This window comes from Ascidiella aspersa, chromosome 2, assembly GCF_963924565.1.
Source record: "Ascidiella aspersa chromosome 2, kaAscAspe10.2, whole genome shotgun sequence".
Taxonomy (NCBI): Eukaryota; Metazoa; Chordata; class Ascidiacea; order Phlebobranchia; family Ascidiidae; genus Ascidiella; species Ascidiella aspersa.
In genome coordinates, this window is record NC_139448.1 from 37,082,518 (window position 1) to 37,154,606 (window position 72,089).

A 72,089-nucleotide genomic window follows, 5' to 3' on the forward strand; every position below is an offset into this window, starting at 1 on the left:
TTCGTTTAAAAATATAATTATATATTTCTAACACGTGGAGCTACAAACGCACCATCGGATAACGAATTCGCATTTGTTGTGTTGTATTTTTTTTATCAAAAAAGCATATTTTTTGTAGATTTTGAGGAGGAAGAAACTACAGTAGAAGAAGTCTCTCAGTGCGATGACGATTTGGATTTAGAACTGGTATTTTTCAGCGAATGTAAGTTAATTGAACTTTATGAGTTCATGGAAAAAATAATTTCAAATTAGGGAGGGGTAGATAGCTAGAAATAACTTATTTGATGACGCCACACAACTATTGCTTCTTTGCCCTCCGGTCAAAGGCTTCTAATCGGATAAAATTCTAAACCCGTAGAAGAAAAATTGCTAATGATTGGTCGTTTTTAATATTGTAAACTCGAGAAATTTTTGCGCGACATGCAGCAAATTTTGTTCAGCAAACCAGGCCGGACGACAGACGTATGTGCAGGGGTGGATCCTGAATTTTAGTTTGGAGGGGGGCATCATTTGCAGGTATGACTTCATGCAGTTACGTCATAGCGTAATTCATAAACCTAGTAATTCTAAAAACACCCGCTGTTCTTGAGCGAACTCGTGCGCAAAGATGGAACTGAAATTTAGGTAGAAAGCGCGTGAAAAATGAGTTTTATAATTTTATATATGATATTAGTAAAACAATACGTCATAAATTACACTTTGTAGTTTATTATTTCACCCTTCACAACATGGCAGAGTATGTACGGCGCATTTGGGTTGAATAGATTTCCTTAAAACAGAAAAAAAAACATAAAGTTGCGCTTTGTGCATTTACTTAGTAAAAGTGGGCAAAAAGTATACTTTGGCGTACGGCCTTGTGCTCCCTAAATCCCCTGCGTATGTGTGAGGCCAAAATGTGTTTTAATTCGACTTGTTTAAAATCCCGCCTACATGATTAGCATCAGGGTGAATCAACAGCTATAAATAGGAGAACAAAAAGGATCATTTTCTGAAATATTTATGTTTGTTTACGACAACAAAATAAATCTTAATTAAAACCATATTTATGATTTCAAAAATATTCTTATACTGTAGCTGACAGCGAGGACTACTTCACAGAAGGCAAGTACGATGAAGCATATGGAGTTCTGGATAGAAGGAATCGGCTCGGTCTGGAGTTAAGAAACGTCAGGTACCTTCTAAACTACGCCGTAACCTTACTTGCTACAAACGAAGAGAGGAAATACAGCGAAGTCAAGGAAAAACTTTACGGTTTTCTCGTCAAAAAGCACGTCAAATATGACCAAATGGTTAAATTGGCCGAAATATTTCAAAAAAGAGAAAATTTTCTTGCAGTTCTTGTTTTACTTGAACTTTCAGTCCAATTATTTGATCATAGTGCTGACGCCTGCACGACTGTAGAATTTACGGTAAGCTGTGTGCAGGATATGAAGATCGCTATAGTTGCGGCCACTGAAAAACAAAAAGTAATGCAAGATTTCCTAACCCGACGTAGCTTGCCTAAAATGCGCGTTCTTTGTGAAAGCGTAGAAAACATGGGCGGATTGAAGGATGACTACAAATGCATTAAAATGGCTTGGCTCACACATTCCGTTGAGGTGTGCGACACAAACGACGAGACGAGGATGATATTACTACGAATCACAGTACAGAAAATGAAGGAAGTTCTTGGAAACAGGGTCAACAAGCATCAGATCTACGGAACTCTATGTAACAACCTTGGTGAACTTTATTTCAAGTTGGGTCAAAACGACGAAGCCATTGTTAGTTATAACGAAGCTCTGGAGTGCTTTAAAGTTGCTAAAGATTTCGAAAACGAAGAAAAAAAGAATGAGTATATTAAAGGCACGTCAGAAGCTTTACGCAGGGCAAAAGGGGAACCCATTCAAAAAGAACAAGAACAACCGACGCAAGAAAATGCCAGCGTACAGGGATCAAGTCAATCAGCTATCACATTACCAGTTTTACGACAGGGAGCATCACAACAAGATATACTGAAGGCATCATTAAAAATGACGCAGTCGATCATGGAAAAAGAAATGAACAACCTTAGTTGTGCGCAATCATAAAGCGGGCAAATCATTTTTTGTGCTTGTGCTCCAATATTTTGTTCTTTGCTTGATACAGCACTTTAAGTCTGTTTAAGTTGTACCTATTTTGCTTCACTGTTATTATTTCTGTAAATAGGTGTTTAATCTTATAGCGTTTTCTGTAGGTCAAGTATTCTTGTTTGCTGTTTGCTGTTAGTTTTCTTTACATGTAATAATAATAAAAACAATAAGTTCTTAGCACATCTAATTGATTAAAGCTGGTTTCAGGCAACTACAAGCAGACAGACGCGATTTGTTTAGAGGCAATTTAGGAAGAAATGCACTTAGGATTCAAAATAGTTAATCATTCAAAATAAATGATTATACAAAACCGTTGCCCCAGTCAATTGCAGGTTGGGTGGTGTTTGCTTACAGCTGGAACAACAGACTAAAGAAACACTATAGTGCCTTTTAGCAGGCCTTTTCAAGCTTACTCGTGCGCTTTGGATACTGTACAGCGGTGTTTTGTTCGTATCTCGGCACCCGTTTTTGTACTTTTTGTAGCTATACAAACCAAACGGAAACAAAACAGCTAAAATTTAACACAAACATAGGATCACAAGGTTGTATGCTAGAGCTAGTAAGCCACACTTTGTGATGGGTAATATAGTGTCCACATGAGTCCATTTTTCTAAACAAAGCCCGGCCCCACCTTTCTGCCAACTCAAAGCGCCATTGCAAATGAGGGAGTCTTAATTTGTTTAGCTTTTGTTTTGTTAGCAGAATTCCTCCTTCAAAAGCACAGGGTTCCGTTATTTTCAAAAATTTACCTGCACCTGCAAACATATTTGAAAACAAATTGATATTCTAAAGTTGCTTTTTTAAGTGATTCCAGGCTTCCAGTGCAGTTATTTCGTGGGTCTCCACTCTAGTATTTTTTGTTTCTGAGAATAGGGAAATCATCAAAAGGCCACAATGGTTACATGTATGCACAAACCGCATTTTACTAAGGGTTGATATACGCACTTTCGTAGGTAAATATACACAATTTTTGTGAATTCTATGACAAATTGTTCAGATTTAGCAAAACAGCCAAATAGTGCACTTCAATATTTCAACCCTTGTATAAAATTGGCGCGTAGCTAAAGTGATTGCAGCCTGATTTTAAAAACGGTTTGTCGATTTACGAGGCCATAAAAGGGTGTCAGTAGCTATGGTTTTCTGTGCCGTATTCAGCGTCGCTTACTCGGCCGGATTTACACGACGTACGTAGCTAAGCAACACAGTTCACAACCCAAACGGAAAACTCTAGGGTTTCAACAAAATGCTTCCAAGCGTCACCAACGCTATGTTCCGGTTTGGGTTGTTTTGTCTTTCGTGGAATGTGATGTCGGAAACCAAAGTTGCGCCACAACAAAACTTTCCTATTTCTTCTGTTCAGGACTGCGAGCAATGGTGTTTGAAAAAAAGCGTATTGTGCTCTGCAAAGGTTTTTCAGCTACAAGGCCTGCAACAGTTACTTGGTTAAATGTTTTATTACAAATGACGTTCCTATTTGTCTTCATTTATCGCATGATTCAGCAACACATAGTATAACTCAGAGTTATTAAATTTGATCGAACATTATATTCAACCCATTGTTTCTCCACTTCACACATTAAATCCTATAGTATGGAATTCCCTAAACCTTGGACACTACGGTTTCTTGTTAAATGCTCAACTATCAAAGAGATTAAACAAACAAGGCTAATGCTAAGTTTTGCAACAACCAAAGCTAAGACGAAACTGCAAAACGGAAGCACTGTTAGTGTTAAAGATCAACATACTTTGCATTAAAAGTAAATTCGTTTTTTTGTTTGGGTTAATTTGTTGCCGCCACATTTTACTGATAATGCCTGAAATAAATATCAGAAAAAGTAGGGTGCTCGGTAAAAATGTTTGTATAGTACATTATTTAGCAAATTATATGGGTTTGTTCTGTGGTGTTAGTTGACAGCATACAACTTACTATACCTCTCGATTCCATATGTTGGAAAGCTCTTTGGTGCCATCAGGCGCATACAACGTGTTTTGTGGCTTGGCTGTTTCATTCAGAGCAGCCTCGGTGGTGGTGTTAGGTTAGGAAGACGGCGTATTAATTGACTGCTGTTCGATCAATACAGCCTTGGTTCAATCTACACGAGTAACGGCTGCTTTGGCGTTTAACAAGATCACCTAATACACAGTGTGTCTCTCTACCCCCATCGCACGGATGTTTTAATGTTTAACAATGGCCACTAAAATAGAAAGGGCGCTGTAACATTAACCGTCCCCTGGGTATTTAGGTTAACGTTTGCGTAGTTGTCTGCATCTCGTGGTGTCAAGTAGCTTTTCTGGGCTTTTATTAATATTTTCTTGGCTTTTATGCTTACCGCTTCATGTGATTTGCGACACAAAATTAAACATCGGAACTTTAAGTCCCAGGGATACATTAAACAATATTTACTACCTGGGTCTCAAATGACTCGCTCTGTAAAGCGCAATGTTTTATCACAATATTTTCGTTTCTTTATCAAACGTGAAAATGAAACAAATACCAGTATGCTGCCAACTTACCAGCAGCATCTAAACCAAAGTTTAGTACTTTACCCAAAATAAGAAACACAAGTGATTTAAATCCGCCGTGGTACAAAAATAACCGGATTTAAAAGCAATACTGCAAACTGTTAACTACAAGCCAAAACTTGAAATAATCTGTACCTTCATTGTACAACCAAACTGGAACGAAAAAACAATTAGTTGTAGTTCACAAGGTGGTATGTTGTATACACGGAAGCATAATAATCATGCTGTGTCTAAGTTCGTGTATGTGTTTACATGATAGGTGGGGAGCTTGGGACGTGGTATACGACAAACTGCAGTTTCGTTTTTGAAACTAGATTTTGGCCGTTAGATCATTACTGCCAACGGGGTCGTCATTATGACATTTCTTCTTACTAAATTAATCACTGCGTTTTCCTCTAAAGTCGAACTAATGAGTAGCGGCTTCTACTGCATTCAACAGCCTTCTGTAAATCCCCAATCTTGACATAACATAACTTAATTGTTGCAATAACTCAAACAAGACTAAAACGTATACGAACTGATTTTTTTGGGAACACACAATAAGACCTAAAAAGCAACAAAACCTAAAGTTGAAAAATCTATAAAACCATGCTGGTATTATGACTTTAGCGAATCGGTGTGTGTAGTTAGGTGTAAGAAGGCTGCAGGCTCTGGAGACGAGAGCCGACGGCTGCCAAGTCCCTTACAAATTCTTAATCCGACTCCAAAGGAGCAGAGCCGCTAAAATACCTGTCCTTAACTTCTTAAACTCTGGACAAAGTCACTTCACTCAGTATATAATTGGTCGTTGATTATATTCACAAATCTCAGAAACACAACGATAAGCGAAGCGGTGATTCAAGCCGCTAATCAGTAAGACGTATTTAATGAAATGAATGCGAAACGTTGAAAGCGCACAATTCGGCGTTAGTCATGCGTCAGTGAACAACGGTCACGTGTAGAGTGAAGTCAAATTAGGTAATATCGAGTAATATTGCATGATAAATGCTACAGAATCCCACTTCCAATGAACAAGTCAGACGTAGGAAGGGTTGTTCATTAATGAAAAAAGAGATCTGAAAGATTGATATTATGGTTTTGGTGTGTGTCAAAAACTTTGGGATACAAAGAGAAATAGCATGCAAAAGGTAGCGAGCGAAACACATATGTGGCGTTATAACAAAACATATATGTACAACTCAACAGAGCAACGTTTTATGGGTGTTTTTATAATTTTGGGGGGCGAATTTTCTAAAAGATTTTTTTCTGCGAAACGATTTAAAAAAACTTTTTTAGTTTTGTTCACCCCTAGCATCGATATCCTGATTGTATTCACCCTTGTCTCATGATATGATAAAACTATCTCGTCTGTATTATAACAGCACAAAATGATTTAGGTTGTTTCGATTTTGACATTTTTCTGCCTGCAAGTAAAACGAAAATAGAATTGTTACGTTTGACAAATACGTGCCTTATCCACAACTTTTTTCAGCAGCTGCCCCTTTGGTAATTTTCCCATGCCTTGCACATCCCCTACGAAAAGCAATTCGGCATTTTTAGTTAAATATCACTGAGACAACTTGAAAATAGTGAAGTGTGCTCGGTCGCACGAAGCGCGAAAAAAAAATTGGATTTGATTGGCGCTAAACTGTAAAATCAGGAGGCTTTGCGCAAAACATTGCGTCCCCCTGTTGCTAGCCTGTTATCCAATTATATAAAATATGGATAAAAATAGTTCAAACGGTGGATGGCTTTTATCGTTTATCTATAAGTTAGCAAAATTATAATTAAATAGGGCCGATGATATGAAAACATGCATTAAATAAACAAAATAAAACGTTGGTCCCACCAGCTGAAATCACACTATACGCGATTTATACAATCGTTCAAATCAAACTGGCGTCTATGATACACACTTACAAGCATAAATGTTTAAACAACTATTCTCAAATGGTATCAGAATCCTTAAAACAAACGTTGTCCAAAACATAAACAAGAATCAAACAAGATAAAATAACTGTGATATTAAAAGAAAAAGGATGGAAAACAATTAATAAAACTATACACAAAATGGTCCGATAAACTACAAAGTAAAATGTTTATTATTTTAACTTTTTGAAAATGAGACTGCATAGACAAAAAACACAATTAAAATACGTAACATGAAAACTCTCTCCTTTTGACAGATATTTTGTGCAAGTCTCAAAAAGAAACGTTAGAAAAATAGAAAAAGTGAAGCGAACATGTTTGGAGACCTCCGTTTTATTCGAATGGATTGTTTTCGTAAGAAACTAGTTTCCAGTAGTTTGAAAGATCTTCGCTCTCAGTAACAAGTCTCCACTTCTTATCATCGAAGTTGTAAGCAGAGATACGAACTCGCCACGGCCTTAGAAATAACCTCAGCATTAAAGAAGTGTAACAGCGAGAATTGAGTTTAAAAAGAGAGAAATATTTCATTAAATTCAAATATATATATTAAAACAATATACCAAATGCTTGGTGCCCATCTTGCCAGTTTGTTCTTTAGGTTTTAATTCGTAACTGAACAACCTTTTGGAACCACTTATAGAAAATGTTTACACATTTATTCTGTTTTTTAAAGTTATGAAAAGTAAACGCCTTGCACAGCAACAAAGTATAATTCCGGTTTGTGTTAACAATACAAGCCTTTACGACATAATTTTATAAACATTTACCACGCTTGTGCCTCATATGATACGACGATTTCCCCGTGAGCAGCACAAGCATCATAAAACACACAAACCTTTTCGATCTCACTCACATTATGTGATTCACCAGATTCAGGTTCATATTTTAATACCCGAAGGGTTGTAAAATCTAAAAAAACAACATATCTGCCAGTGATCGAAATATCAAGGATGTTTTGAATCGATTTTGTAAACGCACGTTTTCGCCATCGGTGGGGTGCTTGCAGATGTTAAAACATACATATAATACAGAAAAAAACACATAAAGTTTTCTAGATCAGTTGTATTTTACGTGAAGGTGTTTTTGCTAATCTGTATTTTTATATACATAATACTTTTGAATAACAGCCATATTTGAACTACACAACTATTTCAAATATGGCATCGCGCATTGTATAGCTTTTATCTCTAATTTAAACAAATGTATTGAACTGTATTTGCTGTCATTCTTTGCTTGTGATTTGCAATTATCCAATTTATTATTTTGATAATTTTATTTAAAACCCGAACTGTATGTGAAAACCATAAATAAAGTAAAAAACATTTAAATGATTATATTCAAAATAAATTAACTTTCAAATAAATATACTCCATGGTTGATTCGTATGATAAAAAAATAACAATTAGTATCATGCTCTCTTAAGGTTTACAAATCTAGTGTGGTGTGGCCATATAAGTTACATAGCACGTTCACAACATTTGAAAATCCATATTTTTGTTGCACCTCTATCTCCTACTACTGACAATTTTTTGAAAAATGGGCTAAAATATCATGTTTTGTCACCCTGAAGTGCAATCGAATAAATTCATGCAAGGAAAGTTTAGGCTATAAATAATGTCCCATAATGTAATGATTTATTATTTTGATATTTTAGCGGCAAAGGTTTCGAAAAAATGTATGTATATTAATTAGTTTTAGCCTCTATAAAAATGACAAAAAGTCAAAAAGCCTAATGATTTTTCTAACATTAACCACGTTAAAAAATGATTTTTGTTGTCAAAAAATCCATTCTGGCAAGCCTTGTACGTATCTATCCTACACTTTTCAGGTGCAGGTCTGTGGTTCGTACTTTTTTATATTGCCATTAACAAAACGTATCATTTTAATTAGGTTTAGCAAATGTTAACCTCTATCATTTTTTTAGCCTCTAAAAATTTACAGAAAAAAGCTAAAAAGTATGATTTTACTGACATCAAACAAGTTAAAAAAAGCCATAAATTTGAAATTTGTTGTCTGGTGTGCCTTGTACGTATGTCTATTCCATACATTTTAGGGACTTGAAATACATTATTATATATAATACAAAGCGTCACTTCTTGAAAAAGAATATTGTAAATATCCTTGTTTTGACATGCTGATAAGGGTAGTAATAGCTCATAATGGTATACAAGTGTAATTTACGAAAAAACCTAAAGGCCTAAGAGTTTCATTAAAATTAGCTGCAAGCATAGGTTTAATTGCTTCGCGGTCCGGATGCCGCCCGCGGGTTTCATTAAGTTCAATCACTCGTAGATGAAGCATCTCTGTGATAAACTAAGCTTAAAGTTTGCATTAAAAAAAGCTGCAATAAATTTCCTTTACTGAACATTTGTTATTCTTTTAAGGCCGGTCCGCGACAAAATTTTAATTTGAAACCGTGTCCGCAGTAATAAAAAGGTTGCCGACCCCTGGATTAGACAACAAGTGCAATTCACCTTTACAAAGCTGTGAAGGTATAAGCTTAGTTTTAACCGAGCTTAACATTAGGACATAATTAATCCTGATCTCAAAAAATTAAGCAACGGTACGTCGATTACACAATACTCACATTTGCAAATCGCATACAATTGATCATCCACATCCACATGCTTTACAAAACCCTTTGATAGTTTGTGCATCAGTGTTGATGTTTCAGTAACAGGGTCGTATTTCTCACATGTTAGATTGCCATAATGCAAAGCATATATAATTTCTGAAAAGAGTTGGATATAATAAGGACAGGAATTCAACTTCGTTGCACGAAATCTTTAAAATGTTTTTGGAAGACCTAGTTGTATAGTTTCAAATCATTGGAAGAGTCAATACTGTTGGACCGTATGTAATATAGCCTTAAATTTACCCATGAAGAAAACTTCCTTTTCAATTACCAAGGAAATTAAGATCAGAAATGACTATAATTATTTATTTACCACTCTCGATATATCGCTTATTTCAATTCGGTTCCAATTTAAATTGAGATCCACTAATAACTTATCAGAACAAGCAGTTTAACTTGTATGTGAAAATCCCTGTTACATTGTAAACACTCTTGCATGAAGATGTCCCATAACTCGTGTTTTATTCTGATACCGACACCTGATATTTTATTGAAACATCATTTATATGACCAAAATGAAAAACTAATAAAATTAAAACTTAGAAAGTTAAGGTTTTTCAGATTTTAAAGCCGAAAAAAATTAGCATGTGTTAAAAGCAGAGTTACCGTCTATTAATTTAAAGTTTTAAGAAATGCATCTCTTAAGGTACAGAATGTTTGGTTGGGTCGCAAACTGTGACTAAAATATTTAAATTAATTCGGCATGAGGTCTATAGCGATACCACCCTAGTGTTGCGTGTTCACTAACACATTAGACACCTAAATCGACCGATTGCCATAAGCCAAAGCTCAGGATTTTTATTATCATTAAGTTGTATAACGAATTGATAAATAGAGTTTTAGTTTAGCGCGTTCAATACTTCGTTTGTCAAATGTAATTATTTGGTGCATAATGTAATACTTTTCGTGTTATTACGGATCCAGTTAGAGCTTGTGTTTTAATTGCAAAATTTGCTTTGTTTATGAATAAAACACAAAACTTTCGTGCGTCCCTTCGCTACATGTCCGATCTCACTTTCCGTCGAAAAGTGCTGGTAATTACGGCTGTAAAATAACCGCTTATTTGTTTGCGCCTTATTGCAGCCGCAATTTGGCCTTAGAAATGGCGGCCGTTATCTTCAAAGAGTGCCTAGCCATGTTTTTTAAGTTTCGGCCAGTTTTTAATATCCTAAAATGACGTGTAACTTTCTTTCTGGGTAATGGCTTTATATGCTATGTATTAGGACAGGGATGGCATAGCTTTTGATCGCGCGGGTCACAAACATGACCTTAATACTTCGAAAATGCATAATGTTCATTTAATTATATGCTAATTTTATACAAAACTTTGCTGCTGCGTCGTTTAAGTGTTCTTGTCTGCATTGGTAGTACAATATTTTTAATTTCTTTCGTATTCCAATAAAATATTAAGAACATAAATGTTTAACAAATGCTGCAGCATTTTTTATGGGTGTACAGGAGTCAGAAGAAAGCTAATTTTCAGCATGGTGTAAACAAGGTATTCAGAATTTGTAGTCTGCGAGCTCCTAATTTCCCGCCACCAAAAGTGCTTTTGGTTGTCTGCTTTTCTGCACTGGTGCACGCATTTGTTAAAATGCAGTTAATTTAGGCATATACTCGTCACCCCCTTTTTGCATAGCCCGCAGATTGGGCATCCTGTGATTTAAACAGTATAGTGCAATCTAACAAAAAATTGTTGATCTTACATTTATTCTTTCCTGAAAATGATTGTTAACATTTCGGTATTTTTAGTGAGACAAGAGGGTCAATAAAGATCTGTCGTAGGTTACTTCGTTACCGCGGGTCAGTGATTCGCCATTTCTGCCAGGAATTTAAGAAAAAAACATTAATAGTACCTTTGCAAGAAACAAAATCGTGTGAGATCTTTTGGCAATATTTCATTTCCACCCATTCGCTTTCCTTGTCATCAAGATTAAGTTTCTCAGGAACAATCCAAGTATTACTTTCATCATCCTGTGAATATCCACCGAACACAAACATCACATCTGTAGACAGGAACGACACATATACTCTTAGACAAGTTAATGCTAATGGCTAGGCAGATATGTTTTGACCTAAAAAATAAAAATTAGACATATTTTAAGCTAAAAAAATACTTTTTTGACAAACTTTTGACCTATTAGAAATACATTAATTTAAATAACCTATTGTTGCATAAAGTACTGGATCAGAGTGTTTGCGTCGTTAAACACACGATTTTGACTTTTTTCAAACACAAAGTTATTTTTTTTGGTTTTTAGAAACTCATGAAAATGCTTAATTGATATTTTGTCATTTTCAAAAAGCAGCTATAGAATGCCAAACAACATGAAGCTGGTTATTTTAGAAAAATTGTGTAAACAGTTGAAATACAAGGTAACAATAATTGCAGATACATATTTTTTTTAATTTGTAAACGATTTGTGTACATTTTTAATCGATTTTGACTTCAAGAAAACTTGACAATTTTTGATCTAACAGGTTATTTTTGAAAAAAAAAATTGATATGGATATAATCGTTTAGTGTTCATGCAATAATTAAATTGATCTGAAACATGATTGTAAAATCGAATGATGTGATATCTTATGATTTTTTCAATTTAGCCGATCAAGGCTTTCGAACTTACAAAACTGATTCGAACTTACAAACTGTCAAGCCAGCAGGGACGGATTAAGGGTAGTGTAGGCCTAAGTCTGTTTGCTAGAGAAGGGTCTATAATTTTGAAACTCTTCAGTCATTTGTTTATAGGCAAAAACCGTACTATACTGGCATTGGATCCGTATAACTATCAACCTTGTAAAAAATTAAGGGGCCGAATCTTTCCTGGGCCCTGGGCTATAGCCTCAGTAGCTTTAATGCAGGGTTTCCCAAACTGTGGTTCGCGACGACTGCACAGGTGGTCCGTGGCGATATGACAAGAAATTAAAAAGTTACACATATATTTTGTACAGCAGGGGACGACAACCTACGGCCCGCGAATGTAATTTATCTTTTGACAAACTAGACACGAGTCCATTTCTCATACTTAATGATTACTTTAACTTACAAGTGCGAAAAATTTTGCGCTTCGCGTTAACGATCTTTATACATCAGGTTTGTTTACGTTATGATGCTGTCATTTGAACTAGATTAGCGCTTCTTGCGCTGTGGAAGACCGACTGCCAAGTGCCAAAGTGCGTCGCGTACAAACGGAAAACGTGTTCAAAAATATGAACATACATTTTTAATTTTTATTTTTGAAATGTAATAAAAACTTGCAAGAAATTTGAAAGAAATGTCGGTATACCCCAAAAAAATTCGCGCTCGCTTCGCTCGCCAGGTGCGCCCGGACTTAAATACAGTACGTTAACAAACACTCAACTAGATTAACCATTAAGGTTTTCTCAAAGTGGTTTTATTACACTTTTTAATATGAATAACGACGTGTGGATTCGAATTTGGAACCTAACAAACGCTTTTTGTCCCGCTTTGCGCCAACACTTTACTGCCTCCTTAAAAATAACTAAACACGATTTTAAGTGGAAAAACATATCCGAATCCCGCCTGATTAACAGTTGTTCCAACATTTTAATAACATTGTTCGTAGTTAACGTTTTGTGCGGCCCGCAGAGACCTTCCTGAGTTTAGTTTTAGCCCGCAACTAGAAAAAGTTTGCCGACCCCTGTTGCATGTGTACTTCAAAAATAATTAAATTGCCGCAGTATTTCACAACTTATTTATTTACTACTATCTTGGTGGAAGATTCCCAGACTTTTTTTATCCGAATAACAGAACAAAATATACAATGCCCACCTCCAATTACAGCAACACCAGCCTTGATGCGTTTGTATACCATTGAAGGTTGGTTTTCCCAACCTTTATACTGGCTCCTTAAATCCAACCTCATAACAGAGTTTGATATCCTTCCATCTAATAAACCACCAACCATATACAAGTAGTTCTTGTACACAACAAAACTTGATTTCCATTTTATATCATATGATTTCTGCAAAAGCAAAAAGAGAGAAGACAAATGCAAATGACGCGTTTGTTTAAACTTACCGATATTTCTTTCTCAACACCTTCCGCGGTATCTAACTTTTTCACAATGCTTGAGTTTTTATTGATCGCTAAAATACTGTGCAAAGGACCTTGAAACATTTGGGCAACAGTTATTTCATACAAAGAAAAAAAGAAAACTTTAGTAGCATACATACGTGGCCCGTACAAATGCTTCATGTGTTTTACTAATCGAAGAACAATCTTTGGAAACTCGTGCATTAGGTTCTAAAAAATTATATTAGGTTTAATCCACACAATTGTAGCTAATACAGATATTATTTCTAACCTCATTTGCAACATCATACGAAACAAATTCATGGCTTAACAATTTCAAATCAATCAATCCAAAAAGTTGTGGAAACAAATTCTTCCTTTCTTTCAAGTCATGTTTGACCCAAGTCACAATGAATTGAAAAGCTTTTTCTTCACCTTTTGCCTGAAATCAAACAAATGGTAATTGCAAGCATTTAAAAGTTAATACCAATTAATCTTACGTCTTTAAGTCTTTTTGCGATAAATCTTTTAAATGTGTCCAAAGAGTAAATAGTTGAAATATCAGAAAGTTTTGTGAAGTTTTCCTTCAAATACTTGTCACATCCTTCAACCAAAGTGTAGCTGTCAAGATTTTGCACTTTTAACCAAACTTGGACGGAATTGCTAAAATCAAGAGTTTCCAAAATAAAGTTGCAACAAAATTCCTGTATTGCTGTAAATCAATCGAATATCGTTAAACAATTTGTTGAGCAGTAAATAAAATCAAATAAAACCAATAAAAATGTTTTCCAACTAAAGTTTTCGCTTTTTATTCATTATTTCGCCGTATAGAATGTGGTATATAATTAATACCGAAAACTTCTTACAAATTTCACAATGTGTTAAAAACTGACAATAACCATCAGTTAAAAAAGTTCAAACTTAAAATTAAGTGTAACATTGACATAACCTAGGGAACAAAATGAATCAGAGACATATATTAAATCTGTTACATTATTTACATACGTTCGATCAACAGGTAATCTGCAGCAGCTAATATATCAAACACATCATCTGTTGAAATGGTGATTTTGGCTGTATACACAAAATCCAAAATTGTTTTCAGTGTTTTTTCATCGATTGAATTCAACTCTACTGTGTCTTGATATTTTTCTTTCATCTAAGAAAAAAGTACTTTATTTAGTACAAAAACAGCGTGGAATTTAAAAAAACATGAAAGACAGAACCTAAGGCAAAAATATTTGCAATGTGTGGCTATTCATTTTTTTAAATGCACTTTTGAATTTGTCCTAGATGTATCTCTTTTAACTGAATTTCACTTACCTCAGAATAGAAGAGCTTCTCAAAGTATTCAGATACTTGAGAAAGAACGATTTTGTGAGCGTGGAATTTTTCGTCTCCGCATTTTAGCTGAATGTCACAAGTTTTGCCTCCACTCAATCTATCGCTGTTGGGAAACACGTTTTATCGACAAAGATAAATGTTAGAAAGGTTGTTTGAATTTTAGAAGATATATCTTGTTACTACAACATGGAATCATTAAGCTGTGTACTATGATACAGCTATGCATAGGCCAACTCATAAAAATGCTGAATGCCTTTGAAAAGGTTAATACCGAAATCCGTCGATCAATGACGCAAGCAAGATATGCAAGAAAACCAAATTAACTTCAGTGACGTTCTAACTTACGACCTCCGGTCTTACCGGGACCGTCGCTCTACTAACTGAGCTAGGTAGGCTTAAAGAGGAGCAAGAAACAAAAACTGTATCATGTTCGATATAGTAATTAGGCCTACTACTACCGGGACCGTCGCTCTACTAACTGAGCTAGGCAGGCTTAAAGAGGAGCAAGAAACAAACACTGTATCATGTTCGATATAGTAATTAGGCCTACTACTTTACTATTGGTATACACAATTTAAAAATCCTTTAATCGGGTGTTTTAGATAAAATTCCGAGCTTTATAAATATACTTACAAGTTGACTTTTTGCAAAATATCGCTCGCATGATTCTCTGCGAAGTATTCTTTCATTGTGAACAGCGATATTTTAAGTTTAATTTAGTTTTGATTTTCAAAATACACTTTCTAAGCTGTAACCATAATAAACACTTTAAACTTAACCAAGGTAGAACATTAGGAACAACATAAACGTGTTACTCCTGAAGCAGTCAATCAAACACAATCACCTCATTGTGACGTCGTGTTTGGATTGTGACGTAACTATAGTCGAAGACAAAGCTAATAACGCGAGTATAGGTTAAAAATCCGGTTCTCTGCACTCTGTTGGTAAATCTTTTAGTTTGACTCATGAGCCACACAAAATTAGCTACTCTTCTTTATTCAGAGGATCATGTTACACTTACTATGTCAAGGCCACATTTAAAAAAAGAAATTCTCTAGTTAAAAAAGTTGACTTGCTCGTAAATGCGACTTGGCTTTGGCAACTGATGACTTGGCTGGGAGTTTATTTTAGCAAAATATTTTTTAAATAACTTACCAAGCTAGCTATAACTTATACCGTTTACCACGATCTTCACTTTACTACAGTGGTTCTTAACCAGGGTTCGAACGAACACTTGGTGTTCTACGCAGCTGTTTTAAGGGTTCGGCGAGAACGACCTCTGAAACATAAATGCTGTTGTTTCAAGCTAATTCGAATCTCTTTTATGTGCCCAGGTGTCATGTAACGTTATAAATTGAAAGTTTGGCAAATTTAACCTTTATAAATGCAAGTTTATTATTTAATTTTATTATGTCCAGATTTAGCTGCTAGGTAGAAGAAACGAATACTGAGCGAAAATTTGGGGTTCGACGAAAGCTTGCAGAATAGCATAGGGGTTCGACAGGTCATCAAGGTTAAGAACCACTGCTTTACTATGACGGCCTTCACACCTTAGTGATTACAGTAATGTACAATATCATTAAAGAGAGTATACTGACTAGATCACTGCTTCCCAACCTTTTTCAGTTCGCGACCCACTTTTATTCAAGTTTTATTGTGCGACCAAAGTAACAAAACGAACAAAGTTACATAAAACCTGCATCTTTGCTACTGGCTTACGCACTGAAATAGTTAATGCGACACAACACGTCTAATTGTTACGTATTTGTGGTATTGTTACGTAAATGTTACATACCGGTAATCATAATGCAATAATTTCCAGATCTAATAGAAAACAGTAACATTTAGAAATGCTTCGCGACCCACTGGTTGGGAAGCACTGGACTAGACAAATGCAAGCCAAAATAAACTCCAACACAAAACGTTTCCTCGCGTTCCTAATAAATCGTAAACCCAACGTAGTTGCGCGTCGCTTTATTGCTTGCCTGGCAAACACAACCTCAGAACGGAACACAAGTTTCGCCAATAAATGTGCACAGCACGTGCGTTATAACCACTGAACCGCTGCAAAGTAAACGCTGTGGTAAACATTTATGCATTTTTAGCATTGCTTTTTCAATACAAATCGTCTTTTTACCCCTTTACTTCACAACTATTAAAAATGACTCGATTAATCCGGTTTGGTCATAATAATTTTTAAATCAGGTAGCCAGAAAATGCAGAGGAGCACCGACTACTTCAAATGCACCTCATTTTTGAGCACGAACCCTGATACAATCTGCTGCTGAACTAGCTGCTTCACCGACTCATGTCGTGACTAGCTGATGACGTATAGCCGTGGGAATGACGTCACTAGCAGTGCTGCCGTTCATCACACTCAGTCCGTACTCACAAACCTGAGGGAAAAATAAAGTATACAGAAAAATGTAACGTTTTGATGTATAACAATGGCTGCAAAAAGTCAATATTATGAAAATATTGAAAAGATATTATAAAAGTTTTTTTCATACCGGTATTTATTAATTTATTTTGCGAAGCCGCACGTAAATTGCTTCCCGAGCAGCAATCAGCTGACCACTGAGCTTGTCACATTAGGCATGACGTCACAATGCATTTTGCGCGTGTCGCGAAAGGAGGCGCGATGTTCGAGTTGTTGTCTAAAAAGTAAGGATGCTTTGCTGGTGTGGGATATAAAAGGTAATGAAGGATTTACTTATTTGTATAATTTAGTTATGCCTTTTTGCAAGTGATCTTTCTTGGCAATTTAAATGTGCGGTTTTTGGTAGATTTTTTATGTAATAAATGCGCATAAACTTTGCAATTTTGTTTCTTATTACAATTTCTAGATTAAGGTTATGGATATTAAAAGTAAGTTAGCATGGTTTTATGAAGAATGCCATTTCTGAGGTAAGTCTAATATAGCCCTTGGGCAACTCTTTCTCTTACAGTCACTAAAACGTCCGTCAGCCTTTTACTTATTTCTCCACGTTTGTTTTGTTCAGTGATGATGAACTCCTTTATTGCAAGAACCACAAAATTTGAAAACAATTCTAAAACAACTTTATTTGAAACACACAATACTGCAGTTCCGCCAAAAACGAATTCGAATGAAGTAAGTTCTAGCCTTTATTGTTGTAACGGAGCAATTCTGTACTGGCTTTGGTGGATCAGTGGTGTCCTATTACAGGATTTGGACAAGTGGGCTTTGTTTTTTGCTTTTGGGAAATTATTTATTATTTGAGTAAACCACTGGATACTCCAAAGTGAATGCATCATTTTATATATTAATAATGCTGCTGATAAATAACATATTTAATGGCTTCAAATAAATAGGGGAAGGCGGGGCAAAACGGACCCCTTAAGGAATAAATGCTATATTACGAGTTTCACAAAATACTTTTTGATGAATAGGGTATCAACTGAAAGGTCGTACTGAAAGTTGCCGCTATAATAAAAAAAATAACTGAAGAAGCATACCTTCTGAATAAATTAACTTTTGTTGTCGATTTTTACACAGGACAAAACGGACTCCACTAATAAAATATAATTTTATGTGCCTTGTTGTGTTGAAATGCCGGATTAAGAATTTTTGTTTGAGAGGCGCATAAAAATTTTTTTAAGATATTGTCACAAGTTACGTAACAACGTGACGTCATAATTTAAGTAATGGTATACATGGCGCCTTATAGGGTGAAAATATTTTACAAAAGTAGGCCAAAACATACAACAAAACCAAAATAGCACTATACTAAGTAACATTGCCACTATATACATACCCTACATGGTTGTAAATAGGCCGTACGTAAGCTTATATTTATCTTAATGTATACCAACTCATAAGTATTAAAACAAATAGCAATCGAGCTTTTTTACAAGAGATCTTGGTAAAATTTCTGATTGTTTGGCCTTCCTACAAAACTGATCTAAACATATAAAATAATGATTTATTATTTAATTTTTTGCCAGTTCCAAATGTCTTACTGAAAGGCTCAATAAAACAAACAGTGCAGAGTAACTAGTGAGGGGTCCGTTTTGCCCCAACAATATCTATATCGCATAAAAACCTGTTTCGTTAAAATCTTTTAACTTAAAAAGCCAACTGTTTCGGATAAATAAACGAACTCTTACCTTCAAATTATGTAGAGAAAAAGTAACTTCGTATTTACTTGAACTTTACTAACAAACGCATCATTTTACTTCGCTATCCTTATATCAATATCCCCCAAACACATTTTCTCCCCTCCTTGGTTTGTGTAAAATCGAATCAGTCTAATTTTTGTCGACAAACGTTTTTTCGACGATAGTCACTGTTCAGAAAACAAATATTTACGCTGGCAATTTTCGTTAAAAAAGTGCGAGGTCCATTTTGCCCCGCTTTCCCCTACGTTTTCAATACTTAAACACATGGAACATAGTATTAACGTTATATAGAGGAAATTAGTTGAATTCTTTATTATATCTTTAAAAGACGATTTGTATTGAAAAAGCAATGCTAAAAATGCATAAATGTTTACCATAGCGTTTACTTTGCAGCGGTTCAGTGGTTATAACGCACGTGCTGTGCACATTTATTGGCGAAACTTGTGTTCCGTTCTGAGGTTGTGTTTGCCAGGCAAGCAATAAAGCGACGCGCAACTACGTTGGGTTTACGATTTTTTAGGAACGCGAGGCAACGTTTTGTGTTGGAGTTTATTTTGGCTTGCATTTGTCTAATCCAGTGCTTCCCAACCAGTGGGTCGCGAAGCATTTCTAAATGTTACTGTTTTCTATTAGATCTGGAAATTATTGCATTATGATTACCGGTATGTAACATTTACGTAACAATACCACGAATACGTATCAATTAGACGTGTTGTGTCGCATTAACTATTTCAGTGCGTAAGCCAGTAGCAAAGATGCAGGTTTTAAGTAACTTTGTTCGTTTTGTCACTTTGGTCGCACAATAAAACTTGAATAAAAGTGGGTCGCGAACTGAAAAAGGTTGGGAAGCAGTGATCTAGTCAGTATACTCTCTTTAATGATATTGTACATTACTGTAATCACTAAGGTGTGAAGGCCGTCATAGTAAAGCAGTGGTTCTTAACCTTGATGACCTGTCGAACCCCTATGCTATTCTGCAAGCTTTCGTCGAACCCCAAATTTTCGCTCAGTATTCGTTTCTTCTACCTAGCAGCTAAATCTGGACATAATAAAATTAAATAATAAACTTGCATTTATAAAGGTTAAATTTGCCAAACTTTCAATTTATAACGTTACATGACACCTAGGCACATAAAAGAGATTCGAATTAGCTTGAAACAACAGCATTTATGTTTCAGAGGTCGTTCTCGACGAACCCTTGAAACAGCTGCGTAGAACACCAAGTGTTCGTTCGAACCCTGGTTAAGAACCACTGTAGTAAAATGAAGATCGTGGTAAACGGTATAAGTTATAGCTAGCTTGGTAAGTTATTTAAAAAATATTTTGCTAAAATAAGTCAAGTCATCAGTTGCCAAAGCCAAGTCGCAGTTACGAGCAAGTCAACTTTTTTAACTAGAGAATTTCTTTTTTTAAATGTGGCCTTGACATAGTAAGTGTAACATGATCCTCTGAATAAAGAAGAGTAGCTAATTTTGTGTGGCTCATGAGTCAAACTAAAAGATTTGCCAACAGAGTGCAGAGAACCGGATTTTTAACCTATACTCGCGTTATTAGCTTTGTCTTCGACTATAGTTACGTCACAATCCAAACACGACGTCACAATGAGATGATTGTGTTTGATTGACTGCTTCAGGAGTAACATGTTTATGTTGTTCCTAATGTTCTACCTTGGTTAAGTTTAAAGTGTTTATTATGGTTACAGCTTAGAAAGTGTATTTTGAAAATCAAAACTAAATTAAACTTAAAATATCGCTGTTCACAATGAAAGAATACTTCGCAGAGAATCATGCGAGCGATATTTTGCAAAAAGTCAACTTGTAAGTATATTTATAAAGCTCGGAATTTTATCTAAAACACCCGATTAAAGGATTTTTAAATTGTGTATACCAATAGTAAAGTAGTAGGCCTAATTACTATATCGAACATGATACAGTGTTTGTTTCTTGCTCCTCTTTAAGCCTGCCTAGCTCAGTTAGTAGAGCGACGGTCCCGGTAGTAGTAGGCCTAATTACTATATCGAACATGATACAGTTTTTGTTTCTTGCTCCTCTTTAAGCCTACCTAGCTCAGTTAGTAGAGCGACGGTCCCGGTAAGACCAGAGGTCGTAAGTTAGAACGTCACTGCAGTTTATTTGGTTTTCTTGCATATCTTGCTTGCGTCATTGATCGACGGATTTCGGTATTAACCTTTTCAAAGGCATTCAGTATTTTTATGAGTTGGCCTATGCATAGCTGTGTCATAGTACACAGCTTAATGATTCCATGTTGTAGTAACAAGATATATCTTCTAAAATTCAAACAACCTTTCTAACATTTATCTTTGTCGATAAAACGTGTTTCCCAACAGCGATAGATTGAGTGGAGGCAAAACGTGTGACATTCAGCTAAAATGCGGAGAAGAAAAGTTCCACGCCCACAAAATCGTTCTTTCTCAAGTATCTGAATACTTTGAGAAGCTCTTCTATTCTGAGGTAAGTGAAATTACAGTTATCTAAAGTAGAAACATCTGGGACAAATTTAAAAGTGTATTTAAAAAATTTAATAGACACACATTGCCTTATGTTTTTTTTTAATTTCAACGTTACTTTACTCAATAAAGTATTTGTTTTCTTAGATGAAAGAAAAATATCAAGACTCAGTAGAGTTCAACTCAATCGAAGAAAAAACATTAAAAACAATCTTAGATTTTGTGTATACAGCCAAAATCACCATTTCAACAGATGACGTGTTCGATATATTAACTGCTGCAAATTACCTGTTGATCGAACGTATGTGAATAATGTAACATGTTTAGATATTTTTATGTTATAGTTTTTATGGTTGGACATTATATATTTTTAGCTGATGTTTTTTGTCACTTTTTAACACTTTTTTGGTAATAATTATATAACACATCTATATATACTTGTGTAGTGAAATGAATAAAGAGCTACACGCTAAGCACGTAATGTAGCTTTAGCATCAACAAACTAAATCGAATACCTTTAGTTGGGGTTACGCCCCGCCGCGATTTGTGTACTTGGGCCTGGCCCAGTGTTCCTTTCCTGCGCCAAATCATTGTTTTTCGTATTGGAGCAAGGCGTGAGAATTCTAAAGATGACGTCATAAAATGAAAATATTTTCAATATAAACGTTCACGTGCAACTGCAGGCGAGTTAAATATGTTCAAGGATATAGCAACAAAGCGGTCACGCGAAAAAATATACGAATATTTGGGTTAAATTAACAAAGTGTCTAATTTAGAAAAAAGGATGTGTGCTGCCTTTAGCGCACAATCAAGAATTATTAAAATAATTTTTTTACGAAAAAATAACCAATGCGAAATGCTCAAATTGTTGTGGCAAACAAGTAAAGATATTTTAGCTTTAATAGTTGCGCACCTTAAGAGGGAACACTGGCCTGGCCCCAACCCCATACAGTTGCCCGGCAGGACGCAACCGCGCGAGTTCTATTGGTTGGCGAAGGTTTCTGGCTAGATATGCTACCTGTCATAACCACAACTTAATTATAACCACAACTAAATTCAAAAGTTTTATGTTACAATGCGAATTAAAACGTTATTAAAAGGCATTAATGAACGCATATTTGTTTTCAAGTTACTGTAAAACAGGCAGCCACCGCCTATGGCGGCGACTGTCGGCTTTAGACTGCACAGACTGCTCGAAAAACGGCTAAGACACGGCACATACATAGAAAGAAGAGAACACGAAAGTTACGTCATATTTGGCCAAGAAAGACTGGCCGGCACTTTAAAACATGGCTAGACACTCTTAAGGTTACGGCTACCATTCTAAGGCCCCGGCACGTTAAAACATGGCTAGAGACTCTTAAGGTTACGGCTACCATTCTAAGGCCAATTTGCAGCGGGAATAAGACGCCTGCGAAACCTGTTAAGACCGTGTTTATCACCGCCCGCAAGACTGACATTGTTATAAATTAGAAAATTATATGTTAAATGACAGGTTTGAAACGAGGCGAGCGGACACATGAAAACTCAGGAATTTTGCAGTTAAAACGACGAGATTATTTTAACTGCACAACAACACATAAAACATTACATCTTAAAATATTATATTATGCCACCAACAATACATTTGATTATGCAAAATCTAGGACGCGCTACTTTAAATTCTATTCATCCATTGGTAATATAACTTAATTATAATACAAGCTCTAAGATTTGATTTACGGCAATTAATTAAGTTAGGTGTTTAACGTGTTGATAAACACTTACCAGTTGGAAAACGTTTATATTATTTTGTTTATCGTCGAATAAATTTTGCAACGGTTTTCGATTTATTTACAGCAATACAGGAATATTGTTGCGACTACGTTTTGGAAACTCTTGATTTTAACAATTCCGTCCAAGTTTGGTTAAAAGTTCAAAATTTTGACACCAAAAGTTTGGTTAAAGGATGCGACAAATATTTAATGGAAAACTTTTTTCAATTGACCGACATTCCAACCATTAAATCAATGGACTTTAGCACATTTAAAACCTTTATTGCAACAAGATCTCAAGATGTAAGAAGATTTTTAATGATTTTCGAAACAATTCTTGTAATTTACATTAGTTGGATTTTAGGCAAAATCAGAAGAAAGAGCTTTTCAATTCACAGTGGCTTGGGTGAAACATGACTTGGAAGAAAGGAAACAGTTGTTTTCACAACTTTTTGAATTGATTGATTTTAAATTGTTGAGCCACGAATTTTTTTCGTATGATGTTGCAAATGAAGTAATTTGTTTCTAGTTGCAAAATGTTGGAAAAGCAAATATGTATCACAAGTAACAATTAAGAGCATACTTTAATTTAAAACTCGGATTATACTACAACGTTGCTTTTGAGATTATTTGGCAAACTATGGCAATTGCGAAATAGAATGTGTAATTTGTAATAATTTAGAGCATTGTTTAAATTAAAACATAAATTACACTTTATTTGTAGGATTTAGTGCAAGAATTTAACGAATGCCTACATAGGTTTTCTAAACATGTTAAATATTTAGTGGGACCCCGTAAGTATCTGTCAATTAACATTTTTTAATTGACACAACTATTTGGTAATTTAAAAATACATTTCAGGGCCACTTCTTAGTATTTTGGTAGTTAATAAAAACTCAAACATCGTGAATATGTTGGATATTAAAGAAGGAACGGAAAAAGAAATCAAAGTGAGTGTAAATAAAGGGTAAAGTTTCAATTTGTAAAGAATCCTACCCACTGGAACTAATTAAACGTTCATCTTCGTAATTTTACCGTTTTTACTTTTGTTAATTATTTCTCGTGTTTTTAGCAGAAACAAAATGAAAAAAGACAGGAATCATGTTTTGTTATGTACAAGAACTACTTGTATATGGTTGGCGGTTTAATAGATGACAAGATATCTGACTCTGTGATTAGATTGGATTTGCGATGCCAATGTAAAGATTGGGAAAACCAACCTTCATTGGGATTTAAACGCAGAAATGCTGGAGCTGCTGTGATTGGAGGTATAGGCATTTGTATATTTTGCGGTTTTTGTAAGGCTGATAGTTATACAGATCCAGTATAAGTATAGTACAGTTTTTGCTTAAAAACGAATGACTGAGTCGAATTAACAAGTGGCTTGTGTGTGAGTAGATAAATAAAGCGTTTCAAAATTATAGGCCTTTTCTAGTAAACAGCCTTAGACGTACACTACCTTAATTCTGCCCTACTTGTTTGGCCAAGTTTGTAAGTTTGAATCTCACCTTAGACTAGTATTTATTGTATGCAGGACAAACGTCAAAAACGTGTGGTTGACGACGCCAATAAACCAATGCAGTGCTTTACACAAAAATTAGTTGTTTAAATGAACGTATCTAATAGGTCAAAATTTAGCCCCCCAAAAAAATTAGGTTAACATTCGTCTAATTTTTAATTTTTAGGTCAAAAAAGAATTGCCTAGTCATTTGTATTAACATGTTTAATAGTATATGTATCATTCCTGTCCACAGATGTTATGTTTATGTTCGGTTGAAATGCAGAGGATGCTGGAAGTAAATACTGGCTTGTTCCTGAGAAACTTAATCTTGATGACAAGGAAAGCAAATGGGTTCAAATGAAACATTGCAAAGAAGTTTCAAAAGGTCTCGCTTCTTGTAAAGGTACTATTAATTTTTTTTCTTAAATTGTTATCGACTCCAGGCGAAGTATATTTATATAAATTATACAAAAAGTGATGTTTTTTATCAGTTTGGGGCCGATAACCGATATAAAGTAATAATATCGGTCCATGTCCGATTCTAGTGTTACGCGTTAACGCGGCTTGTCTATTGAGCCTGTTGCTTACTATAGTTGTCGAGTAAGGCGTAACCGCACGAGTTCTATTGGTTGGTGAAGGTTTAATCTGGCTATAAATGATACCTGTCAAAACCACAACTAAAATACCAATCGTATAGATTATAAAGTATTGATTATAATTTAAAGTAAAATGTTAAATTAAATATCATTAATGAAAGTTTATTTGTAAAGTTAATGTCAGACAAGCCACTCGCCGCCTATTACGGCGACTATCGTCTAACCCAGGGGTCGGAAAGTTATGGCTCGCGAGCCATATATAGCTCTTTTTGTGAAAGAATCTTGCTTGCAGATAAATCTAAGCTGACATCTCTCAGCATGTTCTGAATAAAACTGCACGCGGTCATGGCCGCTTTTCTAACTTTATTTTGCCATTTTTGTTTCACATAGTTAGGAACATTTTCGGCGATTTGCGCGAATCCAATATTTCCTCTTCCGACAAAATTCTTCAATTAAATATGCAAACTCAACTGATTAGTTTTTTGCGCTTAATATGTCCTGATTATTTCCAACTATATTTATTGATGTAATAGAAACATTATAATGGCTCTCATAGTAATACAACTAAAAATGTTTGGCTTTTATGGCTCCCTTCGCAAAAAAGATTCCCGACTTTTCGTCTAACGACAGCGCGAAAATACCGGTGAGACATAGCAGGTATATAGTCATTTCGGAGAAAAAAAAAGAAACACGAAAGTACACGTCTTTTAAAACAAAAAGGGACGGAAACTTTGTAAACATGGCTAGGCACTCTTTTAAGATAACGGCCAGCCATACTAAGGCCAATTTCCGGCTGCAATAAGGCGCCAACAAATAAGTGGTTATTTTGCAGACCATAATTATCAGCGCTCACTCACGGAGTGTTTAACATTATAGTTAAATGTCAGATTGGACATGTAGCGAACGTAAGCATGAACCTTCTGTATTTTATACATAGATAAATTTAATTTTGCAATTAAATCACGAGCTCTAACTGGAATCCGTAATAAAACGCAAAACATTACATCACAAAATATTACATTATACAACGAATAATTACATTTGACAAATGAAGGCTAAAACGCAGTAAACTAAGACCCTATTTATCTATACGTAATATAACCTACAATAATGATAACTTGGCTGATGGTAATGGATCGAATCAAGTGTTAATGTGTTAGTGAACACGTAAGGGTGGTATCGCTATAGACCTGATACCAAATTACCCTAAATATTTTAGTGATACTTTGCAATCCAAACATTATTATCTACCTTTTTTTGGCTTTATAGAATAAAAAACTTTCCAAGTTACAATTTTATTAGTTTTGCCTTTTGGCCATATAAATGAAGTGCCCTAAAATGTCAGGTGTTGGTTTCGGAATAAACCACGAATTATAGGACATCTATATATATAAGAGTGTTTAAGATAGCACCCTTAGAGTCTTTGGCCGATAAAAAGTTAATTTGTAACAGTATTGAAATGGGCGATATATCGATAATTGTAAATAAATAATTAGTTATAATCATTTCTAATAGTTTTAATTTCCTTAGTAACCCATTAATTGAAAAGAAAACTTCTCTTTATTGGTAAATTTAAGGTTTTATTACATACGGTCCAGCAGTATTGACTCTTCAAGGACTTTTAAACTTTAAAACTAGGTCTTCCCAACACCTTTTAAGGATTTTGTGCAAAACAGTTTTATACCTGTCGTTATTATATCCACGCTTTTCAGACATGTTATACGCTCTGCAGTATGGTGCATACCTAACATGTGAAAAGTACGACCCTGTTACTGAAACATCAACAGTGATGCACAAACTACCAAAGGGTTGTGTCAAGTTGATAGAAATGGAGGATCAGTTGTACGCGATTTGTAAGGGTGAGTTTGTTTTATTGTGTAATCCACTTACTTGCTAGGGTGGCTATGGACTGAAAATAAACCAATGTTGTTTTACATTGCGTATTTTTGCTATTGGTGTACTTTATCGATGTATAAATTCTACAGTGGTAATAAAAAGCTATTTTGTCCAATACACAACAATTTCAATTTAAGTTCAATACACAGCAATTTCAATGCTGGCTTACGTAACTATAGAGGACCTGATAAAATAACTGGACATTCCAGGGCGGATTGTGATATACGTTTGGGGGCATGAGGGTTTTCAGAAAGAAAGATACATCGTAACGTGACGTTGTAAGAAGGTAACTTTAAAAACGTCATACAGTGGATTTACATCGCTTGGCAGCAGCAGTATATTCAGTTGGTTTATTTTGTGATGCTTATCAATAAACCTGCAAGCACCCCACCGATGGAAAAAACGTGCGTTTAGAAACGCGATCCAAAGCATCCCTTGTATTTCAATCACTGGCAGATATGTTATATTTCAAGCTCTTACCACTCTTCGGTTGTCAAAATACGATCCCGAATCTGGTGAATCACATGATGTGAGTGAGATTGACGAAGTTGGTGAATTTCGTGATGCTTGTGCAGCTCACGAGGAAATCATCGTATCATATGTGGCATGTAATACAGGGTAAACAGAGTTTATAAAACTATATCCTAGTTAAACTTGTATTGCTAACGCAAAGCGGAATTATACATTTTTACTGTGAATACAATTAATGTGAAAAATTTTTTTTACAAGGTGTTCCAAAAGTAAGGCACAAATCAAAACCTAGAGAACTTCACTATGGCAAGATGGGCACCAAGTATTGGCACATTGTTTTAATATATAGATTTGAATTTAATGAAATATTTCTCTCCCTTTTAAACTCAATTCTCGCTGTTACACTTCTTAATTGCTGAGGTTATTTTTAAGGCCGTTGCGAGTTCGTATCTCTGCTTACAACTTCGATGATAAGAAGTGGAGACTTGTTACCGAGAGCGAAGATCTTTCAAACTACTGGAAACTTGTTTCTTACAAGAACAATCCATTCGAACAAAACTGAGGTCTCCAAAATCGTTCGCTTCACTTTTTATACTTTTCTAACGCCAATAAACGTCAAAAAACAACCATTTTATTTTTACAAGTAGTGAAAATAGTAGTAAAAAATTAATGAGTGTGTTCCTTTTCACTTGATATTTTAACATTGGCTCTTTCGTGTTTTTTTCGAATTGCTTTTTTTCTCTTTTTCCTTCTTGATTTCTTTTTGCGACTTTAGCACTAAACATCTGTCAAATGTACTTAATTTTCATGATATGCATTTTAATTTTTTAATTCTTTATTTCTATACAGTTTCATTTTCAAATAGTTTAAATAATAAAGATTTTACTTGGTAGTTTATCGGATCAATATGTGTATTTTTTATTCTTTATTCTTTTTTTTTTGTGAATATTGTTAGTTAATTTAACTTGTTTGATTCTTGTTTATGTTTTTGACAACTTTTATTTTCAAGATTCTTCAAACTATTTGAGAAGAGTTGTTTAAACATTTATGCTTTTAAGTGCGCAGTGATTGTATATCATAGACCACTTTTTTTTTATAGTGTTAGAGAACAGCATTTTATTTTGTTTATTTAACACCTGTGTTGTCTTTTGTTAAGGACATTGATTCAACCTTCCTTATTTTGTGTTTCTTCCATAGACTTTCAACATTTGTAGGATACTCCCATGTGTTCGTTAATTATTCACTTTAATAGCAAATAAAGCAAACAAAAGAATAAATGCAGTCCGATTAATTACTTCTCTGCCAACTTACTTGTTTAGTATATCTCGACCCTTTGGTTTTGCAATTAAAAGCACCTGATTTAAACCTAAAAATAAAAACCTAAAATCTAATCGATTATTTTTGTTTTCTCAAAAAAATGAAAACATTTGTCGTGACCTAAAACCAGACTGCGCGTCGGTACTCTGGACTCAATGGAGTTGGTTTGTTTTGCTGAAGTCGGACTTGGGACTCGAGTTAGACCACAGAAAACCACCCAAGTCCCGAGTTCGACGTGCACATGCGCAGTACCATATTTTAAAACTGTTATGACCCTCAACTGTAAATTGTAAAGAGGGAATAGAACAAGGTGAATATTTTGTGAGTTATGTGACACCCCTATAAGTGGCAAAGAGGGGGTCTGAACCCCCACCCCACCCCCTGGATACGTCACTGTTATCGATCGAAAAGTTAATTCAGAATGTGGCCAAAGTGCGCCTCTTAGGTTTCGTGGTACAGCATCACTGTAGGACAATTCTTGGCGCTCTTGTAGAATCTTACAGCATTTTCGTCCGGGGGGGTTATATTGCTAACATTATATGGGTTAGGGTGCAGGTTAGCGTTTGGGTGGGTCAAGTATTTTATTGTATATTATTTCTTACTCGCAATTTCAATTTTGACAATTAGTTTCGTTACTGTGAAAAAAGTGATAGGATTCTAGAACAATGCCCAATTCTTTGTTGGATTACATGAGCTCCTAGCATTTTACTTAGTTAATTAGGTTTGCTAAGAATTAAATCCACTAAAAAATTACATACTAGTTGTCTATGTTTTACATACTAGTTGTTACATACTAGTAATTACTATGTTTTACATACTAGTAATTACATACTAGTTATCTATGTTTTGGATCGCAAGTTATTCACAAAATTGTAATTTGGGTCGTACTTAAAAAGAGAACTATTGTATTATAGATAGATAGATATGTTTATTGTTAGGGAAGTAGATTCCCAGGGAGCAGCGTAAGACCGTTAGGTCATCAAAGTCAGCCGCTCCCTGACCGCAATATAATCAGAATACATGTACAGGCACGGCAAATTAAATAATTAAAAAACAAATTTAAATACAATGAAACAACATAATTTTGGCCACATTAGTGGCTGCTATAACAGTGAACAACCTTTTTAGAAAAACAAAACAAAAAGAGGTACAAACAAACAGCAAAAAACAAAAGGGCAACGGTGCAAAACAAGCGACAGAAGGGGCACAATTTGTGAATGGCACCTTTGCCATACAATACAATAATTACAATGATAACTAAATACAATACAATGATAACAATACAATAAAACACGAACAAGGGTATAACAAACAGAAACAAAAATATAACAATGCAACGGAATGGAGCGGGGACGATACAACAGCCAAAAAACTAAATAAACAACTAATACAGGCACGATAGAGAAGGTTCCGTAAGCGACTAAGCGTGATGGTTGCTAGGCTGCGTTTACCATGTTTTTTTGGACCACGTGGTTTTGGTTTGTTGTGATCACACGAGGTAGGATTCAAAGTAAGCTTGTTTTATCGATCGTACGAAAGACTTAAAGGGCAGTGATTTAACATTACAAGGGATGGTTTCCCAATATTGCGAACCTAAATATCCTAATGTATTTTTTCCCGAGTCAGTTTTTACCTTAGGACGGAAATAATTTTGCTGATCATGTAGTCGTGTGTTGTAAGAGTGTATACTAGTTAGGGGAACAAGCATATTGAAGAAGGCATCCGGTAAGTGTTTTGTTTGAAATTTGTGTACTGTTTTTAGGATTTCAAGTTTAAATATATCATTTAATTTTAGAATGGTGTGCTCTTGGTATAATGGTGATAATCTTGTTCTGGGAGGGGAACTGCTTAAAATTTGGATAGCTTTGTTTTGTAGGACTGTGATGTGTTTTAAGTTTGAAAAACAAGCTCTACCCCAACTTAGAACGCAATACTGTAGATGTGTGTTTACTAAACTGTAATAAACCAGGCGTAAAGAATGTGCATTAAGGTAAAATTTCATTTTAGACATAAGGCCAATTGCTTTGGAGACTTTTCTCTCTACTTGTTGAATATGTGGTAACCACGTTAGTTGGGAGTCAATGGTAAGGCCTAAATATTTTGCAGAAGGTACTTGTTGGAGTGTTTTTCCCCTAATGTTTATGTTGAACTGATTATTGCAACTCTTATGTTTTAAATTTTTGAATAATTTATTGAAAATTTGTTGCAACAAAACCAATCATCTATTTTTTGTATTTCAATCTGCATTATATTTTCTAGGCTTTTCAGATTGGAATGGGAGGCATACAACACAGTATCATCGGCGTATAGGCTGCAGTTAATTTTAGTGTTTGCTGGCAAATCATTGATATATATTTGAAATAGAAGGGGGGACAATATACATCCCTGTGGGACACCGTATACAGGCATTAGACAAGGTGAAATGTGAGAACCCACTTTTGTGTATTGTTGGCGGTTTTCTAAAAAACTCTTAAGTAATGCTAAAGGTGGGCCCCTGACACCATAGTGATTAAGTTTATTTAATAAAATTTGATGATCTATAGTGTCAAAGGCCTTTGCCAAATCCAGAAACACTATACAGCTTTGATTGTGTTTGTCTTTGTTTAGTAACAAATTTTCGTAAAGAAGTGCTGTTGCAAGTCCTGTGGAATGATGTTTTCTGAAACCATGTTGGTGTTGTGTTATTGTTTTGTGTTTTAAGAAAAATTTTTGGAGTTGGGTATATATTACCTTTTCCAAGAGTTTTCCGAATACTGAAGTTACTGCTATTGGCCTATAATCATGTGGTGTTTTTGGGTGTGAGATTTTTGGCACAGGTGTTATTTGGGAATTTTTTAAGCATTTGGGAAATTCAGAGTTAATAATACAAGTGTTGTAAAGGTTAGTTAAAAGTGGCGTTAAGATGTCTACTGATAATTGAATGTATTTAATAGAAATGTTATGCAGCCCACTAGATTTATTCGGGTTTAAGGATACAATTAACTTTTTCATTTCGAATTCAGAAATAGGGGAGAAATAAAAGGAATCAACAGGCGAGTCTAATGTTTTAAAAAGTTTCCAAAACAGCCCGGGAATGAAGGTATTTGTTTGCCCTTTTTGGTCCAATTTTATTAAAATGATTGTTTAAAACTGTAGCAATCGTAATTGGTGAATGTAGTTCCACGTTATTATGTGTTATTGTGTTAATTATTTTATTTGTTTCCTTGTTGTTTTGTAATGATTTTATTATTTTCCAGGTTTCAGTGGAGCTTTTACTCTTTTGCAGTTGTTTTTGAAAGTGCATTTGTTTAGAGAGTTTTTTAATACGAGTTAATTTTTTGTTGTAAGCTTTGTATTCAAGAATTAGATCCTTACTGTTTGTTCTGTAACATTTTCGAAACATTTTATTTTTAATCTTGATGGACTTTAAAATACCTTTTGTTATCCAGGGCTTTAATAAAAGTTTTTTTTCTCTACGTGTCATTAGGCGCTGAGGTGCATGCTTATTAAAAGTCCTGTTAAATGTATTTATTAGATAAATAAACTTATCATTGATGGAATTTTTAGTTGGTTGTTCGTAATATAATTTGACGGTTAAATCTTCTAAAAACTGCTCTGTATTAAATTTTGATGTGTCTCGTTTGAAATGTTGCCTATTCTGGATATGTATGGAATTCTTTGCTATCAAAAATATTGGTAGATGGTCAGAGATATCATATTCTAGAATACCTGGTGTTATTTGCTGATGTATTGCATTTGAGTAAAAGTGGTCTAGTAAGGAGTCATTGTGGTGATGTTGAAATCTAGTGGGTTTGTTAATGTAAATATTTGTTCCAGTGATGTTGGTGATATAGTTGTTAGTGTTTCTGGAAATAGTAGATTGAAGCAAATTAATGTTAAAATCTCCCCCTATGAAGTAATTTGATTTTTCATTTTGTAATTTTTCTAAATTTTGAACAAAGTTTTCCTCAAATAAATCAAATTTTACACCTGGATGCCTGTAGACGATACCAACAATCGTATTTTGAGTTTTGTCTATACCTATATTAATCCATAAGTTTTCACATTGTGTTTCCTCATCTGTATGTATTTGTAGGTGGGGTAGAATTGTTGATTTAATATTAGAACTGATGTAAGCAGCAACCCCTCCCGCATTTGATGGCGAGTCATTATGAAAAAAGTCATAACTATTCAAATTGACGTCAAAATTACAATTATCCTTCCGAATTTTTGTTTCTGATACCATTATTATATTTGGCTTTACAGTCAAAGTATTTAACAGTTCCTCTAGTTTGTGTTTATTTTTTGAGAGGCTACGTATGTTTATGTGCATAATGAAAAGTTTATTTAGGCCATTGTTGCATAAAGTATTATTTAAACTGTTTTCATCATAATAGGTGCATTCCGCTATATTTTATTTTAGAATATTTGCAATTTTTATATTATTAGGTATATTTGCTGCCATTACAAAAGCGAAAAAAGGTTATATTACGCCAGTATTCGTAACATTATGCGAGTTCTTCATATATTTTGCCAATTTCTAACCAGTCAATTTCCAAACCTGTTTGAAGTAAGTCCTCTTGAGAATCAACTTTATACCATTTGTTGCCAATTTTTAAAGTTATTACTCCGTTTGATGTTCCGGCAGCTTCCACTCCAGGGAGATGCTTCAAATACCACAACAGGTTATGCCTGGTATAGGTGAGGTCTTCATTAATATATATACCTTTTGATGACAAAGATCTTTTTTGTTTGAAAAATTCTCTTCTTTTTTTATACGAAACAAATCTTGCGATTATTGGACGTTCCTTTTGTTCTTTCTTTTTCCGATCAGATGAGCTCTTTGAATGTCCTTACTTTCTATGTGGATATTGAGCTGTTTGGCAATATCCAGCACTTTTTCTTCGCCATCATGAATTTCCTTCCCTGTTTCAGGGACTCCGTAAATTCTAATGTTCTCGCGTCGCCCATACTGATCCAATTTATCAAGTTTATATTTTGTGGTGTGAAGTTCTCTTTTCAGTTTCTCGTTGCACTCCTTTACAGTTTCCATTTCGCTCCTTGTCTCTTCAAGTTCTTTCCGTAACATAATTACTTCATTTTTTGTGTCCACTGTTTCTTCTTTAATTTCCTCGACCGTTTTCTTAATATTTTTTAATGTTCCCATTGAAACTTTTACTTCTTTCAGGTCTTACTGTATTTGCTTCAGAGTGTTTGCGTCAATCACCATGATTTTGGTAATATTGAATTAATAAATAAAATTGATTAGCTTTGTTATTAGTGTGGTTATTTGCCTAATACCTTAACTCGAATGAATGATTACAGAAACAGTTAAACACTTGCAATAACTTAGCAGCCAGTAAAGGCATTTATACTGTCTTAATTAGGATAAGTACTGTATCTAAGCAGACTAAGCTCTATAAAACTGTTGCAACATTTCGCAGATAAATTAACTGAAACAAGCCTGGACAACATAAAACCACACTCGTGAGATCACAAACATGCGAAAAGATAAAGGTTTTTAGAAACTCAGGTTTCGTTTATCCCAGACTTGGACAACTAAATTTATTTTAGCTTTTTAAAATTAGATTAGAATTAAAGTTAGTGCATTTTAGTTTTTCTTAATTAGATTAGAATTAGAATTAGATTGTTTTAAGTTTTTTCAAATTAGATTAGAATTAGAATTACCGAATTCCTAAAAAAACAAATTTCAACTAGAATCACATTGAATTATTTACAACCAATTTAATTTAATCGCAAATATTCTTATAAGAATGCGAATGGTAAATATGTGTGTGCTAATGTTTAAGCCTTTTTATGGTTTTGAGACTGTAAAATTACATACAAGTCGTTCCAACCAAAGAGTTTTAATTGAAATTCTGTGTTTTAACTGAGTCACTAAAAATGCCGTTGGACAAAGCAGCATTTTTGGAAAAATCCGAATTAGATTAGAACTAGAATTAGAGCAAACAGGCAATTCATAAATTAGATTAGAATTAGAATTAGAATTAGCCGCATTTTGCTCTAATTCAATGAATTAGAAAACTAGAATTGTCTAGTTGTCCAAGTCTGGTTTATCCTGCTGAAAAGTTAAACTTATAGTTTTCGTAATCATTCAAATCAGCTGATTGCGTTACAGTAATATTGCGATCCAAAAACTTACAAACACAGCGAACTGGTAAAAATATAAGTATCTGGATTTGTAATTATGCTTTTATATGTGGAATTTTTCAAGTAGCCATAGTTTTTAATATTTTATAAAGTCATGATACCATTATTTAGTTGTTTCAAGCTTTAATTAATTATATTAGCAATTTTGTTTTTATTTGCAGAATTTGTTTTGCTGTGAATTTCCAATAGGAATAACAGAAACACACTTTTAGGGGTTTATGTTTTCCAATTTAAATGTTAGCTTCTCTAAAAAAAAGTAAATGAAAAAACTCACAAATACAGCTCGATGGCATAATGTGCGCAAACCAAATCGAGCCAAACCTCATTTAAGGGGTCGACAAGTTGCGTTGATTGATCTAAATTGGAAAAAATGTTATCTCAGAAGGAAACGTGGCGCATTAGGCACCAAAAAAAACGATTCGCGCATTGCCAATGGTTACAACTGTTATCTAAATTTGGCGTTTTGAAGTTGCAAAACTAGCAGCCAGGTAACGTCTTGTTAAACCCCGTTGCAATTTGCGTCGGTTAGAAGTAATCATTTATAATCGTTCGACGCAAAAAAAAACTTGTTTTTAGTATGTTGTTGTCCGTTTAGGGAAATCTATTCAGCCCAAAGGCGTTGGCATCGTGTGTGGTGCAAATTACTAACTTTGCTATCCAAACACGTTACGTATCCTTTAAATCAGGGGTTCTTAAACTGGGGTCCATGGACCCCTTCGGGGCGGTGAACTAGTTGTAGGGGGTCCATGAAGGCCTAATTAAAGAACTAGTGTATACTTAAGTAATTAATTTTTAAAAAGAAAACACTTAAATTAAAAATTACACGGTTTTGCACTGAATGTATAGTTAGACTCGGACCGAAATAACAGAGTCATGAAGTCTATTTGTATTGTGACGTCAATTTATGACGTCATTTTGGAGCATTTCTTGTCTACCGGGGTCCATGCGAAGCAAAAAAAATTTAGGGGTCCGCGGTAAAAAGTTTAAGAACCGCTGCTTTAAATTGAAAGTTTGTCAATATAAACCTTATTCTGGATTAAGGTGCATATTAACGGACTAGTTCGCTCGAAAACAACAAGTGTTTTAAGATGAATTATATTATGACGTGTTTGTGACGTCATCCCTGAAAAAAACAAAATCCTGGATCCGCCCCTAGTTTTGAGTTTGATGTTATTGCTCACTCGTTTTAATAAACAACTAAAAACGGAACCTAGCATCACGAAAGATCACGAAGGAAAACCTACAAGCAGCCCCACCAACGCTTTGTAGCTTTAGGCAAGGCAAATAGCAAGCGCAGCGCATCGCAGAGCCCTATTGCGCCATTTTTATTATAGCGACCAACGTTCACTGTAAATAAATCGGCGCGAGAGCGGTAGAGGTAAACGATGTGTTAGGACGTTAGGTGATTCCACAGAAAGCCGAAGCAGCCGATTTCGTCCTTGTGTAGCACAAAGCATCAAACATTAAAGCACAAATCGCGCTATGTGCCGGTGGCATTAAAGAGGTTTGTCAAAATGAATGAATCAGTTTTGGCAACCTAGTATAAAGAATAAAAGAAGTAGTGTATGTAGGGCGCCAAGCAAATTCACTTAACAAATAATTAGTATTTGTTAAATCAGTACTTTACGACCTTTTTACCGAGCACCAAACTTCTATTCAAAGTTGCAGGTTATCAAATAAACAATTATTACGAAGAACAAAATAGGATTTGCTTTTTATGCAAAGATAGGTAGCCTACATTATTATTACGCTTCTAATATAGAGGGTTGGGTAGAAAATTGATTCATGCTACTTCACATTCGATCAATTAAGTTGTATGCTCGAACAGGTTACAGCTTCAATCTTTTGCAAACTAAATTTAAAAGCCTAGTGAAAAATGCACGACCTGCCAAAAAGCGACGTAGGCCACAGACTGAATAGCGCTGTGTTAAACAACAAGTTTTTATCTGCATGGTTCAATTGTCGTATTCTTACTGGAGTAATTGGAGTCGTAATGGACGATTTTAAGCATTTCAATTTCTATATTCTGCTTTTAAATAGAGTGCAGCCGTACGACACCGATGCTTTGTTTTTTACGAACTCCTTTTAACTAAAAACCTGCGTTATGTGCTTTCTCAATCTTTCGTTTGTTTTACAAACTCTGCTTTAATTAAAAAAATACTTTGGGTTGAAGCATACGAGACAAAATCAACATAATCCCAGTGTAATGCATATAGATGTAGACAAACGCACACTATTTACTGTAAACCAGGTAATTTACACAAAGCGATATTTTGAGACACATTTACACAAAACAACAAAATAACCGTTACACATCCACGATTTGTCAATAAATTCCCAAATACACAAAAGGATATAAAGACACACTCATAATAATATTTTAGTTTTCCAGTTAAGACTGGGTACATGGAACCTCCTTCATATGCCTTTCCCTTATTCTCTGCGCCACATCAGCAATATCCTCTCTGTTTGGAATCCCTTGCGCCCTTCGTAAAGCTCTAGAAGTGCCAATTATGAACATTTGCTTTTTACCTTCTACTTCGAAATCTTTAGCAGCATTAAAGCACTTAAGAGCTTCCTCGTAACTACTGATTGCTTCTCCGTTCCTGTCTAACTTAAAATAATGAGCGCCAAGGTTGTTGCAGAGAGTGCCGTAGATCTGGTACTCGTATGCCCGGCTGCCAAGAACCTCCTTCATTCTCTTTACTGTATTTCGTAGCAATATGAGCGTGGTCTCGTCGTTCGGGTCGCAAACCTCCACACAATGAGCGAGCCAAGCCAATTTGACGCATTTGTAGCCGTCGTTTACCCCCTCTAAGTTGTCGATTCTTTCGCGAAGAATGCGCATTCTCGGCAGGAAACTTTGAGCCAGAAAATGCTGCATTTTCTCTTGTTTCTCTGTGGCCTCGGATATGGAGTTTTTCATGCCCTGCATACACAATTCTGTGAATGCTATGGTCGTGTAAGGATTGGAATTATCCCAGAACATATCGACCGATATGTCGAGTACGACAAGAGAAGCGAGATAATTTTGCTTTTCATCAAAACCATTCGCTAATTTTACCATTTTGTCTCTGTTAGGCATCACTTGTTGTTTAAGAAGATGTAAAAGCTTCTCTTTAACTTCAGTGTATTCCCAAGTTCTATCAGTTGCAAGCAAGGTCACGGCGTAGTTGAGATGGAAAGCTGCGTTTCTTAATTCCAGACCGAGTCGATTCTTTCGGTCCAGAACTCCGTAGGCTTCGTCATACTTATGGTTCTCCATGTACTCGTCGTAATCAGCTGAAAAATGATTTGAAATATATAGTTCGTGGTTGAAGAAAGAAGCAAAATTTCGACGCTCATACTAAATCATCGGACTTTAATTTGAACCAACTATATACGTGGCCACAAACGCGATAAAGTATATAATGCTATAGCCGCCGAACATCTTTAAACGAATTTTGAGAATTTTCTAAAGTTGAAGTGCGTGCGTGGAATAATTGGGTTAAAGTGTTAAACCACAAACACCTTCCGGCTGCTATATGTTACAGGTGTCGATAAAATCGGTCAGAAATTTCCGCCATATAAGCAACCTAACATAATTTGTTTGACGTTTTCTAGTCATAAAATAAAAAGGGTATTGGGAATAAGTTCAGGCTATTGTTTCACATTTGTTTTTAAATTATATTTCTGATGCTTGATTGGATTTATTGATTTACTTACATTCCCAGAAAAATACCACGTCTATTTCCGCTTTAGGACGCCTAGTGAGCCGGACGTCTCGTTTTCTCGGAGTCTCTTCTATGTCAGCCTTATTTGTGCTACCCTCACCGTCATGGTCGTTTGGTATATCTTGAAAAGAATTGAAAACAGAGACGTTTATCTAACTAAACAATTAATCATTTTCGTCAATATACAGCTATTAAGAGACACCAAAACTTTTCCACGCTAATTGCATTAATGTTGTCTCTGAATCCAGTGTTAACTGTACATAGCGTTGCCACAAACTGCAGTAAACATCATTTCCACAGTCAGAACAGCAAAGCGCAAACAAGTACAGCCCTTGAAAACTCACCGATGATTTCACCTTCTTTGTCTGAATTCTGGCAGTTGTTATTGACTTCCTCCTCTTCTATAGAAAATACAGATGCTATTAAACCAACTTCGCGTTATTTCTGCTTCATAATACAAGCCAATAATGACACAAAAACCGTCTATGTGGAATTATTAGAAAGGCCTCTTTATTTAAACCAATACAGTTTTTCGGATAATAAAAACGTATAAAATGTCAGACAAAACCTTATACTCCTAATTCTTTCGCATTATTTCTAACCAAATTAGTTCAAAATTATCGAATTAACACAAGCCCGTAAGTGACCTACCTAATGTTGTTGTCTGTTGGATTAAAGGCTTTGCTTCATGGTCTTCCATCTTTGTTTCAATTTTCTTAATTAAACACAAAAATAATTGCACTCACCTATACTCACAAATAAAACCGTCTGCGCTGCTGCGCCACTGACTATCACCTATGGTGTTCACTCTGTGTTGAAGGCAATATTTTCCGGGTAATATGGCCGACAGGTTAGATGTGTAGCACAAAAACACCGGAAGGCTTGTCTGACATTAGCACCAGGCTATGAGGCGTGTTTACTTTTTGCCACGCAATTTGCTTTGTGTCTGCTGAACGCAATCTTTAGGACAGCGCTTCAGTTCCACGCAAAGGTATCAGGGTGATACTTAAACCGTTTATTAACCTACAAACCTTCAATAGATTTTGCCTTTAGCAGAACAACACATGGATTTAGTAGATTCTATACCAGCGTTTTATTTTCAGTCCCCATAAAAATTCCCCGCTTTTTTCTGTTTCGATTCTTGGCAATGGAGGCAATAGATTGTAGTCATTGCAGAAAGGTTAAATAAGGTTTACTATTTAAGGTAGTGTATACAAAGATTTATCGTTGTTTAGGTTGTCGGCAGACTGCATTGAAATAATTTATTATATTAAATAATCCTTGTCGTTGAATAAGTGTCAAGGCACTATTTGCAATGGAAGATAGTGAAAGCTTACATCGTGCGATGCAAAATTTCACGAACAACGTGCACCACTTTAACAATGTCAACCAAATGTACGTATCACATATATCCATTTGGTATGAGTTAGCATAAGTTTTAACTACATTATATTGTTTTATTGGCGATATAGGCTACTACGTCGTTACACTGCATTTTAATTACGTTATTCAGGACGATGTCTATTACTTTTTATATATTGCTGTTGTTTTGTAAATGTGATAAAATACCTGTACAGAAATTTGATGAGTTTATTCAGTCCGAAACATATTTTTAGGTCTGAAATGGTCTTCAGCAGTTCTGGAACGACTAATTTCGGTAAGCACTCTAATTGTCTTTGTTTTTATCGTTAAAACGTTCTATGATCATGGGTGGGCCTTAAGCAGTGGCTCCCATACTTCGCGGCACTCTTTTCAGCCATCGTTTTCATTATGTTGTGTGTGTAAAGGTTTGGGTAGAGCACTTGCCAAACCACAAACGGCCATAACAACCTTAAACTCAATTTGGTCGTAACATCATTACTTTGGATGTACGATACTTGACATTTTATTCCGATACCGATAATCGATATTTTGGATAAAAAGTATCGCGAATATGACCCGATACTAAATGACGTCATTACTGTGCTCAAACAAGCACAACCGATAAAATTAAAACGTGCAGAGGCAATATTTAAGTTATTATCCCAAATTTTGTATTTTATAACGTTTTAGGTTGGAGAGGTGCTACTTTCAATACAAAAACTACATTACAAAGATGCATGGTATTGATTCGCGGAAAACGAAAAACTCCTTTATCTCGTTTAATTGCCAAAACTTTCCTTTCCAAAGCTGGCACACGACACCTTTGGGCTAAAAGTATTTTGTCAAAATGGGCAAGGACATACTAGAAATATATCGAATTGAAATTTTGCATTTACGTAGTTAAAATCGGAAAAAAAAATACATTTTTTTTATAAGAACGTGCCCCTCCCCCCAACTAGGCGGGGTTTGCGATTGTGGTATATTTTGCAAGGGGGTCTTATTTGTCAATGTCCATATAACGCCAATGTAATTTTAGCGTACAAATAGCGAATGTGGCCCGAGGTTGCGTGTCATTAAGTTGGACATGGTACGTTTTAACAAATTAAACTACCAAGGGTCAGAAAGTATCATTCAAATGTGAATAGGTTCCGACACTTTCGTAAATGAATAAAGACAAAATCAATATTGCGTTTTAAAGTTATATTGTTTAATGCACCATTTTAACAAAAATCCTAGTTTAACACAATCAACCCGTCTTTCATAAACGTATACATAAAGCATTTAGCGAAACACCGAACAAGGATTTTTCCCTTTTAGAATTTTTGTCCACGTCACATTTGACAGAATTCAATGGACACTTTTTTACGCATTTCTATAATCACTTTTAAAGAAGCGAAATAAACCGTAAAAGGATTTTACCTTAAAGAAACTTATTGTAGTGAAGAAAAACGAAAGAGGAAAAGAACACTGCAAAGGAGTTAAAGAAAATTGTAAACGATTGAGTTTTTAAGGATTGTGCCAAGTTAAGTACTGCTAAATGATGACATGACAAATAGTGTTTTTCAATTAAACCAGTGATTTGCAAACTGCTTCTTAATTAAACGTTATATCCAGAAGACACCATTTCAGAATACCTTAATTTAGGCGATTAGTGCGTCACAGCGATGCCGCTTTGTGATTGGCTGAAACTGCCGGCGTGGCTTGCATCACGAAGGTCACGTGACTTTCGGTTCTTTCAGTTATTTCTGTGCGGCTTTGTTGGGAACCGTTGAACGTTTATCCAACTTTTGTTATTCAAATTGGAGCGTATAGTTTAACCAGTCGATCACCCATTAATCTTAAACGGTGGAAACAATGAATTATATTGTTAGTTATGTGTTTAGTTATGCTCCACTTTTTAATTATAAGGTCCATTTAATATAACCCAGTGCTCCGCAAACTGTATATCAATGCCAAGGGTGGGTCGAGTAACTGTAACCTTATTCTAATTTTATCATTATGTACCATACTTTAAGTATTCGCCATCGTTAAAGAACATTACTCATTGTTGTGGGCAAAGTTTGCACTATACGATTACATCGTATGTTGGATTATTTTGGTTGGTTTTATTAGGTTTTATCGTTTTCGCAATATTTTGTTTTCCGTTTAATTAATGGCGCAAGGTCATGATAACAAAAATTTACGAAAAGTTTATTTTAACCTAATAAAATCAACCAAAATAATCCAACATACAATTTATAGCTTAAACTTTGCCCACGACGATGAGTAATGTTGTTTAACGAATGCTAAACGTTGTTAGTATGGTACTTGATGATAAAACAATAAGGTTACAGTTACGCGGCACCCTGCTTTTTGTTAGTTTTTGGGAGAAAATTAGCAATACACCCTCACTAGTTGATCTAGCATAGGAGTCGGTTAAAAACAACCCGAGTCCGACTCAAGGCAATAAATTAACCCGAGGTTGACTCACTAGTCCGAGTCCGGCCCCGTACAAATGTGCCGATTTCGTCGAATCCCAAGTCTGACTCCCAACTCGGGTTGTTCTTAACCGACTCTACAGCCCTGGTGTGTACAATTTAAGTAGTTAGAAGGTGTATTACTCTTTTGTCCCGCAGACCTCGGATGTATTTTGCTTATTCAGTCTGGCATTATTCGCGTCGATTCTACAAAGAGCACATCCCACGATAAAGTATAGAAATTCATTTTAGAAAAAGCAAATTAAAGTAAGTTTTTATGATTCCTATAGTTTAACACAATCAACCCGTCTTTCATAAATCGTTTCCTAAATTTCATTTTGCCAGGTCCGGTTAAACCAGCTGCTACACAAATAACGGGTTGAATAATTTTAATAACAAATTTAATGCTGGATAAACAAACAATGAAACGATGAAGTTGAGTAATTAAAACAATAGTTAGCTATAACGCGAACGCGGAGTTACCCACGCAAGTGAGGAAATTGGCTTTTCCTGTTCACAAACGTGGGAGACTAGCCGCCTACGATTGAATAAGTCACGTATAATGGTAACGCATAAATAAAGCATTTAGCGAAACACGAGACACGGATTTCCCTTTAGAGATTTTTCGTCCACGTCACTTTAGGAAAGAAAACAATGCACACTTTTTCACGCATTTCTATAAACACTTTTAGAGATGCCATGTCAGGCAATTTCCGATTTTGCAAATTCCAAAGCACATTTAAAAGCACAGCGACCCGTGTGTCATAAATAATGATCTTGTAAGGAGCAAGAACTCGAACAGTATCAGAACCTGAAGAAATCCCAAGGACCGAGGCTGATGGGACCGAGAACCAGCGAGCAAGTCCACAGCCTGGATTGGTTTACAGATCTCGTAAGCAGGGAAGTTCATATACCGCTTTAAAAGGTTCCCCAACCTTGAAATCCACTAAGGGTTGTTACTAAGGGTGATAAAACAGCGAAATTGTAAACAAAATCGTATTTCTAAAAATGGAATAAAATTTTGTTATAGTATATTTTGTTCATAATTGGGCAATGAGTTAAGAATAAACTTATTCCTTCAACCGTGCTTTCTCTCATTAATTACAAACTTTGCTAGCTTTTCTGGTAGCTTTAAATTATTTTGGTTGTATTATTTAACTTAAATATGCTTTTCATTGTCTATTTAACGTACATTTTTTTATATTGAGTAGATGACCAATGAAAACAACTGCCAAAATCGAGATTCGGATAACATGTTGAAAACTGTTTAATGAGAATATGACACGCATAAGTATATAGTCTTGTTTTAGCTTTTGTTAGCCACTGTTTGTATCACCTGTTTTAAAAGAAACGCGTCAGTCGTTTTTTTTAGTGGCAATATTATTACCCAACGTTCAGCCACAGTCAGAATCTTAAGTATAGTAACATTTTATTTTACAGTGCTGAGGGCGGCTTTGGCTGCAAACGCTGACATCCCGGAAATTTCCGAAGGTACTTAATAGGGATGCAACCAGTCTATAAGTGTACTAATTTCCGAGTCTTGAAATAGCGTAAATTACGCCGCAGCAAGCATGCCATTGACCTGTTTTGATTTGCACCAAATGTAAGGTGTACTTTGATACGTAAGACGTGATCATTGCTCAAAAACAACTTTAGAGGGTAATGGCACAGTTGTGGAACACGTATGCGTATGTATTTTTAACACTTAAGTAACATCTGGGAAAATATATCTATTTAGTTTATTTTCATATCTCTAAACATCGGATATGCGCAAGCCACAAAACGACTGCGTGACTTTTACTGGCACGTGGTTGTAAGTTTATGATTAAAATTAGTTTGTGTTAAATAATCAGGTCATCTTTCTTCCGCACACTAGCTGTTTTTTTCTGCTGGGTATTCCGAGTAAAGCGCCATTTTACTTTGCAGTGATAATTAATTTTTTTAAAGTGCTTTCGACAAAACACAGTGATACGTTTAACAGATAGTAAACACATACCACATACCGGCACTATCTATTTGTTATTAAACTCTGTCTAACTTTCTATTTCTTTTTATTTTACATAAGCATCTGGCGTTGGAGATAACGGTCAATTTTATTGGGAAACTATTTTGGAGCAACTTTTGTTGTTTGAAGGTTCGAGAAGTTTTTAAAAATTTATTGCGAAAAAGTATATTATTAATATTTATTAACTTGTTGTTGCTACTTCTTTGTAAACGTTGCCGTATTCTTTTTTTTATTTTACAAATTTATAAAACAATTGTAATAAACACAGGGTACGCCGCAAATTTAACACCTACACTCACAATGTACGCCTTCAAGCTTTGCTTCTGGTAGATTTTGATAAAAATTCTTCCCAGTGTAAACATTGAGTAATTATACGTGTTGTTCCTTAAAACCGTTTGTTACTCGTTGTAAATGGTGCCACAAAAAGCTTTTTTTCAGTCGTAAGCCTATCACCTGATTGTCGTTAAATCAATAAAAAAATAAAAAAATGTATGCCTTACTAACGCCTTTGTCCTATTACAGAAAAAGCCAACGCACTGATCAGCGAGGGACACTTCGACCAAGCTTTCGGCATATTAAGCGGCGTGAATCGCTTCCCAGATTCAGTCCGTGATGTTAGGTTTAAGCTCAATTATTGCGCCAGTTTAATGCTTACTGAGCAAACCGCACAGGCGTCCGCTGTCTTTAACTCATTGCTGATTGTCGTGCGTGATCAACTTAAAAGTAATTTTTTTGAAGTTCTGGGTTTGGCTGAAAGATATATGGCCAAAAAGAACTATATTTGTGCACTAATACTTTGCCTGATTGCAGCAGAAATGACTAAAGATACTCCCCCAACGTGTCTCAATGCCGCCTATAAAGCTAAATGCATGTCTATCATTAGGGAGGCAACCGACAAACTGACAAAGAAATGTGATAAAGTGCGGCCCTTTATACGAGAGCATGTTGTTCCCACTTGCTATAATTTGTTGGATTTAATTTTGGCAACCCCTCAGGGGAATGACCGAACTAATTCATTGCAAGAACTGAAAGTTACGTCATTTCACATTCTCGAAGTTACTCAGCTTTTTGCAGAGGACTACCATGGCCGGGTTAAAACCCTTAAGGATGCCCTTATTTTTACTGAGGGCGTGTATGGTTCCGAAGGAGTGAAAAAACGTAAATATTACGGGACGCACCTTCACAATCTTGGTGCCACATACTTGCACTTGTCTAAAGTAAGAGAGGCGACCCAAGCCCTGACGGAAGCCCTTGAGTGCTTTAACATAGCCACCGATTTTGACGACGAAAATGAGAAAAAATCACACATAGAGAAAACCACACCAATGTTGCGCCTTGCATCAACTGGCTATTTTTAGAAGTAAATTGTAAAAAAAACTTATACCCGGAACCGTGTGTAACTGCTTGTTGTACCCTTATTGCATTGATTATCGTAAATTTCTTTATAGTATTGTAATAATGAGGTTATAGATATATACAAGATAATACATCGCATAATAAAGTTGCTACTGATAACTGAAGGTTATTCATCAGCTAATAAAGGTTTCTGATTGGCTAACAAAGGTTCCAGCCATAGTACTGTAAAAATGTATTAGCCTTTTTGGTATTTAGATGGGCAAAAATAATTGCACAATTGACATCGCTCTAATAACAAAAATAGCTCAAATCGTTTAACTGGTTGAAACCGGTTATGACGCTACACAAGAATAGAATGAGGAACCAAAAGTCACGTGACTTTTGTGATACTCGCCACGACGGCGGTTTCAGCCAATCACAAAGCAGCTTTGCTGTGACGCAATAAAGACGCACATAAGGCAAGTATCACGAAGGTCACGTGATTTTTAGCTCCTTGGGATAATGATTTTACCCTCTAGTGGTGCGTAGTGGTGGAATTTAGCTAATTTCAGTTTAACGTGTTCGTCACTTTTGTTTTTTTAAATAATGCTGATCTTTGTTCATCGCATTTAATTGCCTTGATTTTAACGTCGACTTAGACGTTTTAAATCGAAGTTTTAGCAATTTTTAAAACTACCAAACTGGTTTCTGTGTATTTCTCAACACATTTTTATTTGTAATGATATGTGGACATTCTATTTCATGTTGGTTCCCGGTAGGGTTGTTCAATAATAACGGATTGTAGCCAATACCTTACCTTAAAAGGTATTTTTTAGGAAATTCTTTATCAAGCTAAAGCAAATTGTGTTCTATAAGCCCGGAAAAATGCTATTGAAGGTTTCAATTACATCTTGTTTACGCATAGTAATGACGTCATTTGGTATCGTACAGGATCGCGATACTTTTTGTGAAACCAACATAGGATATCGGTATCGCAAAAAAAAGTATGGGATATCCCTATTTCTTAAAATAGAAACAAAATCGTTTTATCGCTTTGACCTATACGAAAGACATGCTAACTGGGATTATATTCCGCGTAGTGGGGCTCAAGATTCATCATTCGATCGAATGCCGTGGATGTTCAAGAGCTATATCGTGGTCTAGCTGCCCATTCGGGCGTGACTCTAAATATCGATCAGTATACAAAGGCAAAACATAATTTATAACTTGAACCTTTGGCAATCTGAAAACGGAATATAATTTACGAACAACCAAATTAATTTAGATTTGCTTAAGAAACTAGAGTATTACATACTAAAAATAAGTTCATCTGGGACTTATTTAATTTATCTGATGTTTCGGTTAACTATACAGAATACCTTTATCAGGGAATGTAACTGTCATGGAGTGTTCACGTGGTTCTCCTGCGAGAGGTTGCCGCGGCCCATGAGCCGCGTGCTCTAGTCACGTGTTTTGTAATCATTGCTTGTGTTGTACGTTAATTGTATCGCAATGTAAATTACGCGACTACTCGCCTATAAATGCTCGTGCCCATCTTGTGTTTTTCCCCATTCGAATTAAACCAGTTACTTACTTGGACTCTGTTTACTATTCTTGCAAGGCAAACAAAGGTTAGAAACACAACAGTAACAATACCACACAAAGTAAATACCAGCTAGTAGCTGAAACAGGGAACGACATAGTGTGTGTCGTTTTATTTTGCGTAGAGTTGGGCGTGGTGTGTTACATTACCTGATAAAGGCATCCTGCATAGGCAGCCGAAACATCAGATAAAATAAATAAGTCGAGGAAGGTATTTTTTAGCACGCCTTTTTTGGTAACAACAGCATATTTACAGTATTTCATAGCTTAACTTACACCTTGTTGGCGCAAATGTTACTCTGTTTTTGGTAAATAAGCTGTTTTTCGGCGCTTAGAATTTTTATCGAAATGTACAGCTTTAGCGACATCTAGCGATTTTTGTGCTTTTGCCATGAAACGCGATTATTGCCGCATGATTTAGTATTAAAGTAAATAGTCACTAGTAGGTGATTTAAAACAATTCTTTAATCGTGTTTGTTTTGTTCAATAGGTTCATCGAACAGATACCGTCAGTTAACCCTGAAGGTTTAATTAATAAAATATTGGCCGTTCTTTAAATCTTATTTTGAAATATTCCTCCACGATTAACATCGCCTTAAACTTAAACAATGACCTTATGTTGTGATATTATTTAAATAACAAACGACCATGGAACAAATGCTGCAGTAATTGTTGCCATATGTGGTTTGCGCTGAATATGAGGAATTGCACCGGGCGCTGCCAACTTTCTTGTTCTTCTATGTACTGAATAGTTATACTTGCGGTCCATGCACCAGGCAGCATAATAAAACATCCGATTGATCCTTTTCGCTTATTTTAAAATTAATCGTTTATCAATCAATTTCAATCAGGGAGTCGAACCGTTTGACTTTTCCGGTTCAGGTTCGGTTCGGGTTCAAGGATTTTGTCGGAATACGGTTCAGTTCCGGTTTCCGTTCGGAGCAATTTTAAAGTTCCGGTTCAGCTCCGGTTCGACCATCGTTATTTCAAAACCGGTTCATAAAGTTCCGGTTCAGATATAATATAAGTTGCGTTAAATCTAAAATGTGGCTCAACAAATGAAGAGAATAATCTTTTGAATAGTAAGTCATTCAATCAAATTGACCCAAAACCGGTTCATAAAGTTCCGGTTCGACTCCCTTATTTCAATGTTCATGGTACTACTACAACAAAAAATCAAATTCCCTTTACGCAGCCGAAAAGTAGGTCAATGCAATTCGTATATGGCAAGTGAAGCATACTTCAGATCATGATATTTCAATAGAGCCTACAATATATAATTCTCGCACCTACTAAGATTTAAGTCTCTCAATAGTTGAAAGAAACGTATATTAAATAATTCTAAATTATTGTACATGTTTTTTTTTGTTGGACAAACGGTAATTTTTTACCGCTCGCGCTAATTGTAGGTATGTCCGCAACGCAGTAATTCTAGTGTTAAACAACTTATAAAAGTGCTTTTGCATCGTCATTTTTTACCCGATCGGCTATTTTGTTTTCAGATGAAAGAAAAATACAGCGACACAGTAGAGTTGAATTTAATCGATGGAAAAACACTGAAAAAAATCTTGGATTTCGTGTATACAGCCAAAATCACCATTTTAACTGATGACGTGTTTGATATATTAACTGCTACAAATTACCTGTTGATCGAACGTATGTAAAGATTTACAACGTTTAAGTCCACTATACACGGAACTGTATTGTAGCTCGACAATGATTGTCAAAGTCAAAAAGGACGAATAAATTGACATAATCTTGATAAAGACGTGTTGACACGCCCTTATGAAATAATAATAAACTGTACATTTACTGACGATGATAGAAGTATGTAAACATGTATAACATTTAATTACACTATGCATTGTTCACTTGTGTAGCTTGCAAATTAATGTCAAAGTCATACAGGTCGAATAAATTGACACCATCTTTATAAAAACTTTTGATACGAACTTGTAAAATATTAATAAACCGTATATGACTGATGATGATAGAAGTATGTACCAGACGTCTTTATCAAGATAAGGATTTACTCGACCTTTTTGACTTTAACAATCATTTTCAACTATAACAAGTATGTTTGACAAACTATTTTCAGCTGAAGTTTATTGTCCTTTTGCTCCGCATATTGCAATATTTGACAAACTGGTGGTATACTAAGACACATCCTATGATATACTGTAGCAAAATGTAACCAGTTGTTTAAAGATGCTAAAATACGATTTTGATTCTTTATTGATCGAAATGTGTAAGAAATGCAAAACCAAGCTAAACAATGATTTACTCAAGAGTATTACAAATTTTAAATATTGTTAGGCCTACTCGTTTTTCCTTCGTTTTAAAACAAATTAGGTGAAATAATGTGATTCCAAAATTTATATCTGTCCCGCGGTCGCCAGCCCTGTACAGCTAACCGGTCCTCGATTGCCGTCAATTCATGAAAAATGTTTAGTAACACCTAGGTTAAATAAAACTCACGTATAAAAGCGAAAACCACTAGTTGTTAAAAGATCTACTTGATTTGTTTCAATTCATCCACAAAAACTTTTGTCTTATCTTATCCAACTTTTGCAGCGATTCAGGAATTTTGTTGCAACTTTATTTTGAAAACGCTTGATTTTAACAATTCCGTCCAAGTTTGGTTAAAAGTGCAAAAGTTTGACATTGAAGCTTTGGTTGAAGGATGTGACAAGAATTTAATGGAAAACTTTCCTCAATTGAGCGACATTCCAACCATTAAATCAATGGACTTTCGCACATTTAAAACCTTTATTGCAACAAGATCTAAAGATGTAAGACGATTTTTTATTGGTTTTTAAATTAATGCTTGACTAACATTAGTTTGATTTTAGGCAACAGGTGAAGAAACAGCTTTTCAATTTACAGTGACTTGGGTCAAACATGATTTGGAAGAAAGAAGACATTTGTTTCCACAACTCTTTGAATTGATTGATTTGAAGTTATTGAGCCACGGTTTTTTTTCGTATAATGTCGCAAATGAGGTAAGTTGGTTTTATTGGCTAAATGTTACGAAACCAAAAAACATGTGTTAAAGGTACTGTTTCAAAGCATACTTTAATTTAAAACTTGAATTATACTTTTATTTCAGGATTTAGTGCAAGGATTTAACGAATGCCTGCAAAGATTCTCTAAACATGTAAAATATTTATTTGGAACACGTGAGTATCTGTCAAGTGGTTTTTATTTTAATTTTATTGTTTCTTCATTTTTTGATGTATTAAGGTCCATCGAGCAGCATCTTTGTAATAAATAAAAACTCTACACTTTTGACAATGGTCGACAAAAAAGAAAATGCAAAAACGTTCATTCTAGTAAGATTAATATTTCGTCCAATTTAATTTTGTTTTTACATGCTATATTATCGTTAAAAGAATAAGAAGATGGGTGAAGAAAGGCAGGAATCAAGTTTTGTTGTGTACAAGAACTACTTGTATATGGTTGGTGGTTTATTAGATGGAAAGGTAACTAACTCTGTTTTGAGGATGGATTTGAGATGCCAAAGTAACAGTTGGGAAAACCAACCTTCAATGTTATACAAACGCAGGAAAGCTGGAGTTGCTGTAATTGGAGGTAAGTACGTTGTTCATCGTAATATACCTAGCAAAACAAATATAGATTGCGAAAATCACTAATATTCTGACGTTGTTATTCGTATCTGCAGATGTGATGTTTGTGTTCGGTGGAAATTCACAGAATGATGGGGGTAGAATGTGGCTTGTTCCTGAGAAACTCAAACTTAATGACAAGGAAAGCGAATGGAAGAATATGAATTATTGCAAAAACATTTCATTCGATCTCGTTTCTTGCAAAGGTACTACAGATGTTTTTTTAACGAAATGACTACCGACCTTATGTACTCTTTTCTATATCCAAACCGGAATTCAAGCTTTGCATAGTAGAATGACTTTTCTGAGGTGGTGATACATTAGATAGTTAGTCTTGCAAATCCTGTGTTTAAAAAAGAAATCGTGTCCTACTATGTAGCTGAGATACGGTTTAGTCGAAAAACAAACATAAAAAGTGTTTTTGGTCTAAAATGGCAAAACCACTAATTTGAAAGAACACGTGTCGCATTAGACGCAAAATGAAATTCATTACTTGGAACCTTTTCCTATTATCGCTCCTTTCCAGGGTTTAGCGCTCCGGTCCAATGAACTTAACCCGATACTTCGTCATTTGCAAAGGATTTTTCTAAACTTCTTATCGGCAATGCGATTTAATCGAAATTTGTTTTTGCTGAAATTATATATAAACTGGCAAATCATAATCAGTTAATATGTGTTCTTTCGATATCCACGCTTTTCAGACATGTTATACGCTCTGCATTATGACGCCCTAACATGTGAGAAATACGACCCTGCTACTGAAACATCAACATTGATGCACAAACTACCCGACGATTGTGTAAAGCTTGTGGCAATGGAGGATCAGTTGTACGTGATTTATAAGAGTGAGTTTGTTTTATTTACCTTTATTGCACTCAAGATAAAGCTCTGTATGTTTCCTACATCACTACGATCAATTAGTGTCTCGTCAAACTTGGCGTTGTTTCGATAAGTTAGATATTCATCAAAGTTAAAGAAGGAGTTGCTTAAAAAGCCATTGAAAAAACGACAAACATTATAACTTAGTTTATACCTTGAAACCGTCATTTTTAAAAATTAAGGCAGCAAAATGTTTTTTGCAAAATACGCTAAAGCCTTTAAACAGTTTGGCATCTGGCGAAAGTAATTATTTGACAAAACACAACGCAAACATCCCGCTGTATTTCGATCCCTGTAGAATAGTAGATTATGTTATATTTTTAGATTTTTCCAAGTTGTGGTTGTTAAAATACGACCCTGAATCTGGTGAATTGGATACTCCGAGTTGGACTACAAAAGTTGGTGAGTTTCGTGATGCTTGTGCTGCTCACGGGGAAATCGTCGTTTTATATGTGAGGTATGTGAAGCGAATAATAATTTTATAAAACTTCTAATAGAGCCATAATTAAACTATAAAATAATGTCGTACATCAGTGGTTCTCACCATGGGTGCCATTTCTAATGCTCAATGGTACCAAGAAATATTTGGGAATCTTTAAGAATTTCATGTTTGCTATTATTGCTAAGCCTTTTGATATAACTCCTTGTCTACGATTAGAATACAATAAACTGAAGTATATTTTCCTACATTGTTTACAGTTGATTTGTGTTGTTTCAGTCTTGTTGAAACTAACATTTTAGTAGACCACTCATAAAAAACTTTAGAAAGGGTAAACAACAATATTGTATATGTTTGAGTAAAGCGTTTCATTAACAAAAAGCTGTTACAGGAAAAACTGAGATAAATTCAACATTAAAGATCACCGTTCGGTTTGGTTTATAACACATTCACACAAGTAACAAAAATTGTGGTTCCAAATCCACAAGTAAATTAATTATTGTGGCCCTAAAACTTTGGTGGTAACATAAAGTAAAATGAGCTACATAAACCACTGTTAGGGTGCAAGGAATGTTCCAGGAGTTTGTTCGTACCAGACAAATCACCCTACAAAACCTCAACAACTCGCAAAATTGGCATAAAACAATTAGAATGCACCTTTTGGTGTTTGCGGTTTCTAGCGTTTCAAAATCCCACAAGTTTAGTTATTTACTTTAAGCTTATCTATGTAAATGGCCGTATTTGTCTAATTTTGAAGAAGGTAATCAGGTGGCACCATACAAAGACAAATTGTATTGATTTTTTTCTACTTTTACCGTATAAAGCACTGTGTGCGAAAGCTTGTTAAGATTAAATACAATTTGTTTTTAAATAGTGCCACCTGATTTACTAAACTTTTACCCTGATTACTTAACTTTAAGGTGTAGTTTTTAAAGTACTCTAATGCTGACATATTTCTAAAGTCAGAATGGCCGAGTTTGTATTTCTGCTTACAACTTTGATGATAAGAAGTGGAGACTTGTTACTGAAAATAAGGATACTTCAGACTACTGGAAACTTATTTCTTACAAGAACGATCCATTCGAGTAAAACCTAGAGTTTTTAATAAGCATTCTTTTCACTTTTCTGTCGTCGATAAAAATGAAAGCAACCGATAACAGAAATAATAGTTCAATGTATTCCGTTTCACTTTGTTTTACCATTTCTTACGTCTTATACTTGTTTTCATATTCCTTCTTAATCCTACTTTCGATTTAAACAATTATCTTTTAATTGTTTTTATCTATACCATTTTGTCCCATAATGTTGACAAGTAGCAACATTTCAATTGCTGGTTAGACGTTCAAGTTCCTTATGTCTATTAATGTAATCTAGCAATTAATTTCTACTCTAACTTAATTTTGAACACCAGTTTTGATTCCAATTTCCCCCAACAAGGCTAGAAGTGTCCTTCTGATAAGGAGCAATTAAATGTGCCAGTTTCTACGATTCGAGTTCTTATTTTATCGTCTTTCGTTCCTCGTGATTTAAATATTTTTCATTTAAACGTTTTAAATTGTTTTTTAAAGAAAGCATCGCAATTGTTCGTTTAACGGTTGTTTTAAACCTGCTTCATCCGATCGTTTATTTTAGATTTCGTTCTTTGTTCTTATTAAATTTTCATTAAAACAATGTGTATAATTTGTGATATTTCAGCAGACATCATGCGTAGTCTACTATTTAGGTATTTCTAATGGTAAATGTTTAGAGTCGACAGCAAATCGCAAAATAAATCCCCTTATGTACCATTTGAATTTAATACTTGCTGTACTAGTGTACTTCATGGCCGTATTACATTATTATTGATGTATGTAACTGGTATCCACTGAGTTGTGACCACGCTCATTAGCTGTTCGCCGTTCTGTTCGATTTTACGCGGGTCAATTCAGTTAATTCATGTCAACTGATTTAAAATTGGTAACTTAAGTGCAGTAATTGATAGGAAATGACCAATTTCAGGACAAGGGCAAAGCCTATGGGAAGATTAAAGCGTTTCATAATCCACGTAAGAAACCCTTCCTATAGCCCCAACTTATTGGGTTTGCAAAGTGCAGGAGTGAGTGTTACAGTTAAGGCACTATATTGCCATTGTGTCGATCACAAAACCAGGTTTTTAATGGTTTTGAGTATAATAAGCATTTCACAACCACAAAAAAGTACTGTTCAACCTGACGTTAACATTACTTTCGCTAGAAATTGAATCTATTTAAAGCAGGTTTTTTAAAACTGAGATCTACAGCCCATTGGGGCACGTGGACTAGTTTAAGGGGGTCCATGAAGGCCTAATTGAAATATTAGTGTACATTTAAAATGTCATCAATTAAAAAAATGTTTGCTTAAAAATAAAACATTTTATCACTGAATGTATTTCGACTTCATTTCACTTGCACATTTTTTGGACTGGAAAAAGCAGATTTCTGAAGTTTATTTGCATTTTGACGTCAATATTTCACGTTATCTCTGAAAATGTCTTGCCTACCGTAGTCCACGCGAAGCAAAAAATAAATAAATTAGGGATTCGCGGTAAAAAAGCCCTGTTAAGGTTTTGAAAACGGCATAATAGTGTCATTTTGACGAACCCATAAATCTGGTTTGAATTAAATAAGCATTTTACTGCCACAAAATGAAAGTGTTTGAATAGCAGATATTAAAAATCCTTGGTTTAAGTATTGCATATAAATAAAAATGTTTAAAACACCGACATAACTAAATTACATACGAACCAGACAACATGAACAACGTGTAGCACAAAAAACGTACAACACAAGAAACACACAACACACAACACAGAGCAATAAAACTTAAATCATACAAACACAAACGTTACACCAAACACTATTCCACCTGGCGTCTAACGTAACCTTTTGCTAGAATTTATATCTTACTAAATAACAAGAAAACGTACTACGCACAAAAATACAACACAGGGCCATAACACGCAAATCATACAGGGCCTAAATAAAATACTATTTCATCTGGCGTCTAACACATGTATTTTTAGAAATTAAATCAACTCACAAATTTATAAAATCTATTTTTCTATGTATAATGTAAATATTTTAAAGCGACAAACAAGTTTAAAATTATAACACAAATAAAGCTAACTTTGATAGCATTTCAATTAAAATCTTAGAAGAAATTAAAATATTCCATACCTTATATATCTAGGACGTTTAAAACACCGGAAATCATCATTTCAGCAAAGATGCTCCTTCCTCCACAGAATCTAACTCGAACATCGCGCGCTCTCTGTCGAGACATGCACAAAGTGCATTGTGACGTCATACTACCAAAAGCGTGGTACGGTAATAAGTTAAATGCTGTTTGACAAGCGATTTCGCTTACTCGCCTCTTGAGGAAAAGCAATTTAAGCAAGAGTGAAATAATTCTGAGTTCTCGTCCATAAAAATGAGCAGAGTCAGTTAGATAAAAATCCTCAAACTACGACCCGCGGCATATTTGCTTTGTGATCCCAAAATACGGGCAATAATAGTTTTTCAGTTTATCGGGTGTGACAACAAGACAAGTTTTGATGAAATTTCAAACTAAAAGGCGTTTTTAAAAGGCTGATTTTATTTTATGGAAAATACTTTTTATAGATTTCTTCATTTAATAACAGGGAGTCGAACCGGAATCGAACCAGAACTTTATAAACCGGTTTAAGGCAATTTTTTCCGAACCTGAACCGTTTGAAGTAAGATTTTAAGGAGCCGAACCGGAACTGAACCGAGTATCTTAAAAGAACCTGAACTCGAACCTGTAAACAAAAGCGGTTCACTTCAGCATGACGTCACAACTTGCATTTTACAGAGTCAAGTTTTGCCATGTTAGAAATTTTAGAAAAAAAAATGAATAATGATTAATAAAAACGTTGATTTTTTATTTTTCAGATATTTCGAATATTAACTGTACGTCACGTAACTTTGATTAAATACAAGTTACAATTCAATAATTATTCTCTACATTTATCGACCCACATTTTGAGATTTAGCGCAAATTATATTGTATCTGAACCGGAACTTTATGAACCGGTTTTGAAATAACGATGTTCAAACCGGAGCTGAACTGTAACTTTTTATTGACCCGAACCGGAACTGAACCGGATTCCAAAAAAATCCTTGAACTCGAACGGTTCGACTCCCTGCTTGAAATTACTTTAATTTTTTAATAAAGTTATGGAAAAAGTTAAAATAGGAGAGCAGAGAGATTGTTTCTGGACTAGAGGTCTAAAAATACAGACATAACGCATAAAAGCTAAAACAAGAAAAATATTTATTCAATAAGTTACCAATCTGGTTTATAAGATGAAGCTAAACTCAATTTCCGCTAAGTTGTGATAGAGAAGAGAATAAGATGGAATACACAATAAGACCTAAAGCAGAAAAATCTATAAACCATAGTATTAAGACCAACGACATAATAAAACCAAATACGCAGCATAGCCATAGATCGAGATAAAGAAGCCTTTATTTATTAGTTGTTTGATTTTAACATGCAAAGAAAAAAATGGCGCCACGAATGTACAATGCGCGAAATCGTTCAGAAAATTACAGGAAACACACTAAAAGACATAAAACGCGACAACACCTAAAACAGAAAAATCTACAAAACGATGGTATTATGACCAACGACATAATAAAGCCAAATACGCGGTAATATGCACGAGAGAATAATAACTTAATAAGAACGGTCGGAATCACTTAACGTATCTGAATGACAAAGTTTGACTTTAGGTGTTTGAGCACCACTTACCCCGTTAAACGCTAGCACTTCGTCACTGTGCATTAAAATAAGTAAGCTGCCGTACTGAACACAACATATCTAACACAGTTTAACATATACTGAAGGACCTTTGCGAACCATTACCCAAGTTGTTTCAGGCTATTTCAAAATAAGATTTAAAGAACGGCCAATATTTTATTAATTAAACCTTCAGGGTTAACTGACGGTATCTGTTCGATGAACCTATTGAACAAAACAAACACGATTAAAGAATTGTTTTAAATCACCTACTAGTGACTATTTACTTTAATACTAAATCATGCGGCAATAATCGCGTTTCATGGCAAAAGCACAAAAATCGCTAGATGTCGCTAAAGCTGTACATTTCGATAAAAATTCTAAGCGCCGAAAAACAGCTTATTTACCAAAAACAGAGTAACATTTGCGCCAACAAGGTGTAAGTTAAGCTATGAAATACTGTAAATATGCTGTTGTTACCAAAAAAGGCGTGCTAAAAAATACCTTCCTCGACTTATTTATTTTATCTGATGTTTCGGCTGCCTATGCAGGATGCCTTTATCAGGTAATGTAACACACCACGCCCAACTCTACGCAAAATAAAACGACACACACTATGTCGTTCCCTGTTTCAGCTACTAGCTGGTATTTACTTTGTGTGGTATTGTTACTGTTGTGTTTCTAACCTTTGTTTGCCTTGCAAGAATAGTAAACAGAGTCCAAGTAAGTAACTGGTTTAATTCGAATGGGGAAAAACACAAGATGGGCACGAGCATTTATAGGCGAGTAGTCGCGTAATTTACATTGCGATACAATTAACGTACAACACAAGCAATGATTACAAAACACGTGACTAGAGCACGCGGCTCATGGGCCGCGGCAACCTCTCGCAGGAGAACCACGTGAACACTCCATGACAGTTACATTCCCTGATAAAGGTATTCTGTATAGTTAACCGAAACATCAGATAAATTAAATAAGTCCCAGATGAACTTATTTTTAGTATGTAATACTCTAGTTTCTTAAGCAAATCTAAATTAATTTGGTTGTTCGTAAATTATATTCCGTTTTCAGATTGCCAAAGGTTCAAGTTATAAATTATGTTTTGCCTTTGTATACTGATCGATATTTAGAGTCACGCCCGAATGGGCAGCTAGACCACGATATAGCTCTTGAACATCCACGGCATTCGATCGAATGATGAATCTTGAGCCCCACTACGCGGAATATAATCCCAGTTAGCATGTCTTTCGTATAGGTCAAAGCGATAAAACGATTTTGTTTCTATTTTAAGAACTAGGGATATCCCATACTTTTTTTTTGCGATACCGATATCCTATGTTGGTTTCACAAAAAGTATCGCGATCCTGTACGATACCAAATGACGTCATTACTATGCGTAAACAAGATGTAATTGAAACCTTCAATAGCATTTTTCCGGGCTTATAGAACACAATTTGCTTTAGCTTGATAAAGAATTTCCTAAAAAATACCTTTTAAGGTAAGGTATTGGCTACAATCCGTTATTATTGAACAACCCTACCGGGAACCAACATGAAATAGAATGTCCACATATCATTACAAATAAAAATGTGTTGAGAAATACACAGAAACCAGTTTGGTAGTTTTAAAAATTGCTAAAACTTCGATTTAAAACGTCTAAGTCGACGTTAAAATCAAGGCAATTAAATGCGATGAACAAAGATCAGCATTATTTAAAAAAACAAAAGTGACGAACACGTTAAACTGAAATTAGCTAAATTCCACCACTACGCACCACTAGAGGGTAAAATCATTATCCCAAGGAGCTAAAAATCACGTGACCTTCGTGATACTTGCCTTATGTGCGTCTTTATTGCGTCACAGCGAAGCTGCCTTGTGATTGGCTGAAACCGCCGTCGTGGCGAGTATCACAAAAGTCACGTGACTTTTTGTTCCTCATTCTATTCTTGTGTAGCGTCATAACCGGTTTCAACCAGTTAAACGATTTGAGCTATTTTTGTTATTAGAGCGATGTCAATTGTGCAATTATTTTTGCCCATCTACTTGTTGTATTAGAATTTGCTTTACGGCAGGGATGGCGAACCTTTTCATCGTGCGGGTCACAAACACGATCTTAATCCTTACAAAATGCACAAGTGGGTCATATATTTAATAATACGCTAATTTTATGCGAAGCTTTGCTGCTGCGTCGTTTTAAATGTTATTGTCTTGGTTGGTAATTCAACTCTAAAGGATCGCTACCCAAACACTTTTGCATGGCCCACAGATTGGGCAGCCCTGATTTTGACAGTCAAGTGCTATCTAACAAAGAACTGTTTTTTATATATTTAACCTTTCCTGAAAATGATTGATAACATTTCTGTATTTCTAGAGAGGCAAGTGGGTCATTAAAAACCTGTTGTGGGTCACTTCGTAACCCGTGGGTCAGTGGTTCGATATCCCTGCTTTACGGTCAAAATGACCGTTGGCTGTAAAGGAAGGTAAATCTCTTACTATCTGATACTAGTACACCGAATCTGTCGATCTAATTGTGCAAGCAGGGCAGGCCAGAAAAAACAACTAGCCTCCAGTGAGGTTCGAACTCACGACCTCCGACCATACCGGGACCATCGCTCTACCAACTGAGCTACACAGGCTCAGAGAGGAGCGAGTCAAGAAACAATCATATGCCAAATACTTGAAACAACTATACGCCAAATGCTTTAAGCAACCATACGCCAAATGCTTGAAACAACCATACACCAAATGCTTGAAACAAACATACGTCAAATGGTTGAAACAACTATACGCCAATGTCTCATACTACGGTTGTTATAAGAAACAAATGATTTAAATGCTAAAGGTGACTTAGCTTGAGAAAAATCAATAACTTTCAATATTCTAACAGTTACCGAAGCGGAAATACAACATTTGTCGGTAAGCAGAAACTGATGATGCCGTTTGGTGTAACTATAGTATCCTGTTTTGTTTAAAAAGTGTTGTTTTTTAGATCTTTTTTAACCTTGTGGTGGTTCTTTTTGGATCTTATATTTGGCAGTATTGCAATTTACTTGACTAAAGTCCCCTTAAGTCGCTGTTTAAAAATCATTTGCTTAACTTAAGTCATTGAGCCAAATGATTTGACAAAGCCTTATGTTTTTTATTGCCTACATTGTTTAGTAAAGAGGTTGGTTACCTCATTTTTTTTTAAATAATTTGAGATCAATATTAGTTGCCAATGACTAGGCCTACTTGGAAATAGGTTATTTTGCAAAATGTTTGTTTATTTTAAAATATCTATATTAAATTGCTTTTGTTAGCCTATATTTCACTTACCTCACTATAAAAGAGCTTCTCAAAGTATTCAGATACTTGAGAGAGAACGATTTTGTGGGCGTGAAACTTTTCTTCCCCGCATTTTAGCTGAATGTCACAAGTTTTGCCTCCACTCAATCTATCGCTGTAACGACAAACTTTTTGTATACAGAAAGGAAACGTTTGTATGTTAGAGACTTTACAAAATACGAGATCTATTTGCTTATTAATTAATTACTACCAAGAGTGAAAATAGAATAGTTTTCTACGCATGACAACTTTTAGAGATGACGTCACAAAGTTACGTCATAACGGGACTTCTAATACAAAAAACCGAAACATGATGTTGTCGTTCGATGTATTCCTCAAATAAGCATCTGAAATCTTAGTTGCTATGTACCTATAAAACTTATTTTACTGAAACGCGTTCCAGACCGTTACCGCTTACTTTCACCATTGCTTACTACGTTACCAGTGATTTTGCTCCATATTAGTTTACACATTAGTTAGATTTAGATAAATAAATATGAATGTTATAAATATGCTTATTGCTTACAGATTGAGTTTCCACAAAATGTCGCTCGCTTCATTTTGTGCAATGTATTCTTCTTCCATTGTGAACAGAGACGTTTGTACAAGTTAGTTTAATTCACAAAATACACTTTCTACGCTGAAACCATGTTAAACAATTTAAACTAAACGAAGCTACAACATTAGGAACAGTAAATGATGTTGCTCCAAAACCAATACGAACTGTAGGTATAGCTTGACAGAAATAAATCTAACACAATGACTCAATTGTGAAGTCGTGTTAAGATTGTGACGTAACTATAGTCGACAGACAAAAGCGCGAAACGCGAGGTGGTCCTGAAAAGAAACTTGACAGTTGGGTGTATGGAAGGTTCTGCGCGATTGCGCTGTCCATTGAATTCGTCCAACTGGTAGAAATACTGTACAGCAGCCTAACACAGTGGTTTTAAACCACGCTGACGTTTTAGGTGTGCGAGGTTGCCGATAAAATTTTGCGTTTTTACGATTTTTAACTGTTTGTGTTTTTTCCGAAAATCTGGATTGCGTTTCTACATGTCTTATTTCGACTTTAATTGAATTGTCTTAGCCCAAAGGCGCCATGCGTCTTATCGCATCCGAGTAAACTCGGCCTGACAACTCGAAATCCACATGGAAAGCCCCAAGAATCGTAACATTAAATAAATGGTAATACGACTTAAAGTTTAACCCAGCGCAAACTGGTTCACAAATTGCTGTTACATTTCAAGACAATGTACAAACTTGCTTTACAACTTTATAAAGGCCTGTATCACCTTGTAGCTGTTCAATGGCGAAACACTCATTCCTTACACTGTGTAGAACTTCTTCGCATTTCCCACTCAAATATTTGATGCTTTTCTAAATATATTTTAAAAATATTCCATTTTGGTAAAAAAAAAGTTTTTCGGGTAATGCACTTAAAACGTTTTGTAAAAAAGATAGCTAATTAACTAAGCAACGTTGCCATACAAACAAAATTATGCTCCGTTAAAAGTTTTTACTAATCTGTACTTTCCCGATTTCGTTGGTTTCGCCTGTTGTGAATCTTTATTTTATCTTTGTGAAAATATGTTTTAAATTTGGAATTTGTCAGCTTCCTTGTTTCTTTTTTCTTTAATAAAATGTGTATGTTACGTAAACTACTGAGTGTGGCTAATCGAAGAGCGGTTTACAGCATTGGTTTAATTTTGTAAAAATTTTATGAAGTCAGGACACAATAGAAGGCGGAATGCATTGCCAGCAAACCTAAATTGAAGTAAAAAATTCTAGAAAAGTTTTTATTACGGGGAAAATACTAGTAAACATTAAAATAGACGTTGATAATATCGGATCGGCGTCAATACCTGATGCGGAGTGCTGGTATCGGTACTTGTCCGATACTGGGATGAAATTGGTTCCAATTCGTTACGATTCCACCTTCAAAGGTAAATTAAAAATACATTATTAAGTTAACCTTAACTTTTTGACAAATTTCCCTCCAGCAAAACTGCACTGACTATGTAACTTCAACTACTTAACAGAATGTTTTTGCACTTTGCGTGAATCTGATTATGAATAGAGTAGGCCACTATATAGTTACCATGCCTGTTAAATTATTTCCGCATAAATTCCAGTGAAAATATGTAAGTGCAAAATAATTCTGAAAATTAATTTTTACCAATACTTTCTGCTTAGTTTTGTTGTAAAATGTAGCCTATTTATCTTCTCTTGTTCCGTCTTATATAGTGTAAATGTTGGTATAGTTGTTTATGGTTATTTCAAGTGTCAATGTAGTATAAGATTGTAGGCCAACGAGTTGTCTATAAATAGGTTTTAACGAAATGGCGTCGTGTGTTTCATCACTTTCTCAAAAATCGTATTACTGTCGACATCGATTTAAATTTGTTTTTATTGCTGCGTGGAAATATCATTTTAAAACAACAATTTTTAATAAAGGCGATTTTCAAACCATGTTTTTTACCCAACAAACAGTTTCGCAACTAGCAGATATAGTTTTAAATAAGGCGACACTCTTATCCAGGGTTTCCCAAGCTTTTTTTACACTAGTGCCTCCTTGAGCTCAATGTTATTGCATGTCGCCCACCTCATCTTGCTTTACAGTAAAGTATTATATTAATGGTTGTCTAACATCATATTGTCTTCACTATCGTTTCGATAAGCTGTCAGGCATATTTTAGGTTGTCTAACATACATTCACTATAAGAATTTATAGATACATTAATTCACCAGGTTATGTGATTACCAGGAAATATTCATATCTTTCTGCACCAAAACTTTAAATCCTTTTCTAGTCGCGGGCACCAACCAAACTCAGAAAGGTCTCTTTGGGCCGCACAAAATGTTATCTAAGAATTATGTTGTTAAAATGTTAGATCAACTGTGAATCAGGCGGGCCTCGGACTTTTTTATTCCACACTACTAATAAAAAGTGTAATAAAGCTACTTTGAGGAAACGCGATAACCTTAATAGATATAGTGTAGTTCAGTGTTTGTTAATCTTGTTTAAGTCCGAGCGCATCTGGAGAGCAAAGCGAACGCGATTTTTTGGGGGTATACTGGCATTTGTTTTAAATTTCCTGCTAGGTTTTATTACATTGCCGAAACTAAAACATAAAAAAAATTAAAAAAATTATATGTCTAATATTTTTGAGTACGTTTTCCGTTTGTCCGTGACGCACTTGGCAGCCTTCAAGGCGCAACCGTAAAGAAGCTCTTATCTAGTCAAAAGACAGCATCAAAACATAAACAAACTGGACGTCGAAAGATCATTCGGGCGAAGCGCGAAAATTTTTGCCCGTACTAAGTTAAAAAAGTCAAAAAGTATTTGAAATGGAGTTGTCAAAGAGGCGGCGGGTAGAGGGTCGTAGGTTGACGAACCCTGCTTTAAATATACAAACATTTTGCCGCGTATAAAACGGTGAAATGCAACAGCAACAAACAACTTTACATAAGAAAGCCAATTATTACGCAACAATAGTCGGAAAACTATTACAAGTTCGCAGTACGGAAGTTGCCGTTTAAGTTTAAAAGTTACCTACAGTGTTGTTTGTTACTATTTTATGTGAACTTTTAATGAAATTTTGTGAAAGGTTTTTTCATGTAACGTCGCCTTATGTGCGTTCAGCGCCCCCAAATGAGAAAAAGACCCAAAACGCCCCCTTGGAACTCCCAACGCCCACAAGGGGGCGGTACCGCCACGTTGGGAACCTCTTTTCTAGACAATGGTGTGTGTGCGCGTGTGCTCGTGTATGAGCGTGCAACTTAATGGTGCAAGCCTGCAATCACGTTTTAGGCACGCGGGAAAATAATAATCAGCAATCCACGCCACATTCTTGGCTGTTTAAAACTCCTCACCACAGGTCTTGCGTTTTTAGAACATTCGAACTATTTATCAAGTGGACTCGCTAGAGAAAAGCAAATTCATTTCTTGCGTATAAGTCAAAGCGTTCATTCAAAGAATAATTTTCGAACTAGAATGTTAGTCGATTACCAAAAAATAATAATTGAACAAAATCAAGGTGCAGCATTTGGATGAAGTGCTCATTGGAAGTGCAAATCTTACCCCCAAAGTTACTATAAACCTTCCCGGTAAGTAAATCGACCAATTTGTATTTTGCCTCCAATATAATTTTTTTTTCGTTTATTACCTTGACAAACAGGTCGCATAAGGTACTTTTAAAATGAAATAGACGCCATTTTGTGTCTTAATTTACCTAGAGAACAATGGCGGGAAATAAAATGGTCGCTTGTTTTTTTTGTATTCACAAGACAATATTTAACAAGTCTTGTTTAATTTCCGTTGGATACATGCCGCTTGGCAATTTTAGTTACCTGAATCCAGCGTAAAACATTTTATTTTTACTCTTCACAAGTGTACATAAAATGCAAGAAAGGCTGGGTTTAAAATCGGAAGATATGAACAACTTTTGTATTTCCTTATCTCTGCATTCTTGGTATTTAGCTGTATGGGATCTACATATGAACAATGGATATTCCAGGTATTTTTTTGGTCTAGTTAGTACTTAGTAGGCCTACTATTGTTGTGAAAGCGTTTTTTGGTTGGGATTTGGTTGGGTCAAGTATTCATTGTGTAATTATGGCGCTGGTCTAGAATCCTACCACCAGATTGGAAACTTTGGATATTGCGCGGGGGAGATGTTTTGCAGCTGAAAAAATGCGCGGCTGAAAATAAAATTTCGACTTGAACTTGCGCGGCTGAAAATAAACCATCAGGCTACCGAAAGTTGTAAATTGCGAATTTATATTAAACTTACAGCGTTCATAGAATACTTGAATCACTGCGCAATTTTTGGTTGGTGTGCGGGCGCAGTGCGCAGGTAAATATTTAAAAAGCTGGATAGTATAGCATTTAATATGCAATATTACTCGAAATTGCCTAATTTGACGTCACTAAACACGTGACCGTTGTCCACTGATGCGTGACCAAATCGCCGAACTGTGCGTTTTCAGCGTTTCGCAACCAGAAGCTACACAGCACCAAAGCGCTAGCACAAAAACGATAAAGTAAAAATAAACGTATTTACGACCAAAATTTTGAAAAAAAAATTATACCACAATACTAATACAGGCCTGTACTTTCTGAATATAAAAAAAAATATAAAAATTATGAAAAATATTAATATTCAATATTAATATTCGTCATAAATGACAAGATGAAAAAATTTCCGCACCGTTTAATTTACAAATTGTTGTAGACCTTGATTGCACCTTTCCAGTGATACCACACTCGATGCCACTAGTATGGGGCATAAGGGTTTAAATCGACGATAACCGATATTAATATTCATAACATATCGCGATAATTTTTAAACGTCTGTAGCATCCTCAATTCGAGATGGAATCGAGCGAAATTTCGCCACGGCGCTTTAGACTATCCTACCTGGCCAAAGAAAGAAAAATTTTCAAAAAATTCAAAGATTAAAAAATTCCATATTTATCACTGAATATGAACAATATCGCGATTTTTGCTCCCAGCAAAGCACCCCCCAAAAAAGATTAAATTTTCAATTCCGCACCGTTTAATTAACAAATTGTTGTAGACCTTGATCGCACCTTTCCAGTGATACCACACTCGATGCCACTAGTATGGGGCATAAGGGTTTAAATCGACGATAACCGATATTAATATTCATAACATATCGCGATAATTTTTAAACGTCTGTAGCATCCTCAATTCGAGATGGAATCGAGCGAAATTTCGCCACGGCGCTTTAGACTATCCTACCTGGCCAAAGAAAGAAAAATTTTCAAAAAATTCAAAGATTAAAAAATTCCATATTTATCACTGAATATGAACAATATCGCGATTTTTGCTCCCAGCAAAGCACCCCCCAAAAAAGATTAAATTTTCAATTCCGCACCGTTTAATTAACAAATTGTTGTAGACCTTGATCGCACCTTTCCAGTGATACCACACTCGATGCCACTAGTATGGGGCATAAGGGTTTAAATCGACGATAACCGATATTAATATTCATAACATATCGCGATATTTTTTAAACGTCTGTAGCATCCTCAATTCGAGATGGAATCGAGCGAAATTTCGCCACGGCGCTTTAGACTATCCTACCTGGCCAAAGAAAGAAAAATTTTCAAAAAATTCAAAGATTAAAAAATTCCATATTTATCACTGAATATGAACAATATCGCGATTTTTGCTCCCAGCAAAGCACCCCCCAAAAAAGATTAAATTTTCAATTCCGCACCGTTTAATTAACAAATTGTTGTAGACCTTGATCGCACCTTTCCAGTGATACCACACTCGATGCCACTAGTATGGGGCATAAGGGTTTAAATCGACGATAACCGATATTAATATTCATAACATATCGCGATATTTTTTAAACGTCTGTAGCATCCTCAATTCGAGATGGAATCGAGCGAAATTTCGCCACGGCGCTTTAGACTATCCTACCTGGCCAAAGAAAGAAAAATTTTCAAAAAAAATTCAAAGATTATAAAATTCCATATTTATCACTGAATATGAACAATATCGCGATTTTTTTTTTTTTTTTTTAGCATCCTCAATTCGAGATGGAATCGAATCACAACCGATCGGTTTGTATTTTTGAAGATAGTTTCCACAAATATAAAAGATATATTACACTTATTTCCAAATATTAACAGAAATAAGTTAACATACTTTTAAATTTGGGTTATTGTTAATTGTTGTAAAGCCAATTGGATTGTTTTTCATATTTTTTGGCAATTTTTTAAACAAATTAAAAGTTTGTAAATAGAATCTTACCAAATATTTGTTCATCGCTTGTTGTATTTAACATTGTTTGCAAAACCATAGTTCTTCGTTGTTTACAATTGTAGCGAGTATTGAAAGAGTATTGCAACAACACTTACAGCAGGCTTGGGGTCCACTTTTTTGACTCTGCTGCTCGATGGAGCCGAAGGAAGTGATCCAACGGTCGTCTGTAAATAAACTGCGTTAGAGCATCAAATCTAGCGAGTATTGAAAGAGTATTGCAACAACACTTACAGCAGGCTTGGGGTCCACTTTTTTGACTCTGCTGCTCGATGGAGCCGAAGGAAGTGATCCAACGGTCGTCTGTAAATAAACTGCGTTAGAGCATCAAATCTAGCGAGTATTGAAAGAGTATTGCAACAACACTTACAGCAGGCTTGGGGTCCACTTTTTTGACTCTGCTGCTCGATGGAGCCGAAGGAAGTGATCCAACGGTCGTCTGTAAATAAACTGCGTTAGAGCATCAAATCTAGCGAGTATTGAAATGTATTGCAACAAACACTTACAGCAGGCTTGGAGTCCACCTTTTGGACTCCGCTGCCAGTTCGAGTGGACTTTCGTGATCTCACGACAGTCCACTCATCTTCCTCACTCTGCCAGGAAATTTCGATTAAATGTCCAACTCAAACACGTATTGACAAAAAATAGAAAAAAAAACTTGCACTTACCGCAGGCTTGGGGTCCACCTTTTTGACTCCCCTGCTCGGTGGAGCCGACACCCGTGCTCCAACGGTCGTCTGTAAGTAAACTGTGTTAAGTCTAACTCATCTATAACTATTGACAAATGATAGAAAATTTGCACTAACCGCAGGCTGGAGGTCCTGCTTCTTAGCAACGGTGGTCGATGCAGCTGGCTTTCTCGCTGCCATGGTTTTCCACTCTCCGCCCTTCGACTTTAAGAAACATATGTTCCAATTAGCATAAAGTGGAACTAATTTGTTATCTGAAAACATACCTCATTTGTGGAAAAACCAAATTCCAGCATCGACGAAACAGGGGTCCTACCTCTTAGTGCCTTCGGAAAGGTCTGCAAATATAAAGCTTATCATAACATATTTGCGAAAAAGATAGGTAAAATATATTTGCTTCACTTACCACAGACAAAGCCCCATCTTGTTTGGTGTGCACGACACCAACCACCTTGGTCGCTTTGTGACACACCTGAAATAAAGATAAAAATATGTAAGTTTATAATGATCCTGTTTTATGTATAATTAGGCGTTTTTTATACATTAAGGCTAAGCAATGGCAATTTAATCTTTTTTGGGGGGTGCTTTGCTGGGAGCAAAAATCGCGATATTGTTCATATTCAGTGATAAATATGGAATTTTTTAATCTTTGAAATTTTTGAAATTTTTTCTTTCTTTGGACAGGTAGGATAGTCTAAAGCGCCGTGGCGAAATTTCGCTCGATTCCATCTCGAATTGAGGATGCTACAGACGTTTAAAAATTATCGCGATATGTTATGAATATTAATATCGGTTATCGTCGATTTAAACCCTTATGCCCCATACTAGTGGCATCGAGTGTGGTATCACTGGAAAGGTGCGATCAAGGTCTACAACAATTTGTTAATTAAACGGTGCGGAATTGAAAATTTAATCTTTTTTGGGGGGTGCTTTGCTGGGAGCAAAAATCGCGATATTGTTCATATTCAGTGATAAATATGGAATTTTTTAATCTTTGAATTTTTTGAAAATTTTTCTTTCTTTGGCCAGGTAGGATAGTCTAAAGCGCCGTGGCGAAATTTCGCTCGATTCCATCTCGAATTGAGGATGCTACAGACGTTTAAAAAATATCGCGATATGTTATGAATATTAATATCGGTTATCGTCGATTTAAACCCTTATGCCCCATACTAGTGGCATCGAGTGTGGTATCACTGGAAAGGTGCGATCAAGGTCTACAACAATTTGTTAATTAAACGGTGCGGAATTGAAAATTTAATCTTTTTTGGGGGGTGCTTTGCTGGGAGCAAAAATCGCGATATTGTTCATATTCAGTGATAAATATGGAATTTTTTAATCTTTGAATTTTTTGAAAATTTTTCTTTCTTTGGCCAGGTAGGATAGTCTAAAGCGCCGTGGCGAAATTTCGCTCGATTCCATCTCGAATTGAGGATGCTACAGACGTTTAAAAATTATCGCGATATGTTATGAATATTAATATCGGTTATCGTCGATTTAAACCCTTATGCCCCATACTAGTGGCATCGAGTGTGGTATCACTGGAAAGGTGCAATCAAGGTCTACAACAATTTGTAAATTAAACGGTGCGGAAATTTTTTCATCTTGTCATTTATGACGAATATTAATATTGAATATTAATATTTTTCATAATTTTTATATTTTTTTTTTATATTCAGAAAGTACAGGCCTGTATTAGTATTGTGGTATAATTTTTTTCAAAATTTTGGTCGTAAATACGTTTATTTTTACTTTATCGTTTTTGTGCTAGCGCTTTGGTGCTGTGTAGCTTCTGGTGTTTCGCAAGTGATTCTATTCGATGCATTATATTATATACGTCTTATAAACTAGCGTTAAAAAATGTTATGCAACTTCAGTATGCGGCCCGCCAATTTTTTTTGTGCTTGTTAAGTTTCATACAGAAGTTTGCGCGGCTGAAGTTTTGCGCGTTTGCTCGAGTCAGATTTGCGCGGCTGAACACATTTTCTATAAAATGCGCGGCTGTGACCGCGGCTGAAAGTGCTACTGCGCGGGATAAGGGATAAATCCCCCGCGCAGGCCAAACTTTCCAACCTGGTCCTACCACAACGCACATTAATTGGGTTAGGGTGCGAGTTAGCGTTTTGGGTTAGGTTGGGTCAAGTATTATTATCTAATTAAGAATATAATAATACTTGACCCACCCTCACTCAAACACTAACCCACACCCTAACTCAATTTTTGTGCGTTGATTTCATAACTGTGGTAGGATTCTAGACCAGCGCCGTAATTATTTCTTCCTTTCAATCTCGCTTTGATAACTTTTTTGTTACTGAAATAAACTGTTGTTCGATATATACACGGATAACTTTTGTTTTGTTTTAAACCACCAACCAACCATAACATTAACTAAAATATCTCTTTAGTTTTTGTGTTTTATTGGAACTATTTTATTTCAGAACTCAAAAAAAAATTGGAAGATATCTGTCCATGAAAAGTCCTGTAAAAAAGATCTGGTAGTTTGATGTTTGAACAATAATATTGACTCCAGGTAATTTGGTTTGCTTTTTTAATAAGTAAATTCAAAAAAATATTTTTGGCTTTGTTTGGTCTAGGGTCGTTCAAGATATTAAGATGACGCAATAATTTAATGTCATAGCACAATTAAATAATATAAACCTGCTCTCTGTAATTTGAAAAAAATAATTTTTAAACTAAGTGTAAATATATTTAAGGAGAAGGTGGCAGAGTGATTTAAATAACCTTTTTTTCTTGAGAAAAATTATTTCAAATTTTTAAATTATTTACCAATATTTTCAACAGGACTTTATGGACCCTAGGCTGGATCCCCACCGGACCTCAGACACGACGCGACGAAACATGTCTGTCTGTTGACTGGTCGCGTCGTGCCTGAAAGCGACTCTGTCCAATCCCCACCGACAAAGCGCGCGAAACTTCAACTGGTCAAAGCTAGGCGATATAATCCAGTTGTGATCATAGCGGAGGCAAATAACATGCAAATTTTGGAAGAAATATGTATTTCGAAACGTAACCAGCAGTTTATACAACAACACAAGTAGAGAGTATATTCTATTTGTGAAAAAAAGGTATAGAGAGTTTTCTTTCCATGTGCTTTCTCGCACTTTATTAAAACATGAAGATAAGTTTCAAAAGTACGCAAGGGTGTCTTCAAAATTGTTTTTTTAACTAGTCAAGCTGGTAAAATCATACATGGAAAAGAAAGATAAGAATTAAAAGGCTTTTCGACATTTCCAGAAATATATTTTTATTAGAATTAAAAAAAATAACCTGCTTAACCTTTTAAAATAACATTCCTAATATAAAACCTACAAAAACCCGTAAAAAACTAACGGTTGCTATCGAAAAGCCTCTTCAGACACTAAATTTTTGCCATTATTTTATCCAGAGTTATAATGGATATTGATTTACCTCACTACTTCAAATCTGTAGCAACCGGGAATCAAGATGATTAAAGGACCATAAATATAGACTGTATAATACCAGGTAATATTGTTTTTTGTTTGTATGTATTAAAAAAGTTGTTTTGCAAATGTCTTAAAAATTTCACCATTCTGTCAGAACCATCTTGGAACTTTGATGTACTTCTGAAAACCATCAAAATTCGCCCTGTTCACCATGGTATGGAGGAAATTTTCCTTGCAGCCTCTATGGAATCAGATAAGTCATCTGAATGGGAAATGTTTAATGCTACTGATTACATGTTGAAGTTTGTGGCAAATTTTGAATACTCGCATTTCGAAAAAAAATTGTTTTGATTATCATTTCAGTGTAATTTTTCACATTTTGTTTAGCTTGAAAATATGATACGATGTAAGTTTTTATGCTGGCGTAAAACTTTTAATTTCCCGTTGACATTAGATCTTAAGGAGCTCAATCAGGTCTTTACCTCATTAAATACATACTGGATGGCAATCATTCAGTAATGGTTGCAATATTTGTTAGGGTTCCATGCAAAGTTACCAGACACACTTCCTAAACAGTAATACTGTAATTTTGTTAATGTCGAAAAACTTTGCTACTCTGGAACGGGCATGTGTAATCCAGTATAGGGGTGAGACTATTTTTCTAGTAGTTATCAATAATTTCTGTAGATCACTAAATGTTTGGACATTTTAAGTGTTTAATAAATTGTGCCTTCACAGCTTAAAAGTAGCTCACATAACTTACTTCTCCAGAGGTGTTAGTTTATTGAGTAGCTTATTAAGTGCAGTTTT

The 72,089-nt window shown here is 35.2% G+C and overlaps 4 protein-coding genes across 4 annotated transcripts; 2 read left to right on the top strand and 2 right to left on the bottom strand.

The window, feature by feature from the left end:
* Nucleotides 1-37,046: 37,046 nt before the first annotated feature.
* Nucleotides 37,047-39,352, bottom strand: LOC146165576 (uncharacterized). The gene is made up of 4 exons (XM_083382626.1): nucleotides 39,214-39,352; nucleotides 38,907-38,963; nucleotides 38,555-38,683; nucleotides 37,047-38,131 (listed from the first exon to the last, which is right to left on the bottom strand). The coding sequence occupies exons 1-4, from the start codon at nucleotides 39,260-39,262 to the stop codon at nucleotides 37,242-37,244; spliced, it is 1,125 nt and encodes a 374-aa protein (XP_083238752.1). The 5' UTR covers nucleotides 39,263-39,352; the 3' UTR covers nucleotides 37,047-37,241.
* A 450-nt stretch (nucleotides 39,353-39,802) lies between these two features.
* Nucleotides 39,803-45,891, top strand: LOC146165577 (uncharacterized). Its single transcript, XM_083382402.1, has 6 exons — nucleotides 39,803-39,957; nucleotides 40,179-40,219; nucleotides 43,165-43,272; nucleotides 43,821-43,871; nucleotides 44,446-44,514; nucleotides 44,908-45,891. The coding sequence occupies exons 1-6, from the start codon at nucleotides 39,878-39,880 to the stop codon at nucleotides 45,741-45,743; spliced, it is 1,185 nt and encodes a 394-aa protein (XP_083238528.1). The 5' UTR covers nucleotides 39,803-39,877; the 3' UTR covers nucleotides 45,744-45,891.
* A 4,013-nt stretch (nucleotides 45,892-49,904) lies between these two features.
* On the top strand, nucleotides 49,905-50,850 carry LOC146165578 (kelch-like protein 24a). Its single transcript, XM_083383017.1, has 4 exons — nucleotides 49,905-50,114; nucleotides 50,175-50,324; nucleotides 50,432-50,501; nucleotides 50,566-50,850. Exons 1-4 carry the CDS (start codon nucleotides 50,022-50,024, stop codon nucleotides 50,679-50,681), a joined length of 429 nt encoding a protein of 142 aa, XP_083239143.1. The 5' UTR covers nucleotides 49,905-50,021; the 3' UTR covers nucleotides 50,682-50,850.
* An 8,603-nt stretch (nucleotides 50,851-59,453) lies between these two features.
* On the bottom strand, nucleotides 59,454-61,020 carry LOC146165579 (POZ (BTB) and AT hook-containing zinc finger 1-like). Its single transcript, XM_083380976.1, has 3 exons — nucleotides 60,899-61,020; nucleotides 60,364-60,487; nucleotides 59,454-59,516 (listed from the first exon to the last, which is right to left on the bottom strand). The coding sequence occupies exons 1-3, from the start codon at nucleotides 60,955-60,957 to the stop codon at nucleotides 59,454-59,456; spliced, it is 246 nt and encodes an 81-aa protein (XP_083237102.1). The 5' UTR covers nucleotides 60,958-61,020.
* Between the last annotated feature and the right edge of the window lie 11,069 nt (nucleotides 61,021-72,089).

Bases quoted from the DNA above. Each gene is read 5' to 3' on its own strand.
- LOC146165578 (XM_083383017.1), top strand. From the start codon at position 50,022: ATGGAAAACTTTCCTCAATTGAGCGACATTCCAACCATTAAATCAATG. The intron at 50,325-50,431 runs GTAAGTTGGTTT...CTTTTATTTCAG, and splicing joins CGTATAATGTCGCAAATGAG to GATTTAGTGCAAGGATTTAA. The intron at 50,502-50,565 runs GTGAGTATCTGT...TGATGTATTAAG, and splicing joins AAAATATTTATTTGGAACAC to GTCCATCGAGCAGCATCTTT.
- LOC146165577 (XM_083382402.1), top strand. From the start codon at position 39,878: ATGGAAGATAGTGAAAGCTTACATCGTGCGATGCAAAATTTCACGAAC. The intron at 39,958-40,178 runs GTACGTATCACA...ACATATTTTTAG, and splicing joins TTTAACAATGTCAACCAAAT to GTCTGAAATGGTCTTCAGCA. The intron at 43,872-44,445 runs GTACTTAATAGG...ATTTTACATAAG, and splicing joins CATCCCGGAAATTTCCGAAG to CATCTGGCGTTGGAGATAAC.
- LOC146165579 (XM_083380976.1), bottom strand. From the start codon at position 60,957: ATGGAAGAAGAATACATTGCACAAAATGAAGCGAGCGACATTTTGTGG. The intron at 60,488-60,898 runs GTAAGCAATAAG...TTGTCGTTACAG, and splicing joins ATTTTGTGGAAACTCAATCT to CGATAGATTGAGTGGAGGCA. The intron at 59,517-60,363 runs GTAAGTGAAATA...CTTCCTTTACAG, and splicing joins AGAAGCTCTTTTATAGTGAG to CCAACGGTCATTTTGACCGT.
- LOC146165576 (XM_083382626.1), bottom strand. From the start codon at position 39,262: ATGGAAGACCATGAAGCAAAGCCTTTAATCCAACAGACAACAACATTA. The intron at 38,684-38,906 runs GTGAGTTTTCAA...ATTCTTTTCAAG, and splicing joins CAAAGAAGGTGAAATCATCG to ATATACCAAACGACCATGAC. The intron at 38,132-38,554 runs GTAAGTAAATCA...ATCATTTTTCAG, and splicing joins CGTGGTATTTTTCTGGGAAT to CTGATTACGACGAGTACATG.